General features: G+C 34.7%; 5 protein-coding genes and 3 long non-coding RNA genes across 10 annotated transcripts; 2 read left to right on the top strand and 6 right to left on the bottom strand.

The window, feature by feature from the left end:
* Window positions 1-20579: 20579 nt before the first annotated feature.
* Window positions 20580-33138, top strand: LOC128132392 (uncharacterized). Its single transcript, XM_052768939.1, has 17 exons — window positions 20580-20688; window positions 21359-21497; window positions 21585-21660; window positions 22909-22988; window positions 23490-23637; window positions 27205-27343; window positions 27492-27641; window positions 27802-27969; window positions 28069-28152; window positions 28250-28507; window positions 28597-28978; window positions 29144-30084; window positions 30229-30376; window positions 30530-30804; window positions 30913-31446; window positions 31576-31932; window positions 32432-33138. Exons 1-17 carry the CDS (start codon window positions 20580-20582, stop codon window positions 33136-33138), a joined length of 4695 nt encoding a protein of 1564 aa, XP_052624899.1.
* A 3224-nt stretch (window positions 33139-36362) lies between these two features.
* Window positions 36363-39357, bottom strand: LOC128132201 (uncharacterized). 2 transcript variants are annotated; one of them, XM_052768445.1, is made up of 6 exons: window positions 39239-39357; window positions 38783-38887; window positions 38560-38688; window positions 37198-37282; window positions 36676-36793; window positions 36363-36589 (listed from the first exon to the last, which is right to left on the bottom strand). In XM_052768445.1, exons 1-6 carry the CDS (start codon window positions 39251-39253, stop codon window positions 36532-36534), a joined length of 510 nt encoding a protein of 169 aa, XP_052624405.1. In that variant the 5' UTR covers window positions 39254-39357; the 3' UTR covers window positions 36363-36531. The 2 variants fall into 2 exon arrangements, with proteins under 2 accessions (XP_052624405.1, XP_052624406.1); XM_052768446.1 differs by having other exon boundaries at window positions 37252-37282.
* A 4822-nt stretch (window positions 39358-44179) lies between these two features.
* LOC128125903 (uncharacterized) lies at window positions 44180-45558 on the bottom strand. Its single transcript, XM_052768096.1, has 5 exons — window positions 45408-45558; window positions 45256-45284; window positions 44955-45083; window positions 44609-44868; window positions 44180-44513 (listed from the first exon to the last, which is right to left on the bottom strand). Exons 3-5 carry the CDS (start codon window positions 44985-44987, stop codon window positions 44471-44473), a joined length of 336 nt encoding a protein of 111 aa, XP_052624056.1. The 5' UTR covers window positions 44988-45083; window positions 45256-45284; window positions 45408-45558; the 3' UTR covers window positions 44180-44470.
* Window positions 45559-45642: 84 nt separating this feature from the next.
* On the bottom strand, window positions 45643-46427 carry LOC128132058 (uncharacterized). The gene is made up of 3 exons (XR_008229986.1): window positions 46194-46427; window positions 45966-46127; window positions 45643-45698 (listed from the first exon to the last, which is right to left on the bottom strand). It is a non-coding gene; the product is annotated as an uncharacterized LOC128132058 (long non-coding RNA).
* An 8823-nt stretch (window positions 46428-55250) lies between these two features.
* Window positions 55251-58212, bottom strand: LOC128132200 (uncharacterized). Of its 2 annotated transcripts, none has more exons than XM_052768443.1 (6): window positions 58094-58212; window positions 57670-57774; window positions 57447-57575; window positions 56086-56170; window positions 55564-55681; window positions 55251-55477 (listed from the first exon to the last, which is right to left on the bottom strand). In XM_052768443.1, the coding sequence occupies exons 1-6, from the start codon at window positions 58106-58108 to the stop codon at window positions 55420-55422; spliced, it is 510 nt and encodes a 169-aa protein (XP_052624403.1). In that variant the 5' UTR covers window positions 58109-58212; the 3' UTR covers window positions 55251-55419. The 2 variants fall into 2 exon arrangements, with proteins under 2 accessions (XP_052624403.1, XP_052624404.1); XM_052768444.1 differs by having other exon boundaries at window positions 56140-56170.
* Window positions 58213-63094: 4882 nt separating this feature from the next.
* On the bottom strand, window positions 63095-63572 carry LOC128132057 (uncharacterized). Its single transcript, XR_008229985.1, has 2 exons — window positions 63467-63572; window positions 63095-63371 (listed from the first exon to the last, which is right to left on the bottom strand). It is a non-coding gene; the product is annotated as an uncharacterized LOC128132057 (long non-coding RNA).
* Window positions 63573-64500: 928 nt separating this feature from the next.
* On the bottom strand, window positions 64501-65290 carry LOC128132056 (uncharacterized). The gene is made up of 3 exons (XR_008229984.1): window positions 65052-65290; window positions 64824-64985; window positions 64501-64556 (listed from the first exon to the last, which is right to left on the bottom strand). It is a non-coding gene; the product is annotated as an uncharacterized LOC128132056 (long non-coding RNA).
* A 3485-nt stretch (window positions 65291-68775) lies between these two features.
* Window positions 68776-69471, top strand: LOC128132391 (uncharacterized). The gene has a single exon (XM_052768938.1). It carries the CDS (start codon window positions 68776-68778, stop codon window positions 69469-69471), a length of 696 nt encoding a protein of 231 aa, XP_052624898.1.
* The last annotated feature ends 2618 nt before the right edge of the window (window positions 69472-72089 follow it).

Here is a 72089-nt window from a genome sequence, read left to right as displayed (position 1 = left end):
TCTTGAAGCCATCAGAATCTTTCTTGCTTATGCTGCTCATAAAGGCTTCAAAGTTTACCAAATGGATGTTAAGAGTGCCTTTCTTAATGGTTAACTTGACACTGAAGTATACCTTCAACAGCCAGCCGGTTTTGTTAACCTCTCCTTTTCGAACTACTGTTACAAACTCCGGAAGGCTGTCTACGGACTCAGGCAAGCTCCTCGGGCATGGTACGAGACCCTCACTGATTTTCTCAAACGCTCCGGTTTTCAAAGAGGAATTCTAGATCCCACTTTATTCCGAATATCAAATGGAAAGCATCTCATGCTGGTAGAAATTTATGTGGAGGACATCATTTTTGGATCTACGGATTCATCTATGGTTGCTGACTTTGCTAAACTTATGATAAATCGATTCCAAATGAGCATGAATCGGGAGTTAAGCTTATTTCTTGGCCTCCAAGTCAAACAGACTAACAGAGGAATCTTCATTCACCAATAGAAGTACATTTTGGAACTCCTCAAGAAATACTCAATGGACACTTGTGACTCTGCTAAGGTACCAATGGGCTTCAGACACAAGATCTTTGCCGACCCTTCAGGTGTTCTTGTTGATGAAAAGAAGTACCGCAGAATGATTGGATCTCTGCTCTATTTCACAGCAAGTCGTCTGAAATCATGTTTTCTACATGCCTATGTGCCAGATTTCAAGTCAACCCAAAGATGTCTCATCTTTTGGTTGTGAAACAAATTTTACGATACCTCAAAGGTACAAAGAGTCTCGGAATCTGGTATCCAACAAATGAGAGCTTCCTACTTCAAGCCTATTCAGATTCAAACTATGGTGGTCTTAAACTTGATAGAAAAAGCACGTCAGGTGGCGTGGCTGTCAATTCTTAGGTTGTCGGTTGGTCAGTTGTTCATCCAAGAAACAGAACTACATTGCACTCTCTACAGCCGAAGCAGAATACATTGCTGCTGCCAGCTGTACATCTCAGGTTTTGTGGATGAAATCTCAACTCTTGGATTATGGTTACTGCTTTCAACTTATTCCTATCTATTGTGATTCTCAAAGTGCCATTGCGATTTACCACAATCCAATCTAGTTCCAATCTCAAAATCTTTTCATCTCGGAACTACTTTCTCTTGGAATACATATGATCAGTTTACTTGTCTTTATTTCTAACCATCACTTAATTTTTTAAGCTATACAGTTCATCCTGATTGATTCTTATTCTAAGTCCACATTGTCATTGTATTCGATTGTCATCTCGTAATATACTTCATAATGACATCCCAGAATTCCACTCCGGAAAGGTATTACATTTTACACTTCGGAATTTCAAAATTCACACACTCCGGAAAGTATCTCATTCCGGAATGTCATGGAAATCATGCTCCAGAATTTTATCTAAAAATGCACTCCGGAAGGCTTTCACAATCATGTTCCGGAAGCTTTTTCAAATTCACTTCGAAATTTCTTGAAAATCACCATTCCGGAATTTATGCTCTCGAATTACCAACTTTGTCAAAATCAAACTGAATTTCTGTTTCGGAATCACACATCTTTTCCGAAATAACTCTAAATTTTTGACTCCCGAATCAAAACTCTCTCCGGATTATTTTCGCATTCCAGACCTCTTTTCAAAACAAGCATGTTCCGGAACTCAACTCTTTACCCTCCGGATCATACTCTGTCCGGAACAGCTCATCTGGAACTCCAACGGATAATAAGGTGAAACATTTTTCTCAACGGTTACTCTCTAGGAAGATCCTTATCCTATCTTCCTCGATTATCGTAACACGATTGCACGCCCCCATAAAAGTAGCCATCAAATCACCAGTTGGGTTTTCCATTCTTAGCCACAAACAACCTCACCTTTCACCTCCCAGGTCAACTCAACCCCATAAAACCTCTTTATCATCTAATGCGACCCATTTCTCCTTCGGATCCTCATTATTACATTCACCGACCCGACCCACTACCTTACCTATAAATACCTTTCAAAACCCCATTTTACCACTTTACGCACCCAATACCTCTAAACCCTTGATTTCTCTCTGTGTTCTTCGTGTTCTTCGAGCATTCATCTTCCTGCAACAATGGCGTCTCCACAGAAACCCACTCAAACTGCCTCAACCCTAAAGAAATCTATTGCAAGAAAGAAATCATCCAAAGGATCCAAGGGTTCATCATCATCTGCCGATCCAGAACCTTTTCTGAGAGACACCACTCAACTTTTTTCCCTAAATCCCATGGATTACGATGAATCCATCAGAGTAATGATCAAGTTTATTGCAAATCACCCTATCTCCGTTCCCCTCACTAAAATCCCTAAACCTCCCCTACCACTTCATCATCTTCATCGTGCTTTTACCAGTATCAAACTCAAAGATGGCGCTCTAGAGACTACAATCATCGGTGACATAATAGTTCCCATCTACAAATCAACCTTCCTTAAGGCGATTGGTGTAAAAGCAAACCCAAGGGGTTTCAAAGTCCAAGAACCAACGACTGAAGAGTTTCAGACGTTTCTGAATTACATCGGGTACACTCAAGATTACAAGGCTAAAGATTTCAAGAAATCTGTTGTCTCCGGACTTTGGACCGTGCTCATGCACTTCATCATCAGAGGGATGTCTGGAAAGCGTGGAGGAACTGATATGCTAAGCAAAGACTGGTTCAACGTCGTCTACAGCATCTACTCCGGACGCGACAATGCAGTTGATCTTCCGGAAGTCTTATGGCAAGATTTTTTCAAGTTTGCCATCAAGAGGAAGGACACTTAAATTTTGAGCCCTAGATTCTGGGCACTGACGCTTCAACAAATCTTCAAGGAGCTTTCCGAACCACTTCCGATTAACACAATTCCTCCGGAGGTATGTGTCTCATTCAAAGTTGTTAAGCCTTATAGTATTCTGGACCAATCCTCTTTTGGTCCGGTCAGACGACTTTTGGACCACATGTTGGCCCTTATTCCTTCCGATTCTATTTATCTTAAACAACACTTAGGGACTCTGATTGTTTTTGACCCAACACAACCTGCCCCAGTCTCAGTTGAGCCCATTCGGGAACCTACTACGTCCGGAACTAAGGTTAAGAAACTAGCCAAGCGAAAGGCTTCTCCCACCAAGTCAAAACCTAAAAAGAGAACCAAAGTCAGCTCTTCCTCTCTAAAGGAAGATGTTCAGGACATTCAGGCTGACTCTAGCCGTCCGAACACTCCTCCTTCCCACTCATCTAAGGTACCCCTCGGTGTTTCAAAATCACATGCACACACTCACGGGGAGTCTCCGTATAATCCACCCTCACCTTCCCAAAAAGGTGATGCCGGTGTTGACCATAGTTCCTTGCAGCCCCCAGGAACACACCCACGAGTCACATTTGATATCTCTTTTTATTCTCACACAAGCACACACTTCAAAACCCCTGTTCCGGACCCTAAGCTTTTCGGAGATGGAGCAGTCTCTCCAACTCCGGAGGCCTCAACTGGTCTGAGACCTAGAAGGCGTACAGGACGAACAGGTGCTAATGATCCTCAATGGTAAGATTTTGTTAACAGGGCCGCATCCAAATGTCCAGATCTCACCAGAGCTCAAGTGGAGTCAACTCTTACCTCCATGAGGAATAAGGCCATCCAAAGCAATATGCCTTATGTTCCTCCCATTGACGTCGATGCTGTCAATGAACTTACTTCCGAACTACCGCCCATTACCACTCACCAAAGCATCTTCCAAACCGATCCGGATGAAGAGGTCTCTGAAGAAGTCATGCTGGATGATGAAGCAAAAACTATTCTGCACACAAATCTCATGACTTCAATCCATTTTCAATCAAAGGCATCCGTATCCAAGTCTGCCTATGACTTCGGATCCTCCTCCTCAACCACTCCGATTGGTGGTTCAAACTCCCAATTGCATGAAGATGATGCTGCAACCAAATCGGGTCCATCCACAAATCCTTCCTCACGTCAAGCTCCTCCGCAACACTCAGATTTTGATTCGGAATCATCAGCTGGTGACTATATTGACCCTTTCGCTCTCCTTGAGATTCGAGCCAACATCTCAGACACTATGAAGAAAGTGTCATCTATGGAAACTTCCATTATAGATCTCAACACAAAAGTGGATCAAAAACTCTCAGGACTTGACTCCAAACTTGATGCCATTCTTTAGTCAATATCTCAGCAGTCCGGACCATCTGTTGCTAAAAGAGAAGCCCAGTTGGATCAGTTAATCTCCCTCCGGCTCAAGCACACAATGGAGGAAGTGGAAACCAAGTATGATATTTTGGTTGATCACTATCTCAACACCATCACCACCATGCTCAAGGTTCATGATGATTTGGTGTCTACTACCAACGATTTGATTAAGCAGACCCGCATTCGTGATGAGAAACAAATCCAAAGGCTGGAGAAGGAGATCTGGAAGAAGGATAAAATGAACCTGATCATTCAACAAGTCCTCATCAAACTTCTTTGCTCAACTTGGAATATTGTTGATGTTCCGAACCAAAAGTTTGATGAGATGATTGCTATTCTCAGCATGTTCAAACACCTTCCTGCTCAATCCCCCGCGTCCGAAGCCTACGATACCCTCACTCTTCAACTTACCACAGGCCTTTAGAAAGTCTTCACCAAATTATATGATCTCAAGGAGACTTTACTACTTGCACCGGTTCGAAGATCCACTGATGCAAGAGGGAAAGAAGGTCCAAGCAAACCTTGGAAACCTGCCTCAGAGTTCACACTCTGAGATGAAGACCTGAATTCCGATGATGAAGTCCAGATTGTGTCTGGACTTCTAGGAAATTCCTCTGTTGATGATGAAGAAGACAGTAACGAAGAAAAATATGTCACAAATGGAGTTCTAGGCCTTGAAGCTCCAAAGAAAATAACTCCAAAGGTGATGACTGACGAAGATAAGAGAATATGGTCCGTAATATCTTGGTCAAAGTCAAATCTCTCCTCACAGCTCAAGCCTTTCGAGCCACTCCTTCCATGTAGCCTCCCATTTCGGACCCAAATATTGCTCCAATCGAACAGGGCTCTCCTCTCCGGATCCCATATGAAATTTCGAAAGAACCTCTTCCAAATCCCACTCCGGAATTTACGATCGATGAAAACATGAAGCTCGTTATATCTACACTTCAAAAAGACAAAAGGAAGAAACCTATGACTGCCGAACAACAAGCCTTTCACTCTGGACCTCCTCTCAAGCAAAAACATGGAAGGTCTCAGGAGGAAATCAATCAGGCATTAGAAGACATCATCCGGATCCAAGCTCTAAAGGATAATCCTAATCCGATGCGTGGCATTTCTCCTCTTTGCCGTGAAGGCATTCTTCAGTCTCAAGAAATCATTACGTGCCTCTTCTACGACGTTCCCACCAATGACTCCGAACAGCTGGATCTTCCTTTCTCTCCCTACACCAAATTTGCTCCTCTTCATCCAACTGACAATCCGGAAGTGATCATCCGGACTGAGCGAGAAAGGCTTAAAACTTTCTACTCTAAGCACGCTCAACCTCTCAAGGAAGTATGGACAAGGAAGAGGATTACCAAAGTTCAGGGTTTCAGAAGAAAATTTTTGGTGAAATTTGAAGTCAACTGTCCTCTATTCCGTTTTCACCTCCTCCTGAACAAGCCAACACCCTGGAATGTTACTGATGCTGATTTTCCTTCTATGAATCCTAATGACATCCTCACTTTAGTTGCCTACTTCAGAGAAAATCAAAAGGATGACATCAGTATGGGAGCTTACAATGCAACTCTGAGCTTTCTAAAAGATTATGTTGCTGAATTTTGCCGATGTGATTATGAGCTTGCACACCTATACGGAACTGAACAATTTGTTGCCAAAATCGACTTTGCTCTTTCTGAAGCTGAAATTCTTGCAAATGGTCCTATTAAAGAACCGGTTCTAGGGTTTTTCTACACAACTAGAAAGACAAACAAGAAGGATTTCTTTCGAGTCCTTGACAAACATCTAGTTCCGACCAAAGCTCTGAAGAAATTCATATCCCGGGCGTCCAAGTCTGATGCTCCGGAACAGGTCATGGCAAAGTTTGTAAGTCAATTGGCGTGGTACATTGCGGTCCGAGAGTGGTTATTCAGAGCCTACACCTTCATCAAAGAAGAAATGAACTAAGTTTTCTGGATTGCTAAGATCACTTAGGGGGAGATTGTTGGAACCTGAAAGTGAACCTCTAGAAATCCTAAGTACTCATTCCGAAGTGTGTATGTTCCGAAGTGGATAGTGGTCCGGAATTTGTCCGGACCAGTAGGGAAGAAGAAGTCAAGCTTAAGGCATTTCGGAATGACTCTCATTTCCGAAATGGATGCTGATCCGGAGCAGCTCTATTTTGTCTTAGTGCATTTATTATATTTGTCTTTGTATTGATGTAACATTTCATAGGACTTAGTCTGTAGTTGTATTTGGAATATCATAATGTCAGAATCATTTCTTTTGTCCAGTCCTATGTAAGCACTTTAGTTAATTCGTTGTAACCTTCACTCCTATTTATAGGAGCATTCAATACAAGTCAATAACGGATCTTTCACTCAACTTTTGGCACTTTATTAAGTTATTTCAAACTTCTTTCAAACATTCTTCATGTTCTTCATTTATTAACTTTACCTTGATCATTTACTCTCATTCTTCATTTAATGACTTGATCATTTGTTGAATATATTATCTAAGACTTGACTGGTCATTCCAGGCTTGACTTGAACACTTATTAGCAAGTAGACATTGATCTTAAGCATTTACTCAAGATTTGAGTTTTCAAACCTTGTCCCTACGCATCGATCTTGTTCTCACAGTTATGGGTATTGTTATATGGGCTGATAATTTGTTGCTGACACAGTTCTTATGCATTGCAGTATGGTGCTTACCCGAGGTTCAGGCTCCAGTGACCCTGGGAGGACGAGAGCTGGCGGTGATGAGATTCACAGTATGATTGTCGTCGAGGTGGCCGCAACAATAGGTGAGGCTATTCCAGAGATGTTTGGGTCTATCAAGACCATGATGATTGAGACTTTTGATGAGCGTTATGTCGCTGTTACCGAGGCTGCTGCTGTTGTCGCAGCCACTGCAGCTCTCGCTGCCACGAGACCGCGGGGGGGGGGGGGGGGGTGACTCATTGTGGTATAAGGAGTTCACCAACACGAATCCACCTGAGTTTGATGGGACTTAGGAACTGATTTCTGCTATGAGATGGATCTCGGATGTTGAGGGATGTTTCTATACTTGCTCCTGACCGGAGAAATTGAGGTCCCGGTTCGCCTTGAACCTGCTTTGCTTAGGAGCGAAGGACTAGTGGAAATTTGTGACCGTTGATTTCACGCTTGTGGAGCATGTTGCGATGACTTGGGAGAGGTTCATTGTGATGTTCAGATATGAGTTTGTGCCTGTATTTGAGAGGGAGAGGTTAGCCCCGGAGTTCCTGTCCCTCAAACAGGGGACGGAGACGGTGACCGAGATCACCAGGATGTTTCATGAGAGGGTGTTGTTTTGCCCCGAGCAGGTATTGACTGAGCATGCCGAGTGGCCTAGTATTTGAGCATTTTGAGGAGGGACATTAGGGAGTTCATGGTGAATACCACATATAGTACATTGGTTGAACTTCAGACCAATGCCAGGAGGAGGGAGATCGAGCTGGAGACTTAGGTTAGGGAGGAGAGAGACTCAGGGTAGGGATAGGAGACCAGAGTAGTTGCAGCCAGTATCTAAGTGGGCCAAGACCGCTGATCAGAGGTCTGGGGGCCAGAAGGGCCATACTTGCGGGAAGTGTGGCAAGGCACATGAGGAACCATGTCAGTCCGGGTCAGCTTGTTATCTATGTGGCAAGGAGGGGTGCATGGTTAGGGAGTACCCCAAGGGATTTAGAGACTGTTTCAGCTGCAATCAGACGGGACATTTGAAGGCCGATTGTCCTCAGCTTGCATCTAGGGCGGTTCAGGCGCCCCCCTCAGCAACATTACGCATCACTGATGGTCAGCAGGGAAAAGCCGAGGCACCGAGGGCTCGAGGCAGAGAATTTCAGTTGACAATGGAGGAGGCCCGTGCAGCTCTAGATGTCGTAGCTGGTATGTACTTCCTATATCCTGTTGATTTTTTTATGTTACTTATATTGTTAATTGTATAGGTACTTTTCTTGTGAACTCTGTTCCTACGCTTGTGGTTTTTGACTCGGGTGCGAGTCGATGTTTTGTGTCATTATCTTTTAGCTGCGGTTTAGCATTCCACGGGAGGCCTTGAGCAGGCCTTTGAGGGTCTCGATTCCGGACAAGCACCCTGTTTCAGCTTCAGAGGTTTACCAGAACTGTTCGCTGGAGATTTTCGGTATAGGCTTTCAGATTGACCTCATCCCTATCCCAATGGGGGATGTCAGTGTTATCGTCGGCATGGATAAGTTGAGCCTATTTGTGGCTCTTATCGAGTGTGAGCGTCAATTGGTTACCGTTAGAGATCCTAGTGGGGGAGTGCTGACCATCTACGCTGAGGGTACTAGATCGGGATCAACCTTTTGTTCTGCTGCTTGGGCAAGGCAGAGTTTGCAGCATGGTTGTGTGGGTTTCCTGGATTATGTGGTGTACAGTCGAGCTAAGGATAAGGGGTCGACTTCTGTTTCTGATGTTCCGGTGGTATGTGATTTCCCCGATGTTTTTCATGAGGAGTTACCGGGTGTACCCCTGAGAGGCAGGTGGAGTTTCGGATTGATTTGATTCCGGGTGCGGCACCGATCGCCAAAGCACCATATCGTCTTGCACCTCCCGAGATGCAAGAATTATCCTCTCAGCTACAGGAGCTGTTAGGAAAGGGGTTTATTAGACCGAGCATCTCTCCATGGGGTGCTCCGATTCTTTTCGTCAGGAATAAGGACAGAATGCACCGTATGTGCATTGATTATAGAGAACTAAACAAGTTGACAGTGAAGAACTGTTATCCATTGTCGAGGATCGACGGCTTATTTGACCAACTGCAGGGGGCGTCTTTGTTTTCCGATATTGATTTGAGATCTGGATATCATCAGATGAGGGTCCACGAGGAGGATATTTAGAAGACGGCTTTCAGACTCGTTATAGGCATTAAGAGTTCCTGGTGATGCCTTTCGGGCTCACCAACACACCGGCAACGTTCATGGATCTCATGAATCGGGTGTGTAGGCCCATGTTGGATCAATCGGTAATCGTGTTCATTGACGATATTCTGGTATATTCGAAGTCTAGGGGACAACATGAGGAGCACCTTTGGAAGATTCTTGGGGTATTGAGGATGGAGAGGCGTTATGCAAAATTCTCCAAGTGTGATTTCTGGTTATGAGAGGTTCAGTTCTTAGGGCACCTCGTTAATCGGAACGGTATTTTGGTTGATCCAGCCAAAATCGAGGCAGTTATGCGATGGGAAGTGCCGAGGTCTCCATCCGAGATTTAGAGCTTCCTTGGTCTGGCAGGTTATTATCGGAGGTTTATCAGAGATTTTTCCAAGATTGTTGTTCCTCTCACCAAGTTGACTAAGAAGGATGTTGTTTTTGTTTGGGGGCCTGAGCAACAGGAATCATTCGAGACTCTTCGCCAGAGCTTGTGTGAGGCTCCAGTACTAGCCCTCTCGGAGGGGAGTAGAGGACTTCGTAGTCTATTGTGATGCATCAATATCAGGATTAGGTGTTGATGCAGAGAGGGCACGTGATTGCATATGCGTCGAGGTAGCTAAAGCCTCACGAGACGAGATATCCCACCCATGACTTGGAGCTAGGGGCGGTAGTATTTTCCCTCAAGATATGGCATCATTATCTTTATGGTGTCCAGTGTACCATCTACACGGACCATAAGAGCTTGAGGTACCTCATGGATCAACCAAATCTGAATATGAGACAAAGGAGGTGGTTGGACGTAGTGAAGGACTACGACTGCAGGCTTTTGTATCATACAGGCAAGGCTGATGTGGTAACCGATGCCATGATTCGTAGAGCAGCGAGTGCTCCGATTCGAGATATATGTATGAGGATGAAAATGGCGACTCCAGTCTTGGATGTCATCAACGAGGCACAAGCAGAGGCTACAAAGGAAGACAACCGTAAGAGTGAATGGGTGGTTGGGCAGATCTCGACTTTTAATATTGACCATAGAGCGCTTTTGAATTTTCATGGGCGAGTGTGGGTACCATATGCAGGTGGAGCCCGACAGATTTTAATGGAGGAGGCCCATAAGTCGAGGTTCTCCATCCACCCGGGGGCCACAAAGATGTATCTTGATCTGAAGCATAACTACTGGTGGCCTTGTATGAAGAGAGATGTGGCATGGTTTGTAGAGAGGTGTCTGACATGTCGCAAGGTCAAGGCAGAGCACTAACGCCCTCATGGCAAGTTGTAGCCCCTAGAGGTTCCTCTGTGGAAGTGGGAACAGATTTCTATGGATTTTATTACTAAATTGCTAAGGAACACGAAGGGTGTGGACACGATCTGAGTGATGGTGGACCGATTGACAAAGAGTGCTCACTTTCTGGATATAAGTGAGAACTCTTCTGTGAAGAAACTGGCCGAGGTCTACATTCGAGAGGTGGTGGCTCGGCACGGAGTGCCAACATCTATAGTGTCTGTCCGAGATGTGCATTTTACTTCCAAATTCTGGAAGAAATATCATGAGGAGTTGGGTACCCGGCTGCATTTTAGCACCGCATATCATCTGCAGATAGACGGTCAGAGTGAGCGGACAATACAGACGCTTGAGGATATGTTACACACTTGTGTTATGCATTTTGGCGGGAGTTGGGACTCCTACCTCCTCTTGGCTGAATTTTCTTACAACAACAACCATCACTCCAGAATTGGGATGCCTCCCTTTAAGTTTCTCTATGGAAGGAGATGTCGGACTCCTATCTGCTGGGGAGAGGTCGGACAGATAGTGATGGGGAGCACCGAGATAGTGCTCAAGACAACCGAGCGTATCCAGCAGGTCAGATAGAGGTTACTGATGGCCTAAAGCCGTCAGAAGACTTACACAGACAGAAGGCGTTCTGAGCTAGAATTCCAAGTTGGTGACCTTGTTCTCCTGAAGGTATCCCCATGGAAACGGGTGATCCGATTCAGGAAGCAGGGCAAGTTGGACCCTAGATTCATTGGCCCTTTCAGAGTGATTGCTCGGGTGGGCAAGGTAGCTTATTGGTTAGAGCTACCAGAGGAATTGAGCCAGATTCATGACATTTTCCATGTATCGTAGCTGAGGAAATGTGTAGCCGACGAGACAGTAGTGGTCCCTTTAGAGGACATTCAGGTTGACGATCACTTGAACTACATTGAGAAGCCAGTGGCAATATTGGATAGGAAAGTATATACATTGAGGAACAAGGAGGTGTGTTTGGTTAAGGTTTAGTGGCAGCATCATAAAGGTTTGGAATGGACTTGGGAGTCGGAGTCCAAGATGCGCGAGCAGTATCCAAAGTTGTTTCCAGTGGACGACTTCGAGGACGAAGTCTGATTCTAGTGGGGGAGAATTGTAACACCCCAAATTGAGGTATGAATATTCCATTCCCTATCTTTTCTACCATTGTCAATTTTAGTCCCTTAAAATAGAAAGATGGCAGTCAGTATGTAGGGTGTACGCATGAGTATGCGCAGCGTACTCATGCGCCATGCAAAACGCGGGATCCTTTTAGTACGTTGGGCGTACCAAGAGGTACGCGGAGCGTACTAGTATCAGATTGAAAAACCCTAAACCTCTTGTGTCCCTATGTAAATAATATGATGGGCCTCATTTCTGGCCACCTTTAGCCACATCTAGTCCTTCCAAAACAATAAATCCCGAAGTGTGTGTTTGTGAGTGTGTTCTTACTAGATTAAGTGGGTTTTTGGCCTTGTAGTAGAAGAAGGAAGCTAGAGGAAGAAGAAGAAGAAGGTATCATCCATCTTTGAGATCAGGAAAGCATTCACTTTTGTGCCTCATTTCCAGGTATAAAGTTTACACCTTGGTTATTAGTCTCTTAGATCTCTTTTAGTGCAAGATTCATGAGCTTTAGTCCCCAAGTTTGGACCTTTTCGAGCTCATGGCCTTCCAGAGAGTTTGGGTTGTCCTTTCTTGCATTTTAGGGTGTATAGATGAACAAAAATGGTTGCTTGATCACCATTTATGTCCCATGCATGAGTACTCAAGTTGGAAAGGGTGAAATGAAGTTCTAGTCCTCCTTAACCTAAGGCTCAAAGTTATCGACTTTATGGCTTTAGGGACTTTATTTTAGTCAACTATGGGGTTAGGATGAGTTTCTTAACGGATTAAGACATTTAGAAAGGAAATTGGGAAACAAAGGGAGTACGTCGTGCATACTCTTGGCTACACCCAACGTAGCCTAGCTGAACCCCGTCGAAAATTGACCAGTTGTACGCCCCGTTGTGCATACTCTTTTGATTGTATAGGCGGAGTCTAGATCCGGCAGTTTGGGTGCTATGTTTTCAAGTCATTAGTATCAGGTGAGTCTCCTCACTTTCTCTTGTCTGTGTGGTAGAGTAGCTGTATTATGATGACCAGCTGGGTCTTGCTGCTGTGATATGCTTTGTTGTGATATGTTGTGTTATGTTATGCTATGTTATGATATGTTGTGTTATGTATGTTGGGATGCTGTGAGGCAATCGATAACTACGGATAACCTTCCGAGCATGCTATTAGCTCCAGGGGACTGTTGGTAGTCTCAGGGTTGCGGATAACCCATAGCTATTTATTTTATGCCGAGTTATGTGTGATATCTTGGGGAGCTCACTAAGCTTTATGCTTACAGCTGTTGTTTATATGTGGCAGGTACTTCTCAGGACCGCAGGAAGGCGAAGGTCTGATTGTGTGCACGTACTGGGATTTTATTTACTGGGACATGGTTTATGTACTCTGATAACATTAATACTTGTGGATTGAAATGATTTGTACTTGACTTGGTTAGTGGAATTATGTTTTTGAATATATATATATATATATATATATATATATATATATATATATATATATATATATATATATCCATTCCTAATAATTGCCTCCCCTAAATGCCACTTGGCACTTCCATAAGCACCATCTTTCCACGTGTCCATCTCTCAAATTTCTATAGAAAAAAAAATCCCGCCCATTCCATTAAATACGAAATCCAATTACATAACTTACAATTAAATACAAATTTAAATACAAATAAATTAGATACGATTTTTTTGAATTTTCCTACAAATTAGCAACTCTGTCTTGAATTGATTGATTTATCTTATCTTATACCCAATATATATGCATTATAATAGGAATAATAGGAATCTAATTGCATTTCCGATTTTATCAGTTATAATTTACATATATATTTGAAGTCGAAAATTATTTCTTTACCTCTGCGTCTTTCATACTTTCGTTCTCTGTACTTCTTCTTCTCTGGCACTCTAGTAATTCATTCTCATCTATATTGATTCTTCTGTTTACACTTCTCCTTCTCATCTATATTTATTCTGTTTACACGATTATGCCCTGTTTTGTATGTAAGCTTTTTGACAATAAACTGTTGATACCTTCACAGCCGATGTGGATGTTATTGACGATTACATTAACAAAAACCTGTTTATCAGTAAACTGTTCTTCTGTTTACACAAGGTTACATAATGTTTTGTTTATCTATTCTTTTAAATGTGTACTTCAAATTTTATGCATATACATATTTGAAATCCTAAATTCTAAGAATGACTCATCATATTGTAATATAAAATTAAACTGCGTTTAATGAATTAGGTTTTCGATTTGTAACATCTGCTTCACAAAAAAATTTCTAAACATATGTACATTTATATCTTTAATTTTACTGTAATTTTCATCTTTATAATGTGGGTGTTATTCTTATTGTTGCAGAACTGTTGTTTTTTTTTTTTTTCTCTATTAACAATCTTTATCTTTATAATGCGGGTGTTACCAGATCTTTATATAGTTATTCTTATTGTTGCAGAACTTTTATTTTTTTCTTTATTCACAATATTGTTTATCTTTCTTTAATTTCTTTAATTACACTATTTCTGTAAAAAAAATTATCTACTTTCACATACCAACTGAGTGTAAATCTTACAATATTCATATATACCTTACAAACTAATGGTAGAAAAATACATATTCATGAAATAAAGTGGGGCTCCCGTATGAAATATATTATAATGCTTTTTTCATTCCAATTTGTTTGAAAACCAAATTAATTTTATAGTAAAATTAGTTAATTTATAGATTTTTAGAATTTTATTTTGGCAAACTTTGAAGAGTATTGATTAATTAATATTTATTATTTCTACTTTTTTTTGCAGATAAATGGTAGCACCAAATATTACCTTAATAGCTGATGTGGATGTAACTAAGGATGACTTGACTTTCAAGCTTCGTGTCATAAACCTTTGGCATCAAATGTCTTTCTACAACAAAAATGAAATTTGGTCAATTGAAATGATCTTAATGGATGAACATATATGTTACAAAAATTATTTTTATATATTTCTTACACATATTTCCTTGATTATAATTACTTTATAATTTTTTCTTATTGTATTTAATATTTTTAGGGTGAGAAAATCCAAGCAATGGTCTCCAAACGAAACCTATATCGATTCAAAAATGTAATAAATGATGGGATGACATTTTATATCAAAGGTCCAAACTTTGCAGCACTCAAGACGGGTAGTTTTAAGTTAACTCCTCATGATCAGAAATTCACATTTGTCCAAGAAACCGTTGTTACAGAATGTAACGATTTTTTTGGATATGAATTTGGGTTTTCATTTGTTGATTATCAAAATGTGTTATCATTGACTCATCCTCAAGATACATCTGTTGGTTAGTACATATCATTATATATTTAAAGATAATATTATGTTTTCCAATTCCTAACATAACCTTCATTTTTATTTTTTTGGTTTTGTAGATATTATGGGTTTGGTTGTTGCAATTGGTGAGATACAACAAGGTCATCCAGAGAAATCGCATCCAAGATGCAAAGTTGTTTTTTTTTAATATATTTAAATCTTCGAATTTATAAATTTAAATTGTATTATCTTAATATATCATTTTTTATAAATAAACTGCTTTTCAGCGGTTTGCAACTTCACGTGGATTTGTGGGGTGAATATGCGTACAAGATGCTTGATTGTATACATAACAATCCAGAGAATCGTCGTATTGTTATTATTCTTCAGTTTGGCCAGATTAATGTTTGGAGAGGTATTCAGTTTATGTTATTAATATTTATGTTATCCTCATTAAGATTATATTTATATATTTTTGTTACAGATCGTCCAAGTGTAAACACCTACTTTACCTCTTCCAAGTTGTTCATTAACTCTGACATAGATGAAATTACTAATTTCAACAAAAGGTAACTTATGTTTTATTGTGTTTATTATACTATTATACTTTACGTGACTAATTATTTTTTGTATACATAACAGTTTGGATGGAGACGATCATCCTCATTCATCTACAAATACATTTTCACTTATTCCATCCAATCAAACTTCTGCATATGATGATTTCATGGTACAAAATAACCTGAAGGGTATTGCTGAGGTTTGGGAACCTGTCGAGGTATTTCATGTCTTATTATTATCTGTTTCAATTTAATATGTTTCTTTAAATATTTTGAGCTTTTTTATGCTTTTATTATATAATTAAATATCTTTCATTTACAGTTGTGTTATTTATGTTAATCTAAACTACATAACTTTTTTTTTTGAAGAAATGTCATTTCATTATTGTGGGCACTATAAAGGGAATTTTGCAAAACTAAAAATGGTATTATCAGGCATGTACCAACTATTTTGGAAAAGCAGATGAAAGTGATGCTCATCAAACAAAGTCTTATGAATGTCATAATAAAAATTGCACAAAAACTACCACTTCAGTTGTTCCAAGGTTGTTATTCTACACTTGAATCTTAATGAAGTATCTAGTATTCCATATTTGTCACAATATTAATATTATTATCAATTTTTTCTTTTATAGGTTTATGATTCCTATACGTGTGCAAGATAATACGGGAACTATAACCTTAACCATGTTTGAGAGAGAAGGGAGGTATTTGTTGAAGCAATCATGTAAAGAGTTTGTTAAAAAATGATTGAGGTCTTCTCCTTATTTCATGATAATTATATAACTTTGTTATAAACAATCACTTTAAACAAAATCTTTTTTTAATTGTTTTTAATTGCAGCATGGAGACGATTTTGGTTTATATCCGAGGGAAATTAATGCATTGAAAGGTTTGAAATTGGCCTTTAAATTTTCTGTTACAAAATTCAATGTGTCCAACAAAAACAACCAATATGATATTGCTAGAATCAGTGATGATGAGACTTTAATCGAAGAACTTGAAAATAAGTTCACCGAGTCACAGGTTAATTTATTGCTTATTTTTCGTTGTATTTTATTTTAATATTTTTTTGCTTTTTATAACATTATTTTATTGTTTATTTTTTGTATTATACAGCCTTCTAATTCACAATCATTAGATTTTGATTCGGTCGATTTGCAATCTCAAGAGATCAAAAATTTAAAGGTTAATTACATTTTAAAGTTTTTACATATTCTGTAAAACAAAAATTCATTCTAGCGATAATAATATTATACGATTATATTTTTTTAGGATGCAGTTTCTGGCACGGAAGATAACATAACTCCTTCTACTACCGACAAAAACGACACAACAAGTTCAATGAAGATTTTGAACACAACACCAGTCTTAAAGCAAAATCTGGAAGAAGTTTTCGATTTAGAGTTGAATGATCACTTATCTACATCAAAAGCTCCAAAAATATCTACAGATGGTCTGGCAAAACAATTGTTGAGCGTAAAGTTGGAGACAAATGGCTGATTACTTTGTTGGGATATTTTAATAGGTGTTTCATTTTGCAATTGCATGGACAATTACTTCTTTTATTTTTCATCCTAGATTTTTCATATTTTTTTCTCATGGTTCAAACATTTGTTTCTTATGATTGTTTTTTAAATGGTTGTTTCAAGTTACATTCATAAAATTATTTTAATTCATTTTTTATATTTTTTATATTTTTATTATTTCATAATTCTTTTTCTTTTTGTTAACAAAACGTTATAAACTACCATATTATATCATCAAATACTTTGTATGTAAAATTGTTATAATATATAATATATAATTCATTTTTTGATTTTATGATATTCTTTATATCAACTACAACAATAACAATCAGGTGAATATTATATTTTTATTGTCTTATTACGTTGTTATTTCATCATACTTTTATAATTTTACTTTATGGTTATTCATATTGTTACTTTTTTGTTCATTTATTCTCTATTAAATATTAACTTTGTTACTATAATATTAATACCAAATGATGAGAAATCTAACCTTATGTCCACTACAGTATCCCACACCATCAATCCACCATCAGATCCCAAGATCCACCATTTCATATCTTATATTACCTGCAATCAAAACAATAAAATGCATATTGCTATCATATCACCAATTGTATTCCTAATAAACACCATCAATCCACCATCAGATCCCAAGATCCACCATTTCATATCTTATATTACCTACAATCAAAACAATAAAATGCATATTGCTATCATATCATCAATTGTATTCCTAATAAGTTCGACGACATTAAGTATATTATATCTTAAACAATAAAATGGGTTTTAACCAAATTAATTTCGGTTTTCACAATTTAAGTATCTTATGTTATATCTTAAATCTTAAATTACCTACAATCAACACAATAAAATGGTTTTTAACCAATTATATTCCAATTGCTATCATATAACCAATTGTATTCTAATTTCAAAAAAATATAATCAATTCCCTAAAAATGAGGATGGTTTTTATGATATTTTTGATACCTGCATTGAAAATCAATTTAAATCAATTGACATATAGAACATTATGATTATGATATTGTATAAATTAATATATGAATATATATGGATAAAATCGAAAATTATGTCTAATCCTGCATTGAAAATCCAATCCTTCAATTAGCAGATCTGATTCCCTACAATTTAGGAGCCTATTTTGATCGGTTTCCGTTTACTCATCTCTATCTCTATTCCTGCATTCCTTAATTCGTGCATAAAATTGAAATTCAAATTGAGCTAAAAATTGAAAATCAATTTAAATAAATTGTAATATCGAACATGCTTAAATTGAAATTCAATTAATTATCTTTTTCCATATATATATGCTGCATAATAGGAGATGAAATCGATTCTAAATTATCTTTCAATAATAGTCTCTATTTTTTACTTATAAATACCCTACATCTAATATATTTTTCAACCTTTGCCGTCTGTCTCATCTCTAAAGCATCTAAACCCTAAAATAGTTTGCAGGTAAGTGATCCTGTTTTTTTATGTGCAAATCTGATAAATTGGTGATTGTTATGTTTATGTTAATATATTCTTCTCCTTCTATTCCTTTCTTCCATGTTAACGTATTTATTATACACAATGTTAAAAACTATTGATTTTCTTTGGTAACAACTATTTATTATCTTCACAAATTTGCAGAAAAAATAAACTATGTTGTTTATTATTATTTTTTTTGAACTGTTTTTTTAACAGAATATAAAATTGATCTAATAGGGCAACCTACTTTTGCATATGCATATTTTTGTATTCTTCTACTTTTCTTTTTATGTTTTATACAATAATATGAAGTTAACAGTTTCAAAAAATTATTTAACAACATTTTTTTAACAGAAATGGCGTGCTTTTGCATATGAATATGTTTATTAAAAAACTCATGCCCTTTATGTATTTATTTCTTAATCCTTTAATGTCTAACAAACAGATTTTTTGTTTTTGTAGAAATTTTACACAATATGTTAAAAACTATTGAGTTTCTTCGTTAAAAACTATTGATTATCTTTACTATTTTGCAGAAAACTATTGACTTATTTAATTTATAATGTTTGTATTCTTATATGTTTCTATTTATGTGATATATAATAATAAGTAATTATCTGATAATGATGTTTATTTACAATATCTTACAACAATTTGTTATGAAGTTTTTGTTATTGTAATTTTTTTTCACAGAAATGACACCAACAAATGTTACCTTCATAGCTTATGTGGATGTAACTAGGGATGACTTGACTTTCAAACTTCGTGTCATAAACTTGTGGAAGCAAATGTCTTTCTACAATAAACAAATGGCCTTTTAATGCAATTCAATTAAAAGAACATACTAATAGTTTTAATAATCTATAATCCATCTTGCTGGCCAGCCTTAAGAAATCGGAAACATAATCAACAACAACCATTTTGAAACATGCTTAAATATCATATGGAAAAGGTTTAGAAGATATTTAACAATCAAGTAATTTGATATCCATACTATCCATACAACAAAATTACCACTACAAGAAAAATAGCCTTCAATGACGCGCAAACAATGACACTCGCTGATTCACATTACACATTTTTGGGCGTCCTTAAAAATAATGCCTGACTTCCAAAATTTGAAGGATAGAAGACACGCATTTTTGCATGCCCTTAAATTAGTGTCTCAAGAAAAAAAATTAAAAACACGGAGGGCGCTTTATCTTAAATGTGCGTCTTCTATAGATGTCGCTTTATAATTTTAGTGAAAAGCGCCTTGAGAAGATAACGGGGGAAAACGAAACCCAAATTTTTTGAAAACCCGCCTTTCTTTTCTACCTTCGTTTCTTCATCTTCACAATCGACTCTCCCCTCTTGTTTCTCTATTGTGAGAAGTGATGGAAAGAAGGGAGACTAGGATGGATCTGCCGGTGATGATGAACATAGGTGCTTTCCGGTCAATTTCGGAGATGGTTTCGATGGTTTTTTCCCTCTTTCACTAATCACGTCGTCGCCGCGAATCACACACCGCCAGGCAGTGGAAGAAGATGATGAAGATTGTCGTTGTCGTATGCCTCCATCCCTCACTGTCTCTAACTATCTTTGCCCTTTCTCTAGGGCTTATTTCTACTCTGGGACGAATTTGATTCTTTTTCTGATTTGGGAACCAAAACATGCAAGACTAATGAATTTATTGGTGATAATTAATGGTCTAATGATTCCTTAACCTATGAACATGAAAATAAGGTAGAAATTTCTTCTATTTCGTCTCTATCTCAGCTAAGATAGAGACGAAAGAGAAGAAACATGAAAAATGCTTATTTTAATCGATTTTACTCTTTTAAAGCTGATTGTATTCATGCGATTAAATTCATTCATATTCCTCATTGACCTTCATATGTTCATTACTACCCTAATTCTGGCTTCTGACGAGTCTTTGAATCCATATGCAGGATTCTACAGGAAAAATCACCTAGGTTTTTAGGTATGGGTGGAAACCCCATCGATGGTTGAATAATCGTAGATACAAGGTAGCATTGCGCTCATAGATCCGAAGATGTGAACAATGACGGGTCCTGTGGGTCGTACAGGGACGAATGCGTCACAATCGATTTGTCGATCTAGAATCGTCGTTGCAATTGCTTCGAGAAAGTTATCAGATTGCAAGATTGGGTCACGATTTTGTTGAATTTATGTAAAGAATTTCTAGCGTTGAAGATTGATCTGATCAGAGTCTCAAAAAATGAGCACTGGCAGGCAAATGGTGACTGCTCGAGACCTTATCGATGAGGCCAAGAAACGGATTGTTTTCCTGTCCATGTGCATTATTGGACTCTCGTATCTCATGTCTTGTAAGTTCCCTCTTTTAGATTTTTTCTCACGATTGTGCCTCTTCTCTTTACCCAATTCTTTACAAAATTGACAAATCTTCACTTTTTGATTGATACATTTAGGGCTATTAGTTGTTTGAATGCGAATTTAGATCACTATCCCCTTCTTGTTTGTCTTTCGTTAATTCAATTGAAACCTGATGTCAGTGTAGTTGAATTTTTCCTGATGAAGGATAGCTAACTGGGAAGCACGATCAAACTTCTAATTGGAAGCTCTTAGATAATTTTTGTATCTTTCTGATTAATGACATGATCATTGATCACATACATTGATTTTAAATTTATTTCAGTGACAAGCGCTTCAATGTTAATAAACTTGGCAGTTGTATTATCCTTACTTATTGTTCTTCGTTACTTCACATTGGATTATGACATGAAGAGAAAAGTTGCATCATATAACAAAAACCCACCAGCAACCCATGTTTTTTCTGTCAAAAAACCACCCTTAGACCCTACATCCATCTCAGGAAAGTCAGATTGGAGAAAAAAAAGCCAACTCTCCAGTTGTTGAAGATGCAATAGATCAAGTCACAAAACACATAGTTTCAGAATGGGTCACTGATCTTTGGCATTCCTGTATTACCCCTGACAAATAAGGTCCAGATGAACTAGTGCTCATTACTTCTTGTAGGTTCTACAGCATCTTATGGATGGGTTCATATCTTTAATATTAGACATGAGGATCTGAATTGTTCTTTATTTCGTTACATAGTGAGGGAAATGCTTGCTTGTGCAGTAATACGACTAGTTATAAATTTAGCAAATCCCAGGTTTTTATAAATTCGGTTAATTTTTTACTTTTTTTATTAATCATTTTTCTTGTAGTGTTCTTTATTTCTTTCTTTTATTGGATTTAGGTTTATTAGTGAAAGGATTGAAAATGTGGTTCAAAATTCAGCAAGAAAGCCTGAAAAAGTATCAGCCTACAGCAAGGTAAGGCGTTGTTTCTTTTTTATTCTACTAAAGTACCAAAATACCCCTGTTATATATATAATTAATTTTTGTTATAAGCTGATCTTAAGGATGCTTATTCATAATTTTTAATAGATCAGACCCAATTCCCTTGGTGATATTCATAATTTTTAATAGATCAAAGCACTAGTGGATCATTGTGATACATGTGTAGCCATTTTTTGATCAGGTGTATTCAATTTAAACGGTCATGTTTTCAGAATTAAAACATTTTTAAAGCCACCTAGTTACCCTTCCCATAATTTATAAACCCAATGAGAATCAGTGCAATCAAATGAGAATCCGTGCATCTTTTTTTTTAGTTTAGATCTATTACGCCATCTCTCACCAAAAAAAGCTATAATTTGATTTCTAGTTTTCATATATTTGACTTACTCTTTGCATTTCATCCCATCAGGGAACCAAATAGAGCTTTGGTAATGGCTGCAAGTATCATATTTAAAACATAAGATTGACATTTAAGAATCTTGATCTATTACGACATCTCTCACCAATGTCGGCTGGTACTGGAAAATTAATTATAGAAGTCAATGTTGGCTGGTACTGGAAAATTGCCTGGTCGACTTTAAACAAACACATTAGGTGCTATTTCATTTGATTGGATGACAGGAAGTACAATTTGTGTGGCCATTTAGGTGGATTTTTTTATTACCTTTTTATTAGGTTTAGTAAAGTGAGTTGTATCTTCCAACTGATTTGGTTAGTATGCAGGCCTATCTTGATGTTCTCTATCAAGGGGTGTTTTGGGATCGCTAATTCAAAACAACTTTTTTAAAATAATAATAATAATAATAAGTGTTTATTAGCTTATGAGATACCAAACACAACTTAAGAAAAAGTGTTTGGGTTAGCTTTTGTGATGCCAATACACAATAAGCTAATAAGTTAAAATAAAACCACATATCCAAACACTCAAATTAGCTTATTAGCAGTACCTAACCACAAAGAGATGATAAATTAATGAAACAACTTCTCCAAAAGTGCTTCTTTAAGTCAATAAACAGAAGCTGTTACTAGCTTATTGGATGTAGTAAACCGCAATAAGCTAATAAGCACTAAAGCACCTTATAATTATTAGCAATCCTAAATACCCCCTAATCTTGATGTAATTAAATGTATCCACTGTAGTTCTTGAACATTCATAAATGACTGATGTGTGTGGATTTCTTTTACTTCAGTTGACTATTAGTAATATCTAATTGGGTTTAGTGCTTTAACAGTCCTGTTGCTTGGAGTGGAAAGCTGAATGCCATAGCATGTGCATCTAAGAGCTGTGCACGTATACCAAGGTAATGAAATATTATCTGTATTCCAACCATGTGACATTGGCAGACATACTTTGTGTATTGGACTATTGGTAAAGTTTCAAGTTTTATCATCTAGTTCAGTTTCAGGAGGCATATTAAGATGTGCACACAATTTCATGTTAACCTTCCACAATTTGAAAAAATTTCTTTGTGGTTAATACTTAATACATTTCATTCTAAGATTTATTTTCCTTCTTGTAGTTCTAATGAAAATCCACTATTTTGGATTCCAATACATATTGTGATCCCTGAACGACCTACCGAGTCAACCGTATTCAATGTCATAGCAGGTATTGTGTGTAAAATTCTTTTAGGTGACTTCATTTTCATGTTGGTTTTACTTCAGTTGACTATTAGTAATATCTAATTGGGTTTAGTACTTTAACCATTCTTTATGTTTGAGCTGAAGTTATCTTGCCAAGTTCTTTAGGTTGACACACTAACACACTGATATTGATATTGACATGTTTAATGATACTACAGGGAGCAACTAGTTTTGTTAAAGATGCTAGTTGTTGGCAACGTGAACATGAGTGGAGACAGGATATTGCAATCATATCAAAGTGGCTATCTGGGGTGTCTGATGTATGATGCTTATACCCTCTGGTCTTTTGCCTTCTGTTCATACATGGTAAGATAATCAGGTTTCTCTGTCAAATTACCTTTTTGCTCCTGAGTTATGTCACACTACAAAAGAAGCATGCTACATCTTTCTATGTCACAAGCAACATGAACAAGTGTTTCAGAGGTATTTTGGCTGAATGTTTCAAGAAATTTTCATATTCATTCACCATGTTTAATGTTTTACACACACACACACACACTCTTTGATATAACATGGTTTAATGGTAGATGATTGGTATACTTATAGGGTCGAATACACATGGAAATGAATTATATGCTGGCCTATGGATCGTTTATTGGAATAAGAATACGAATATCTTTAATTGAATGAAATGTGAATTTTACTCTGTTAAGATGCATACAACTATCCTGGAACAATGTTTTTGTATATCTTGTGGTTCTATAGTCCTTTCTTAATTTCAAATTTCATGGTCTGTGTTTTATTTAGGTTGTGTTTTTTTATTTGATTGTTATTAGTAGATTATGAAAATCATCTTTGGCGATATTATTAGATAAATATCTTGGATTGACAGTAATTTTTATCAAATGTTTCTTTAAGTAGGAGAGAATCTTCATTACCGTGTTGTGTTTTTGTCTGTGGGATAATAAAAATATAAAAATAATGGGACAAAAATAGCACACCCCTCTTTTCTGTAGGAGCAGAATATATTTGCTTTAGCAAGTTGGTGGTTTTTTTGTTGTAGTATGGAAACAGACAAAAATAACATAAATCTCATAAGTTGATGGACCCATGTGAAAATGAACATGGTTTTATTCTAGAATCTAGGATATATAATTGTTTCCACTATCATGCGTAATCATTATATAAAACTTTTTGTGAATGGCTATGAATTTGTACATAGCAGTTTACCTTCTTTTATATGATGAAACATGATTATTTGTGCTATTGTTACTTTATTCTAGGCCACAAGTACAAAATAGTACCTTATTCTAAGACCATGATTCATGGTCAGATGAATCATTCTGTTTTCTGTGTGTATTTGACTTTTTTAGCACAAGTCGAGTACTGCATGATGTACAATATTATTTAGGAAATTCCCTAAGATTAAAAAGGGTAAATGGTTATGGTGTTTGGCTATTTATTTTTAAAGCATACAACACAAGTAGGGATTGATTGGCAACTTGGCATGTATCTTTGTTGTGTTTGACAGCTATATAGACAATGATCTTTTGAAAAGCAAATTTGGAATTTTATGTAAGCGTGGGAGCTTATCACATGTGCCCTGTTTTTATCATAATATGACCTTTTTGGAGCTTCTTTTTGGAATGAATATTGATTAGTTCTTTGATTCATTTATATTACTTTTCTTGAAGAAGAAACTCATGGTTTATATATTTTTTACTTGGAACAGTTGTTCATAGGATTTCAACTGTTATAGACAGTGACATGGTCATGGTCCTCTCCTTTGGTATGTATCTTATTCTTCACAAACCCATATATCTAATAAAATGACACAATTACCCTCTACAAAATAGTAAAATTTCATGTATAATAGGTGAAATGATGGAATATGATGCACCCTCCAAGCTAATGGAGTCGGATTCTTATTTCTCAAAGCTTGTTGCTGAGTACTGGTCCATCTGCAGGACATGATCCATGGGTAATTTCTTTTCAAGTTAAAAGTCGGATTCTTATTTCTCAAAGCTAATGGTGCCTTTTGTATGTCAATTCAGCAACTTGTCTGCAAATTCTGAAATTAGTATTTGGAATTACAACCTCTTTATGTTTGACTAAAACCTTCTGATTTTGTTGACTTTTTAACTTTGTTTTTGGTTTCATTTAGTAATAAAGTATCAAATATCAACAGTTATGTGGTACTAATCCTTCTTAGGGGGTGTTTGTTGGGCTGCTTCTTTCAATGTCATTAACAACAGTGGTAAGTAAAATCTTGGCTGCTTCTTTCAATGTCATTAACAACAGTGGTAAGTAAAATCTTACTATTATGAAACTCTTTTGCTTAAACCTATCTTATTTACCTGTAGCTGATTACACATTAATTTAATTATGCAGGTTTTGAAGTTTTTGATGGAAAAGAATAGTGTTAATGCTCTTCATAGAAAAGTATGTTGGTATTTTAGGAAATTTGGCTAATAATTTAGTTAATTATATAAAAAATGTTGAAATGTTACATTTATCTACTATTGGAAAGATTATTTGATGTATTACATTTGTCTACTATTGGAATGCTTATTTATATGAGATTAACTTTTGTGCAATGTATTGTATTTTTGGTATATGGTATTTTATTTTCTATTATGAAACATGAAATGCAAATTTAATATGAAAATCAGTAAATCTATAAATAATTTTTTAAAAAAAAGTTAAAATTACGATACGCAAAAATGTGTGTCGTCTTCATTTATGACATGACCTTTCTTGACAGGGGCTTCCTTGATACACATTGCATGTCATAAACACGCGTGTCGTAGTGTTACGACACGTAAATGCGTGTCGTTTTCCTTTATGACAGAGCCTTCCTTGATACGCATTGCGCGTCGTAAATGTGCGTCGTCTCTCTTTATGACAGGGCCTTCCTTGACGCGCATTTGCGCGTCGTCTGAGCATTTTACGACGCGCAATGAGCGTCGTAAAAGGCTGTTTTTCTAGTAGTGTACATAAATGAAACCCTCAAAACATATAAATACATCTGGAAGGAAATATCTAAACCAAAAGAATAACCAGATGAGAATGTTGTTGAAATCCTCTTGCATAGCTGCGTGGCCTTGCATACTATACATACTATGTAAATACATCATAATCAAATCTCATCTCAACCCGATTCTTGATTTCATACACACAATCTGATATAAATGCATGGTTTGATTTCATATAGATACAAATCATATCATCAACTGACTTCAGAAAAAAAAAAAAAAACCCAAATACGTACCTGTTGTTGTGGAGGTCGACACTGCCAGAGGCTGAGTAGGCGTCAAAGTCGCCTGAGGAAGCTGCTGATTTCAGGTTGTGTGGACGAGGAGTGGTGGAAAGGAAGAAGCGATGCCGACTGTTGAGTAGAGGCGTGTGTTTTTGAGTGTTTTCTTTTAGGAAGCAAGGGCACAAAGGGAACGATGGCTTTTCTTTTTGGGTCAGCAACAATTTTCAATTGGACCGAGTCAGTAGATTGGTCAGCTATTGCTGACCGAGTCAGCCAATTTGGGGCTCTACCAAACAGCCTGACCAGACTGAGTCAGCCGAAACTTGCTGACCGGACCCAGTCAGCTCATTATCAAACAGCCCCTAACTTTTTTTTGGTTGTTTTTTTTAATTATAACTTTTGTTTTTTTTGCAAAATGACAACCTGGTTTGGAAATGCGGATTCTAACCATATTAACTATTCGTTAAACGGGTACAAAATTCTAACCTGTTAATATGGTTATGTTATAAATACTCTTTAACCTGTTCCGTACCCGGTTTATTTATTAATTCATTATTGATCAATTCATGTATTCAAGTTTATACATATTACATGACCTACAAATTATCTTTAATTTCAAATTATTAATTTTCTTTTTAACCATATTCTATTATTGTCATTACATATCAAACAAGGAGATGAATGCAACAGAGGCTAAGGAGAGAAGAAAAAACAGAAAGTTATATTTGGATACCAGGAAATCCAAAAAACAATATACCATATCATCTTCTCTTCATACACCAACTGCACATGTTATTCATCGTACTCAATCCGGTAATTTTCTTAATTTCTTTTGCATTGATTATATGTTTTATTTATTTATTCTAAATATGTTATTAATTATTACTTTAAAAATATATTAAAATATATCTAACTTTATATCATAAAATATGTCTTTAAAATTGTTTTCTGCTATTTACAGGTTCAAATAGCATTACAGAATCTACAATAGCTAAAGAGAGGAGAAAAATCAGAAAACTATATTTGGATAATAGAAAATCCAAAATATTACATACCATATCAACCCATCAAAATTCATCTATTACACATGCTTCTTACATGTCGAATAATGGTATTTATATTTGTTTATTTTTAAATTTATTTTTTAATATAAAAATTATATAAAATTTGCACGACTTTTTAATTTACTGTTTTTTTAATTATTATTATTATTATTATTATTATTATTATTATTATTATTATTATTAACATTTTTTCTCATTATATAACAGGTGTCTACACTCATGGCCGTAGATTAATATCTACAGATAACTATACAAATGTTTCCTTAGACAAGGAAAATATAAACTCGGTCAAATCAAGTGTATATCAACATACAATTATTAATCCACCTTCAACAAATATAAATGTTACAACGCCCTTTTCAACAATTTCAAATGGTATGTATTTCTATATACACAAATATAAAAATATATGTTTCACATTTATATAACTCATAACAACTTTTAGGATTCTAATTTGTATTTTAAAATTTTCAGCCAATTATATTCTCAATAATAACGTTCGAACACCATTATCTACTAATATAAATGTTAGAACTCCATTTTCTAACATTTCAAATGGTACGTGATTCTAAATACACCAATTTGAAAATATATGCTTCACTTTTATATCAATCATACGAATTGCTAATGTTGTAATTTGTATTTTTTTTTTCAGGCGGCTATATATTCAATAATAACCTTCAAACACCACTATCTATTAACAAAGAAAATTTGGTGTTTGGTAATGCCTCGACATCTGACAATCGTTCAACAATAATCCATAATTCTTCGTCAATGAAGTTACCAAGAGGAAAACATCAACTAAAAAGGAAGACTCCATCTATATCCGCTATACCTATGTTTGACTTGACATTAGATGAAGAAAATATTGATGATCATATTATTGAAGATATTTTTCGCGGGATATCCAAAGGTGATCATAATTCTAAAAGTTTTAATATTATTAAATTTTATTTTATAATTTAGTTTTTTACTATTTTTTATATTTTTTGCATTCAACAGATTACTTGGATCATGGAGACCAGATCGTTATATGTCAGATTTGTCATGCAAAATCATGGAAAGCTGAATCAATTAGAGGGCAGAAAAAAGTCAATACATCTTATTCCCTATGTTGCGGTTACGGCAAAGTTGAGCTACCATCCTTAAAAGAGGCACCGACATCATATCGAAATTTGTATAGATCGGTAGATTCAAAAAGCAAACACTTCATGAAGAACATTCAACGTTATAATTCAATGTTTTCATTTACATCGATGGGAGGCAAAGTTGATTCATCCATCAACAGAGGCAATGCACCATACATATTCAGACTTAGTGGTCAAAATTATCATAGTATGGGAAGTCTTTTACCTACTCCTGGTTCAAGTCCGAAATTCTGTCAGTTATATATATATATATATATATATATATATATATATGATACGAAAAACGAGATTTCAAATAGATCAACAAGTATTTGGTATATTTTTACAATTAAATCTAATAGATCAATTCAATTCATTGATTTTTTTTACTAACATTAAATAATTGTTTATAATGCTTTCAGTGGACCAACGACCACTTCTACATCAACTTCAAGATCATATGATCTCCAGATTATAGAATTTCTGAAGGATATGTTAGATTCAAACAATGCCTTGGTAAAGTCTTATAGGATGGTAAGAGACACTCTTCATGAAAATCCTTGTGCTAATTTGAAGTTAAGATTAATTGGAAAAAGAAAACAAGATGGAAGGACGTATAACTTGCCAAGTTCTTCTGAGGTTGCCGCTTTAGTTGTCGGCGACATTTGTGATTCAATTGAAAAAAGAGATATTGTTGTTCAAACTTCATCAGGATTATTACAACGTATCAGTGAATTGCATCCTTCTTACCTTCCTCTTCAGTATCCATTACTATTTCCATATGGCAATGATGGTTACAGAGTTGACATTCTTCATAGAGATATTTCATCTTCAAGTAATAGCAAGCGCCCGACCTGTACAATGAGAGAATTTTTCGCTTATAGAATTCAAGACAGGGATCAATCTTTCTCACTAATTCTTAATGCAAAAAGGTTGTTCCAGCAATTTTTGGTTGATGGTTATACCATGATTGAAAGTGAGAGACTATTTTTCATACGTAACCAACAAAAAGTTCTTAGATGTGAATCGTATGAGAATTTGCATAATCAACAAGCACTTGGGAGTACAGATATTTCTAACATCGGCCAACGTGTGATCTTATCTTCTTCATTTACCGGTGGTGCATGCTATATGATGCAAAACTATTTGGATGCCATGTCGCTCTGTAAATGGTTTGGATATCCTGATTTTTTCATAACATTTACGTGTAATCCAGAATGCCCAGAAGTTCAAAGGTTTCTTAAGGACACTTCAATTCATCCAAAAGATAGACCGGATATATTATGTAGGTTGTTTAAGATCAAGTTGGATGCATTTATTAAAGATTTAAAGGAAAATGAAGTTTTCGGCAAGGTTCAAGCAGGTAATTACATTTATAGTTTAATGTATAAGTTTAAATATAATAATTTATATTTTTCCTAAACATATTTCAATTTATAGTTTAACTTATAAATTTAAACAAATTTTATTTGCTAACTTGTATTTTATTTGTATATTTTCCATGTAGTGGTTTATACAATTGAATTTCAAAAAAGTGGTTTGCCTCATAGTCATATATGTCTATTTATGCATACTAGCTGCAAGCTTCCTACAGTTGAATATATTGATCCCATTATTTCTGCTGAGATTCCAAATATCGATGATGATCCAGAACTGTATTTACTTGTCAAGGAGTTCATGATTCATGGTCCATGCGGAGCTGAAAATTTGAATTGCCCATGCATGGTTGACAGAAAGTGTTCTAAAAACTTTCCAAAGCAATTTTGTAATCATACTTCAGTTGATTCAAATGGTTTTCCCTTATATAGGAGAAGAAATGATGGACATTTTGTTGAAAAATCTGGTGTTCAGTTAGATAACAGAAATGTTGTTTCATACAACAAATATTTGCTGAAAAGATATCAGGCACACATTAATGTTGAATGGTGCAATCAAGGATCTTCCATAAAGTATTTGTTTAAATATATAAACAAGGGTCCTGATAGAGCTATCGTTTCTATGGAGCGGACCAATAATGATTCCGATAACAACGATGCAGTGGATGAAATTAAAGAATACTATGATTGTAGATATATTTCTGCATGTGAAGCATCATGGCGGATTTTTAAATACGATGTTCATTATAGGTATCCTGCTGTGATTAGACTACCTTTTCATCTTCCTGATCAACAATAAGTTGTATATGAGGCAGACGATGACATTGAAGATGTTCTTGATCGCCCTTCAGTTGCTTCTTCGATGTTCACATCTTGGATGGAGTGTAATGCAATCAATAAAGAAGCACGAAAACTTACATATGTTGAATTTCCTACAAAATTTGTTTGGAAACGTAATGATCTGATTTGGAAGCCAAGGGAACTTGGATATGCGATTGGTAGAATTCACTCGGTTTCTCCTAAACTTGGAGAAGCATATTTCTTAAGAATTCTTTTAAATAAAGTGAAAGGTCCTAAATCCTTCGAAGAAATTCGCACAGTCAATGGTGAACTATGTTCTTCTTTTAAAGATGCGTGCTATAATCTTGGCCTTTTAGATGATGACAAAGAATTTATCGATGCAATTAAGAAAGCAAGTCTTTCTGGATCTGGTTTTTATCTACGGTTCTTATTTGCTACGATGCTATTGTCTAACAGTTTGTGTGATCCAGAGATTGTTTGGCAAAACACCTTGGAATACATGTCAGATGGAATTCCTTACAATCAACAACAGAGATTAAAGTCTCCAGGTAATCTAAAATTTTCTCATTATTATTAAATGATTATCATATAAATTTTTTGTATAAATTTAATTATATTTTATGTTTTAATCAATTTGTTTTTTATATTTTCTTACTAATATATTATTTTACGTATAGGTTTATCACTAAACGAAGATCAACTTAAAAACTTGACTTTGTTTGAGATAGAACAAATTTTACTCCGTAACAATTCCAGCCTTAAACATTATGGAAAGATGCCTTACACAAATGTTGATTCTGTTTCGTCTTCAAACAATCGTCTTATTACCGAGGAGCTAGATTATGACATACCAAATTTAAAGAACGAGTTTGATCAGTTGTTTGTTGCATTAACAAATAAGCAACGCGACATTTTTCTTGATATCATGGATGCAGTTAAACATAATAAGGGAGGTGTATTCTTTGTTTATGGTTATGGTGGAACAGACAAGACATTTCTTTGGAAGACAATTTCTGCAGCAATTAGAGCTCAAGGTTAGATTGTTTTAAATGTTGCTTCAAGTGGGATAGCTTCGTTATTATTGACTGGAGGCAGGACAGCACACTCTCAGTTTATAATTCCCATAAATCTTACTGAGGATTCTTTTTGTAGAATAAATCCAAAAAGTGATCTTGCCAGTTTAGTAAGAAAAACCTCATTGATCATTTGGGATGAAGCACCCATGGTACACAAACATGCATTCGAAGCTTTAGATCGAACTCTAAAGGATATATTAAAGTGTGTCAATCCTACGAATTCAATTATTCCATTGGAGGGAAAGTGATTGTTTTTGGAGGTGATTTCAGAAAAATTCTACATGTTGTTCCAGGTGGCAGTAGACAAAACATTGTTAATGCTTCTTTAAGTTCTTCTTATTTATGGCAACAATGCAAAGTTCATAAATTAACAAAAAAACATGAGGTTAACTGTTGGAAGCGATCCATCTGCTATTAAAAAAAGTAAGGGATTTTGCAACTTGGCTTTTGGACATAGGAGAAGGTAATCTTGGTGGTCAAAATGACGGTGAGGCGATTATTGATATCCCACGAGATATTCTTATTACTAATCCACATGATCCTATAGGTTCATTAATAAGTTTTGTTTATCCTTCTATATTGGAAAACTTCAACATTGCTGATTATTTTCAAGAAAGAGCAATGCTAGCTCCCAAGAATGAAGTTATCCTAAACGATCGTTTGTTGTCATTGTTTCCAGGAGAAGAAAAAGAATATTTAAGTTCAAATAGCCTATGCCAATCCGAGTTTGTTCATGATGAGTTTGATGCAAATTTATACTCACCTGATGTTTTGAATGGTCTTAAAGTTTCAGGTCTTCCAAACCATAAGCTCATTTTAAAAGTCGGTGTCCCAGTTATGTTATTAAGAAACATTGATCAGAAAAATAGCTTATGTAATGGGACTAGACTACAAGTTAAATCTTTGGGCAAACGTGTTATTGAGGCAGTTATTTTATCCGGAAGTAATCAGACTTTTATTCCAAGAATGTCTTTAACTCCTTTTGAAGACAAGATCTCGTTCAAATTCCAAAGAAGACAATTTCCATTGGCTGTGTGTTTTACAATGACAATTAATAAGAGCCAAGGACAGTCTTTATCGAAGGTTGGTTTGTTCCTTAAAGAGCCTGTTTTCACACATAGCCAATTGTATGTTGCTTTATCAAGAGTTCAAAGTAGAAAATGATTAAAATTGTTGATTTTTAGTCATGATGGTAAACTAACAAATAAAACTTCTAATGTTGTGTATAAAGAAGTTTTTAGAAATTTGTAAAACAATTTGTACAATTCTATTATTCATATAAATTTCGTTATTTTTTTTGTTAAATTTATATTTCATTTCATAAAATTATAATTTCTTTGCATATCTAGAAATACAAAATACCAATTGCATATTCAAACCACTACCGGTTCGTATATTTAACCAATACTTATGCCGTTATCTTATTACTGCAAAACACATAACGTTTAATTACTAAAGATGTTATTATCAATTATTAATTCTAAATAAATAAGTACAATTTAATTAAAAAAATTAATTTATAATCCGTGGTGCCCACGGGTTATAACCTAGTATATATATATATATATATATATATATATATATATATATATATATATATATATATATATATATATATATATATATATATATATATATATATATATATATATATATATATATATATATATATAATTTGAGCTGTTACACATTGCGTATTCAAAACGTGAGAGTTGATTTTGTTTCCTTTTTATGTTATTTTCTTTTCTTGGATGAATATACAAACGAACAATCCTTACACGCTTCATGTATCTGGTTCTTACCCAAGTTGGCGGCGACATATCATCATTTTGGTTAGTTTTTCAATTCAAACTTTCTCTACATTAATTAGTTTTCTATATGTTTTTATTTCCTTATATTTTGTAGAAGTTGTGATGTTACTATTACTTGAATCAAAATTGATACTTATTTGTTCGTTTCACACATTCTAATTTGGGGATTCTAGGGAGTTTTGACTCATTTACTGATAAATAAGTCATTATTTTATAAATTTTAATAAGTAAAATAAATAAATTAATATTTATCTAAAGAGGTGCCCCATGCATCGAACATGTAAATTGGTCACAACATCACCTTAAAACATGGTTAAGTATTTATACACTATTCTGAACGTATATATTCAAATCGCTAAATCATTATTTAAATTATTTACTAAGTTGAATTTGGATGGTTTTACATGGAAACATTGATGCTAAAAAAGTTTGATATTCCATCTCCAGCAGGCACTAATCTACCTGATATTATTCTGTCGTGACCTCTATGTGTTCGATAAAATGTATCAATGAAAAAATAGTTAATAATCTTTTACATTAACCTCTCTTTGTTCCTTATTCTTTTTAGAACTATATAACTTAATTTAGATGGGTTGGACGTCCTTTTCATAAATTGGCAAAGTGGATTTTTCTTGCAAATTGCAATGGATTCTGCATATTTGTATTGTTTACTATTTTACTAGAACTAGAAAATAGTGGTACGCATTCTGTCAGAATTACTAAAGTGGTGGTTTTTTGTCATCGGAAATGAATCGTATGTATTGAAATAAAGTTAAAGAAAGGGTTTTAATTGCTCAATATTGTTGACTATTTAAAGCAAGTGGATCCCAATGGCATTCTGTCAGAATTTTCATGAAAAGGGTTAAGTTAGGATTTTTCTTCATATCAGAATGCAAACACCTGTTCACAGGAGCGGAGCTTCAACATTTGATTTGGGGGGCCGGAAGTATAATATGTATAAAAATCAGTGAATATGGGGGGGGGGGGGGGGGGGGGGGCATGGCCAAAATTTTCTATTTTTGGGCCTAATATGTACAAAATTAAAGTAGAGGGACTATATGTAACAAAAAAATCAGGGGGGGGGGGCCACAACCCCCCCCCCCCCCCCCCCCCCGCCCTTGCCCCTATAAAGCTCCGCCCCTGCCTGTTCATTCTATGAGAATATAAATATTACATAAAACATGTATTGCTAGTAATGCTGACAGAATACATTTATACATGTTTTAGAATGTTTATACATATGGAAGAAAAGACTATGATTTAAATGCATTTTGAAATGTATTCTGTTAGAATTTATTTGTATAAATGCATTCTGTTAGAATGTCTTTGAAAATGTTTGTTAACAATAAGTATATTTGCTTAACTGATAATACTAACGAGTAATACATCTTATTCTTTCAGAATGACATGGAGAAGAAATTCAATATTGATGATACAAAAGAAAGATTTGGAATCGAGTTCAACAACAAGTATATTTGCAAAGAATTATATTTTTATGATAATTCATCACATTTTCGTAAAAATAGTTGGAATCAAGTGGATTAGCTGGACCATTGAAGAAGATCAAGTTTATTTGTTCAAAAATTGTATATTCAAGAATGTTATTTTTTAGAATTTTATTCATTTTTTATGATATTCTGTTAGAATATGTATAACTATATTAAAATGTATATAAAACTATTAGTTTGTAAGAATATGTATGAATTTCTAGTTAATTTCGGATGTATATTATGAATAAAATCATAGACCCTCATTCTAACTTAGATGTATATGAATAATATGTAGAATTCTTAAATCAGGTTAATTATCAAAAATATATGCATTAGAAATATATTCTGCAAGAATAAATTTGAAAATATCTTTAGATGTTTATGGTTGGCATTTTGTGACAGAATAAAATCGGATTTTTAAATTTGAAATAATTTAAAATATTCAAATTTAAAAAAAAAAAGGGAATTAATTATCCCTTAAAATCCGAAAATTTCCTTTATTAATATAGGTTAATTGACCAAAATGCTCTTATGTTGAAATTTTTATGATTATATGGTATATGTTATCCTATTGTGATATCATAGACTCTCATATCATGACCATGTATTTTATTCCTTCTGTTGGTCCAGATTTATGCTTATGAGTACACAATAAATGTTAGGAACATTTGAACCTAACCCTATATATATATATATATATATATATATATATATATATATATATATATATATATATATATATATATATATATATATATATATATATATATATATATATATATAACTTTATCCAACATATTTTCTAATTTATATTTAACCTTCGTATACTTTTCAAAATATGTGCCTAAATCCTTCCTTTTTAGTATTTTATTATCATTTTAAATTCTCATTTTTAACAATTAACTATTATACCCCCATTGATAAATATAAGTTTATATCATGAACTTTCGTAATATCATATTGACCAAAATTATTATTTTGATGAATCTTTAATAAGTTAAAAACTATAAATAACTAAATAGTTAATTTCTATTAAAACAATTTCGCACTCTCATCGCTTCTATTTTCATCCGTAAAGCTTGAAAGAGGTAAAAATCAAAATCTTTCTTTAAGAAATAGTCAAACCAAAGTTCTCGTATTCAATGATAAAGAAAAACCACACAAAACACAATCAATGGACATTGTCTTTCAAAGAAAAATAGCATAACGAACAAAAAAAACATATAAAAGGGACCAATTATTTGCACAAACTTCTTTCACATAGAGCCTAATACTGCCCTGGTACCACGAGATTTTCTATTCTTTCGACATCCCCTGAAATACATAATATTATTAGCATTGTATAAGCATTGATATCATTTTCATGAAATAAAACAAAGGAAATGGAAAATATGAGTAACCTTTTAGAGGTGGATGTTTTACTTAGATCTGAACCTTGAGGTGCAAGATTCTTGAATGTCTTTTCAAGGTGAACGTACTTACCACATCGCCCATACTTGTGCCTTCTTCTAGACTTATCTGTTGGTTTAATTATATTAAAAGAAATATTTTGATCTTTACCTCTTTCAAGATTCAATGTTGAAAATAGAAGAGACGAGAGTGCATAATTACTTGAATAGGATTTAATTATTTAGATATCTATAGTAATCAATTGTTAAAAACAATTAATTGTAAAATATGTTAAAAATGCTTCAACTACAAAAGGTATAGATTATATTTTATATTTAGATTTATAAACATGATATTTTTGATTTTTAATAAAAGCATACACAAAATTCTCTTTTATTTTAATGTGGCCTCTTAACTTTCTTTTGTAGGATATTGATTGCTTTCGTTTTTTTTAAGATTAAAATATTTGTGAAATGTTTAACCAAAACGTATCATTGACATGATAAGAAAAAAAAAGTGAAAACCCAACATACATATCGCACGAGGTGTCGACATAGCAGGAGAAGCTTCAATAGTGGTGTTGTTACCAGCCAAAAAGTGTGATTCCACATTTACTATCTGCAAGAATCACAGGTAGGATGTAAATCAAGATTGTATTACATCATTGTACTTTCATAAAACTATCAATTACAAAAATAGTAGCAATGTACTTTCATTCATTTGGTTACTATAGCATCATACATTCAAGTTTGTGAAATAAGGAATTTGAATTTATGCAATTGGTGTAAATGCTTAGATATGGGCATTTTTGGCATAACTGAGTGATATGTTATAACTACTTTTTTGTTGCTTATTTATTTTGTACACTTAATAAGCTAACATGGAAAAGTCAAGCATTTCTAACAAGAAAGAAAGAAGTAATGTATGCAAGATTAAACTTATTTAACAAATTCTCATTTCTCTAATCAATGTATTTCACTCTTTTTTATTTCTCTTCTTATTTTTCAAAAAACTTATTCACACTCGTTGACCTTAGGGGCAAGCACTTGGACCCCGGACCGGGAACCGGACCTTGTAAGCCTCAACATGTCCCGTCCAAGCTCCACAATTTTTTGCAAAATAGGTCTGGTCCAAGATTAGACCCGATCCGGTTCAATCCGACCCTAATGCTCACCTTTACGTCCAAGACCGGAAACCGGACTTAGACCACCTGGTAGGCCTTAATTCTCAACAGGTTCAGTCGAAGGTCCACCAATTTCTGCAAAATCAGTTCGATCCGGTCCAAATGCTCACCCTAATTAGGTAATCCAGGAACTAAGTGGGATGATTCTCACAAGTGCCCCCAAGCTTTGCAATTTGGACAAGTGTAGAGGATTTAAAGTCGTGCGTAAATGGTATCACTTAAAATTAGTACCATGTTTATATTTTAAAGAATCTTTATTGGTCGTTTTTAGCGACCTTTATTTACTTACTAGATATGCCAAAAAAAAAAAAAGAAATAGCCAAATACTTTAATTGGTTTTTTTATTATAGTATCACAATCTTAATATTTTACTATTACAACATCATCTTTCATAAAACTATCAATTTCAGCAAGAAATAGAAATGTATTTTCATCGGTTGTTATCTATAGCATCATACTTTCAAATTTATGTAATCAGAGATTTCGATTTTTGCAATTGGTGTAAATGTAAAGATATGAGCATTTTCAGGTTTTAATTCGCTTTTCGTTTGTAGTTCTTCTTGCCTAATTTGAAGAGCTTCAGGCAAATACTACCGTGTAAGTATTTTACTTCTAATATAATTTTATTCATGAATGTTATTTTAGAGTTTTATTTACACATTTTGATGCCTTAAAAAGGAAAAATGTACTTGGTTTAATGATTTACACTTACATTTTCCCCAGTTGTGCTCATGGAAGACGCAAGAGGTGGAGACCGAGTAAGAGTGGTGGTCTCGCTTATAGGAGGTGTCATGGGTGTGTTGTCGTAACCATCCACAAAGTGCGGTTCCACAATGATTATCTGCAATGATTCACAGGTTTTTAAAATGTTGTTTTCTTCTCCTAATTGTAGAAAATGAAGGAGATCAAGATTGTATTCTGATAGGGACACTTACTTTTCTCTCCTCTGTCCAAATTTCAAACATAGGTTTTAGAAAAATTCCTTCTGCCCCCTCATATTCTCCTCCTATCACTCTAACTTCTTCCCCATAATGGAAACTCTGCAGAATCATCAGAAAGAAGTTAGCCCTATGGACAGAATCATCAGAAAGAAGTTAGCCCTATGGAAAATAGCATACTGCTATTGTGAAACTATCAACCATTGATGTGAATGATGTGCTTAAAGCCAGTGTCATATGTTAATAAATTGAAGAATATAGAAAATAAAGGTTTGAGCAAGCTGCCATGGATACTCTTAAAAACAGAAAGAAACACAATCCGCCATGGCTGTTAATCGGGAATTTACTCTGGGTATTTTAAAAAAAAAAAAAGACTTAATGGAATCAAGCAGGATTAGGTTTTAACTAAGAACTGAAACAATGAAAAGCAGCACAGAATAGAGAGATAAATACATTAAAATAAGACATCGAGAGTCTTTGATGATCTTGTGCTGTGAAATCGAGAAAGCAAGCAATGAGATATCGCTACCCTTAGAGCCGAAACCCTAAAAACTAATATTTTATACCACTTTTATTTTCACGATGATTATATGTTGTATTTATTGCCCTTCTCTAGGTAAAAGAATATTAATAATAAAAAGTCAGAAAAAATACCAATAAATATTAGGAAAATGACACAAAGTTATTAGCTTTTTATTTTTTATTTTTTTTTTCAATTTTGACACCATATTTTTTTCTATTACATTTAAGTCATAATAATTTTAATTTCTTGCATTCTGACCGGTTAACCGGCTTTCTTCGGATCACACGTTTACCATTGCTGGAATGACATGATGATGTGTCAGACGCGAAAAAGGCGTTTAAAAGGCGCTTTGCGGTTTTTCGATTTTCTGACTTTCTCTCGAATAGCAGCTTACTTTATGAACGGCCATAACTTTCTCACACAAATTATAATTTGACGAACTTTATATCCACAGAATCTTCCCAGAAGAACTACAACTTTCTTTTTATAATAATTCACCAGTAACCTTTACTTTTTATGTTAATCGTTGGCTTAAGAAGCAACAATTTCTAGTCGTTACACTTCTGTCACACCCCGAAACCGTGATGGTGGAATCGTCCCGGGGTGGAGGACGTCATGCGTAGTATCAAAACAATTGTATCATAGCAAACATAGTAAACACAACCAGACATTGAATACATATATGAAAAGGATTTACATTGTTTAATACATAGTTTTGTTCATATCAAAAGTAAAATAGTAAGGACGTGACTCTAACGCTCCGACTTCTGCACACTCTTGATTGTACCTGTCTACTAATTTCCTGAGAATACAAGCAGTATTAAAATATCAGCATAAAGCTGGTGAGTTCATAAACATTTAGTTTTAGAGAAAAATGTTATTTGATTCTTTTGAAAAGTGTTCCTCAAGAAAATCCTATATTTTCTTATGAAGGGTAGTATTGAAAGAGAGTCTATTAGTAGAAAATAAACCATCAGTTTTTGGAAACATGTTATCCGCCCTAGAGGTAAATATGCCAGTTTAGAAATCCCTGAATACTATCTGTATATATCTATATCTATCTATATATATATATATATATATATATATATATATATATATATATATATATATATATATATATATATATATATATATATAAGTAGTTTTATTACTCAAAATAAAACAAATGAAGAGTAGAGTTTGTAAACAAAATTAGTTTATACTTATTTGCGAGTCGTATAACCATACTTGATATGACCGAGAGACCTTTATAACGTTCTTCAGGCGTTAAGCTAAATGACATTTGTTCACCACAGGCGTGCCCGCCTAACTGTAACTAGTAGTTCTGGTGTGGGATTGTCAGTCCCGAATAGATCTATTCACAAATCTCACGCTCTCCCTCCAGGAGACTCTGGTTATACTAAAAGGATTTATCACTATACGCCTAAGGGTACAGTATTGAAGTAGCGCCTCACAATTATGTATAATCTAGTTTACTAGCGAGAAATCAGTATAAAACAGTAATTATCCTTGAATAAATGTACTTTATACTTCTGAGAAAACATATAACATAAACTAAATCTGCCATAGTTTATATATATATATTCATTTATGAAATCTGATTAAGTAGAGACTGCCTAGAGGGTTATCCCAAACTATACCCATTATAGTTTATTAGAGTTGATATGGAAAATGTTTTGTAAAAACCTTTCTGAAAGCTATGAAGTTGTATTTTCCAAATAGAAGTTTCCCTTATGTTCAACATATTACAAAAAGAGATAAAATATCCGAATATGTTATTAAACGTGGAAATCGTTGGACTGCATTAATAAGTTTAAAACTTTAAAAAATACTTAGCGTTTGGCTTGTATTCCCCCCCTAAAAACATTAAAAATACGGAAAATGTAGGGGTATGAAATCACCTTTGGAAGATGTTTCGAAGGTAGATTCGCGTAAGGACAAGAAGTTCCACAACTTAATTACCGAGACACAACGAGTCCTAAATGACAATTAGAGACATATATAGCCATGAATATAGTGTTTAGAAGCAACTAAATGCAAAGGAACCCCCTTAGGGACTAGGAAACACTTGAACCAAGTGTTGGGATCACATGTGATTCACCTAAGGGAAGTGTACGGTCCATATGAAGTGTGTGCGGTCGTGGGTGTGCAGCCAGGTGGCGTGTGCGATTGCACATAGGAGTGTGCGGCCGTACAGAGGGTGTGTGCGGCCGTACATAGGGTGTGTGCGACCATACACCCTTCATATGTTCCCCAAGAGTCGATTTTTCAGTGTTTTAAGGTTCAAACCAAGTCCAACTAGAAGATAGGGAATCAAACTCTCACTTTGGAGGTTCTTTGAGGTGTGTACAGCCACCTTATGAAGGTGTGCGGCCGTACACCTTCATGTGATGAAGAACATGATGAAATTTGATGGTTAAGGGCTTAGATCAATGGGTCCTTCATGTATGATAAGCTAGGTGATGGAAAACTCACGTTTTTGAGGCCTTGAGAGCGTTCTTGGATGAAGTTTCTAGAGAGAGAAAGTAGAATGCATCCAAATGAAAGGAATGAGTGAAGGGGTCACCCTATATAAATAGGGATGAGTGTGCGGCTGGAGGATGGGTGTGCGGCCACACACTCGTGTGTGCGCCCACACATTCATATGTGCGGCCATACACTCTGGTGTGTGGCCATACAATCGGGTGTGCGGCCATACACTCGGGTGTGCAGCCACACACTCATGTGTGTGGCCACACACTCCTTTTGATGGAGTGTTTGGCCTATTTGCAACCCTAAATCTTAAACCAACCCATCTCTAATTCAAAATTTGGTTGTACAAGGCTTTAGATCATCCAAACAGGCTCAAAACAATGCTAAAAGATAGCTGAAACGAGTTTAGCATTGATAGAATTGGCTAAGTGTACAAGATAAAAGTTTCGGGTTGTCACATCATTCCCTCATTAAAGGGAATTCCGTCTCGAAATTCAAGAATAAAGTTGTAACTCGTGGACTTGGAAAAGATGGGGTACTTTTGTTTCCTTGGATTCTCGTGCTCCCAAGTGAATTCAAGTTCTCGTTTGGTATCCCATTGAATCTTCACTATCTGGATACAACGTTCGTCTCGTGCGCTGGACTTCCTGGTCCAAGAGTTCAAATGATTCCTACATGAAGTGTAGACTCTCGTTTAACTCAATATTGTCGAGGGGAATCGCAAGTGTCTCATCGGACAAACACTTATTTAGGTTTGACACATGAAAGACGGGATGTATGTTGCTAAGTTCTCGAGGTAACCTTGCTAACTCGGTCGGAGGCAATGATTACAGGTATCCCATGAAAACAGATTACTTCTCGATGGTATACCTAGGTGAGTCTCTCCTTTTTGTACTCGGGCTCTCGCTGGATGTTTCAGCGGATCTTCACTGTCGTATCCGTTGGTTCTGATTCATACTCTTCGCATAAATACCTTCGGGTTTCGAAGAGAGATGAATTTTCGAAGTGCGCATCTAATTGTCGTTACGAGTGATGGGAGTTTTGTGATCGAACGATTTAAGACAAAAGGGTTTGGTATAACATAGACTCAGTCGAACTAAACAAGATGACGTCGTAGAATTGTGCGTTAAGTTTGTCCAGAAAGTTCGTTTCGTTAGCACATTGGTGCCTATGGGTAAATATCTCTGGTGTTTGCTGTGTTTGATTCGAAGTTAACAGGTACTACTAACACGAGGGTTCTGATGTCTTGAAACTATGACTTTCATGAAATGGTTCTTACTATATCTCTCTATGATCGTTTGGTGTACATAAGTCGTGTATAATTACAACTGAACTTAACGTATTCACTGAGTTGTCTTAACTTACTCATCAGGGCTTTAAATCTTATAAGAATGTCGTGATTTAATTTGGACGAGGAAATAATCACTATTATGAGCAATTATATGGGTTTTCGAAAACGTACCAAAACATAGCAGGGTTCTTTGATGCTTCCTCATTCTCTGAGGTCAAACTCCTCCTGTTTCCCCATTGTTCTTCTATGTTGGGCAGTCTCTTTTGAAATGTCCTAAACTTCCACAGAGGTAATAGGTTAGACTTGTCCCAACATTGGTAGTCGGAGTGGTGAACTTGACTAGGGTTCTACAACCGCGGGAGGTGTGTCCCTTCCTGTTGCATCTGGTGCAATGCAGCACTCGGCAGTCTCCATGATGATGGTAGTTGCATTTGCTGCAGTGCGGGAGATTTCCACAGTAGGGTATGGTTGGTGTGTCCAAATCATTGCCTCTCGGTAGGTCTTTGGGTTGAACAACTTCCTTTGAGCTTTTGTTTTAGAAGGTTAGGTGTGTCCTTTCTAGTAGGCACTTGTTGTTGAGATTGGTTAACACCATGATTCGGATTACCGTTAACATTTCCACCCACATTCGTGTTGTTAGCTTTAAGAATAGTTAGGGCGGCTGTCACCACTGCTGTGACAGTAGCTTGGAACGTAGTTGAATCCATTTGGAGGATTGGTGTCGTACCGGTGGGTTGGTTACGTTCTTTAGAGGCATGATTTGCTACATGTCAAGAAAAGAAGCTTGCGAGCACTACTAGAAAAAAGGCCTTTTACGACGCTCATTGCGCGTCGTAAAACGCTCAGACGACGCGCAAATGCGCGTCAAGGAAGGCCCTGTCATAACGAGAGACGACGCGCATTTACAACGTGCATTTACGACACGCAATGCATATGATTAAAACCGCTGTCAAGAAAGGCCATGTCATAAATGAAGATGACACACATTTATGCGTATCGTAAATTTTATTTTCATTTTTTAAAAAGATTATTTATTTTACTAATTTTCAAATTAAATTTGCCTGTCATGTCTCATAATATAAAATAAAATACCATATACAAAAAAGACAATCCATTGCACAAAAGTTAATGTCATACAAAATACAAAATAAAATACAATAAATAAGAAAGATAATTCATTGCACTAAAATGTCAAATACAAATAATCATCGCTAACTATATAACCTAATACTACATTGCTATTAAGGGACATCATCATAACTTAGTGAAGGTCTTGGAACAATGTTCTCATCATCAACTCTTACACCAACCTTGCTTTAGTAGATGACTTTCACACAATCAATATTGAAATAGATGTTGCCCGGGCCACCATAGATGCTGCCTGAACTTACCGAGCTCAATCTTCCACTGTTTCCTTCATCTCTGCTAACCTCTTTCTCCTTCAAGAACACAAAAGAAAATGAAACCATGAAAATATCACATGAAGTTTAATATCCTCATAAAATGAGATTAGGATTGAGGGAGTTGAAAGTACCTGTATTCTTCGAGGAAACAACTATCATTAAGATCATCTTCTAAATCTTTGAGTTCTTCTGTCTTGTTATCAATCCGAGATTTGGTTTTAGGTTTGGAATCTTCATCTTCTACAGGAGTGAAGGGATCGGGTTTGAAGGCAGAGGGTTTGGGAGGTAAGTTCCTGAGTTTTCTTTGAATATCATCCCATTGAGTTGATGCTCCTTCAACATCTTTGTAGACAAAGTGAAGATCAGCTTTATCACTTGGCTCCCAAGATCTCTGCATGCATAACGAATAATGGGTATTAAGACTTAAGAGATTACATAATAAAAGTGATAGAATCTGAATTACAATATAGATCATACCTTCATATCTCTTTCCTGCCCATCAAAAGCCATTTGTAGTTTCAGCTGACTTCTTTTCGTTCGTTCATCAGAGATCAAATTCTTATGAAGATTTTGATCTTTCACAAGCTTTTTGTCTTCCGTTTTGAACTTTATTGAGAAAACAAAAGAAAATGTCAAAATTTAATTGATATTCACACCACATAGAACACGGATAAAAGATATAATATGATCAACTTTATATCATCAGAAGTAGTTTTTAAAAGAGTCATGTTTCCATATTACAGGTATCTTTAGCAGCTGCAAGAAGATGGTAAACTACCTCTGCACCATCTATCTTGCATGAAAAACCTGCATACAGTGAGAAATTAAGTAGTAAGTTGACAAATTAAACAACATTCAAGCATATATTTTCCAGTGAGAATGTAAATTTATGATTTAATATTCAAATAAACATAATTCAAGTAAACTAACATTTCTAGTTTGTAGCCATCTTCTCTAGAGCAAAATAGCAACCTGGTTGGTCGTTATTGGAATCTGCATCAACATCTGCTATCTGAGGTTCAACATCGCCTTCTTCTTGATTCTCTTCTTGGAACTCGGTCAAATCAATCTCAGTTGACTCCACACTACAGGTTCCATACATAATTAGTGATACATATGTTTGCAAGCTATTACTATTCTACAAAAATTAATAAACAAAACATGCCTGATTACTGAAGTTTTTAGAAGTCTTGTTGCTAATTTAACATGGCGAGGGTGAACCTGAAATAGAATACACACAATTTGGAGCTAACTTAGCACATAAGTCACAAAAGAGGAAACTAGGACATGAGAAAACATTTTGTATATGTTTGACAAGAGGATAAAAATTACAATTTTTTGTAACACTTAAAAAGATGAAACAAGAAACTCCTTCTCTGCAAATCATTAAAAATTGCAAAACACTTAAAAAGGTGTTTGTTTGCTACAAAAGGATGCAAAGACCAAGACAGGACATCACATAACTGGTTTCTGTTAATTTTTCTTTACCTCATCATCGAGGTGACACCTGGAAATTGCCTCTAAAAGTCTGATTAGAGCCTCTAACTGTCTAACTGTCATGCTATATGCAACTCTACTTCTTGGAGTTGTATCTCCTCTAGGAAGAGCAACATAAGAATCAACCAAAAAATTTCTTGCTTCTGCACTTAGCTGCATTAAAATTGACAACATGTTAGAAAAGATAAGATGATAAGATGATAAGAAAATCATACAGACCTTTGGCTTTTTAGAGTTGGCAACTTAAATGTAACACTTGAGTTGTACAGTGGTGAAGGCAGGAGCAACATCATTTTCATGCTTTTGATGAACCCTCACAATGTGAGAGGCGATACGATGATAAGAAAATCATCACTTTTGATACTGACAGTAAAAAGAAATTAAGAAAAATAGAAACTTGCCTGATGTAGAGTTTTGTAGGGTAGAAAGTGTTTGTATTATACTCCATTAACCCACGAGCTAAAAACCTTCATACATCAACCAATTAAAACAAATCCAGAAAGAACAGAAGACAATAAATTATGGCATCCATAACAAAATATATTGTTTTAGGAAATTACATGCACATTTGAAAACCAATGATGAACAAAAATGATTTTAACAGCTTGTAACTTACCCATACTTAGCATCAGTGAAAAGAAATGGATTTGCAACAGCTGCAGGGGGTGGATTATGTGGAAAAGGGGATGGATCGAAAAATGGAAAGAATCTAAGGGTTAATCTTGGAATTTCTTTTAGTACTAAAGCAATCAACTGGTTCGTAGACCTTTCAACAGTTGTAGCAAGAATCTATCTTCTTTGATACTCTTAAATAGTTGTCAATATATGAAACAATGGTTAGCATAACAACTTGAAGTTACAACTTACAAGCCAAATAGAAACATAAAGTAAGTAACTTTTGACATACCAATTGAAGAATCATCTATATAGCTTCTAACTAAACTGAGTGGGGCCACATCTATGACAGATAACAAGTTCTCACTAACCAAAGACACCCAGAAGAAGGAACCCTGCATAGAAGATGATATAATTGGTTAAGTTCAAACTTCAAATTGTATAAACAATAATATAAATGAAGGGAAACGATATAATAACAAAAGTTAAATTAAGTTTAACCTCTGTGTAGTTTGAAACTCCATTAGAAGAAAAAACAAAAGCAAAAAGAAAAAAAAAAATATATTAGTTATTAAAAAAACGCAAAAAGAAAAAAAAAACAAAAGCCTAAAAAAAGTAAACAAAAAAACAAAATAGTAAAAAATAAATACAAAAAATAAAAATATTTATTTTCAAAAAGTTGGTGTTGCATATTGTTGCTCATTTCCCCACTTTGTGTTATAACACCATTTGCTTATGTGGCATGTGAAGTGACACAACTTGGTGTTGCACCTTGTTGCCCACATCCAATGCTCTTAGGAAAATGACACAAAAGTTATTAGCGTTTCTTTTTTTTTTTTTTTTTTTGCAATTTTGACACTGTATATATATTTTTCTATTACATTTAAGTCATAATAATTTTAATTTCTTGCATTCTGACCGGTTAACCGGCTTTCTTCGGATCACACGGTTACCACTGTTGGAATGGCATGATGATGTGTAAGACGCGAAAAAGACGTTAAAAGGCGCTTTGCGATTTTTCGATTTTCTGACTTTCTCTCGAATAGCAGCTTAATTTATGAACGGCCACAACTTTCTCACACAAATTATGATTTGATGAACTTTATATCCACAGAATCTTCCCAGAAGAACTACAACTTTCTTTTTATAATAATTCATTAGTAACCTTTACTGTTTATACCACCTAAAATAATTTCTTAGATCCACAATCAAAGATGATCCTAGGTCGGTTATCTTGTTATAATTATATAGTTTACTATCTTCCTTGCATCTATACTTAGATAATTAAATTCATTTCTTAAACTTCTCCATAATGAGTGTCAAGGTATCTCTACTCCGGTTCTTACTTTATCAGGCTTATCTTTTACTTAAAACCTTTACACTTATTCATTGCCTTCTTAGACTTTATGTCCAGCTTCCTTTCTATTAATCATACTTTTATCTTATGAGTACTTTGGGCTTTAACCCCCTTGTATGTCCACTATGTACTGTCGTCTTTAACTATAATCCTTACATTCTCATCACCAATCCTTTCATAGGAATGATGATCAACTTATCTTATCTTAAGATCATACCTTCCACCAGGAAGTCGTTCTTTCAATTTGCATAACATGTATTCCTACATGTTATGCTTGTCGCTCGTTCGATTCATACCTTAAATCTCTTGGCTTGTTATTTTACCTCACAATAAGAATTCGGAGTATTAGGGACGACGCTTTTTGGGACGACATAAGCAATAGCGGCGACACCAGAGTAGACGCGCTTGATGTCGCCACCAAAACCTCATTATCGTCGCTATTACCGACATCGCTAAAGATAACCACCGGTGATCCGTCGGAGATACGTTACTTTCAATCGTGACCCTTGGTTTGGCAAATAATCCAATAAAAACATAGGTATTATTATGAGTCGAGTTATGTAGTCAAGTAGTACAAGGTGGTTTTGCAACAATTTATTAGCTAAATTAAGAATTTTTGTCAAGTCAAAGTGGAACTTCATTAATTCTTTTTACTAAATTTATCTATAGACACATGAAAGAAACTGAATAAACATTGCAAATCATAAATACAATGTTGTTCTACCAGCAAAAAAAAAAAAAAAAAAAAAAAAAAAAAAAAAAAAAAAAAAAAACTAAAGGCAAGAAAGTTTGATTCTTGGCAGATCTGCATGTTCACCATTGAAGCTTTCCATTAAAACATTGCATGACAACTTTGTGTGACAATCATACTTATATTCTCTATTCTTGATAAATTGTGGTCTTTTCTGATATCTTCTCGCAAAAAATTAGCAACGTACTTAAACTTATCTTTGTATGTAGCATGAACCAATCCGTCTTGTTCTCGCATTGTCTTTTCATTGATGTTTGTGAGCCAGAAGATTATTTTTATGTTTAATACAATTCTTGACAACCAGGAAACTACCTTGTGATCCCTCAAGTTTACCAAAGTACCCTCCAAGTAACGAATATGAAGCTATAGAATAATGAAAAAAAGGTAAAATCTCTTGAGCGGTAAGTTTTTGGTAGTGTTTTGTATGATAAAATAACGGAAGGAGTGGAATGATCTATTCCATTTGAATGTTTGTTTTGATGGATGGAATGGAATAGCTCTTTCACAAAATAATAGTTATTTTTTTTTTGTTGAATTGGTTATAGAAGTGATCATTCCTTATTCTTTTTAAAGTTCTGGTCCTTGTTGGGGGTTTTATAACACTTTTGGTCCTTGCTTGAAGTAAAATGACTATTTTACCCTCCTCTCCCAACGTCATTTCCCTTTGCTTTCCTGTTTAATTTATAATTTATAAAAAATGTGAATTTAAATTAATAAATATTATTTATAAAAAACTACTTGCGAGTTTCTAATAATCTAGAATCTTGAAGTAATAACAACTCTTGCTTGGTCAATGGCAGATGGAACAAGTTACTCGTTGAATTCAATTATAAAGAAATAAGAAATGCAGAACGGTTGTATTGTTCACTAAAATTTCATTTATTATTATCAAGGCATTGTACTTTGGATTTTTGGTCACGTTATTTATGTTGGATCCACATTTGGTTTTAAATAGTTAGCATTGTACATGAGGATTTAACCATATCATTTTAATGAAGTTGGTCCCACCTAATACTTTGCAGTTTCATGAATGTCCAACAAGAGCTACAAAAAACTTGGCAAATGAAGCATTTTTGGCTGCTTAGCCGTAGAGGAACTTTTATGGTGACTTATAACTTGATAATTTCATATCCTATTTATCTTTCTATTGCCACCAATAGAATTGATACCATAATTTTCTAGAAACAGTAAAAGTATTCCAAAAGTGTGAATTTAGACAAAGCACAGTGCCTTTTACAAGATTTTTTTATTAGTATTATGTTATTTATGATGTTAAATTCCATTCAAGATAATGCCATTTCTCGAAACATTCAAAACTTCAGAAAAAGTGATTTTTTACCGAGTACAATGCTATTATAGATAATCTTGATAAATATAATTCCATTTATGTTTTAAAATTGTAAAAATAGCATGTGTTCTACCAGAAATAGTCAACAAAAAAAAATGAATCTTAACAAAGTGCAATGCTATTTAACACATTTTCAATAAAATACAAATGATGTTAAATTCTAGAAAGTACCATGAACTTTTCAGAAACACATTTCCGTTGATATAGGTGCACTCTTGTATCTAGATTTGTCAATGTTCCAAGGTTATCATCATTTTATCTTTTTTTGTAGAATCTTTAATATCAATATCTAAACAAGTATGCACATTGTCAGGTAGACAAGTATCATCAAATGTTTTAGGAGTATGTAAACTTTATCTATCACATACAAATATCATCAAATAGTTTAGAAAAAAATTTCAATTTTATAAAATAACAGACTAATGTGCAATATACAAGTGCTTAAAATTTATGTTTAAAATAACAACCTACTTAAAATTTATGTTTAAAATAACAACCTACTTAGATTTTCGAAAGACTACAAGCAAAAGAAATGACCGTATACCCTTTATAAGTTGGTTATAACCTATGTAACGATATAAATATCAGGAAAAAATAGATATATTACAAGACAACAATTACACAAAATCGTTCCATACTTCAATATACATCATCAAGACAAACAAAAACCACAACACCACTACAAAAATAGAATAAAACCACTCACACATGTAAATAAACGAAACTTAACTCATCTGAAACCTTGTAAGACTATACGTTACACGTCATTTTGAAAATTCCAAAATTACCCTTTGTGGGCCGTGCTCAGCATGGTCCGTTTAAATTCACTAGTATCTATATAAAATTTGAGCTGTTACACATCGCGTATTCAAAACGTGAGAGTTGATTTTGTTTCCTTTTTATGTTATTTTCTTTTCTTGGATGAATATACAAACGAACAATCCTTACACGTTTCATGTATCTGGTTCTTACCCAAGTTGGCGGCGACATATCATCATTTTGGTTAGTTTTTCAATTCAAACTTTCTCTACATTAATTAGTTTTCTATATGTTTTTATTTCCTTGTATTTTGTAGAAGTTGTGATGTTACTGTTACTTGAATCAAAATTGATACTTATTTGTTCGTTTCACACATTCTAATTTGGGGATTCTAGGACTTTTGACTCATTTACTGATAAATAAGTCATTATTTTATAAATTTTAATAAGTAAAATAAATAAATTAATATTTATCTAAAGAGGTGCCCCTTGCATCGAACATGTAAATTGGTCAACATCACCTCAAAACATGGTTAAGTATTTATACACTATTCTAAACGTATATATTCAAATCGCTAAATCATTGTTTAAATTATTTACTAAGTTGAATTTGGATTGTTTTTACATGGAAACATTGATGCTAAAAAAGTTAGATATTCCATTTACAGCAGGCACTAATCTACCTAATCTACCTGATATTATTCTGTCGTGACCTATATGTGTTCGATAAAATGCATCAATGAAAAAATAGTTAATAATCTTTTACATTAACTTCTCTTTGTTTCTTATTCTTTTCAGAACTACATAAATTAATTTAGATGGGTTGGACATACTTTTCATAAATTGGAATTGTGGATTTTTCTTGCAAATTGCAATGGATTCCCCATATTTGTGTTAACACAAATATGCAGAATCGCCGCTATTGCTCGCGAAAGTCGCCGCTAATACCTTTACCGGCGACACGTCCCTGCTATTGAGTCGCCGCTACTAATTTATCGCTATTGCTCAAAAAGTTGCCGCTAATGTTCACTGTCGCCGCTAATGATACGCGTTGCCGCTAATGATACGCGTCGCCGCTAATGATAATGTCGCCGCTATTGGCTTTTTTAATTTTTTTTTAAAAGCAGTCATTTTCAGTTGTCAAAAAACCGATACATAATAACGTTAAATGCAGAAAAACCGATACGTTAAATGCAGAAAAACGATTACATAACATTCAAGTTTTATAATACCATACATACACCAAAATAAATAACAAAATTCCTATAAATTTTTGTCGTACTACAATCTCTAATAAAAGATAAAAACTAGTACGACGTGTCGTCATCACCGCTACCCTCGTTCCCTTCTATAAGTTTCATAGTATTCTCTGAATTGTTGGACATTGGTAGAAGATTCTCCAACTACATAGTAAATAACAACATATAAACTTGTAATTTAACCTATTAACTTAAACCAAACTAAAAACTACCAAATGATAAGAAAACTACCGATTACCAATTTATTTATATATCAACAAACTATCAAATCAACAAACCAACTAACTACATTAACCTTCTAAATTAAACCAACAATCAAACTAACAGACCAACAAACTAATATTTACCAATTTATCGACAAATACACATTACATAGGAACTATCATAGTAATTTACTTTAAATAACAGTTTCAATAATAACATCCTACTTGTTTTTTGCTACTTTTTTCCATTATGACATTGTAGTTTACACATTGCATACAAATACACTCCAAATTGCATACAAACACACACATATATACATTATACACATATGCATACTTTTTATACACATAAAACAACCATCAACACACTCCAAATTGCATACAATACACACATACATACATTATACACATATATGCATACCTTTTATAAACATAAAACAACCATCAACACACTCCAAATTGTTTATAAATACATACATACATACATTATACACATATATACATACTTTTTATACACATTAAACAACATCAACACAATCCAAATTGCATACAAATACATATATACATACATTATACACATATATACGTACATTTTATACATGCACATATATGAAATACACACACACACACACACACATATATATATATATATATATATATATATATACACAAAACACACACAAAAATGCACACATAGTCTTCAATGTTGCAACAGTGGAGAAGAATCTATGATGAAACAATTTTGTGCAATTAATCAAAAATACAAGTAGAAATCGACATTAAAAGAGAAGGAAAAGAAGAAATGAGGGACGAAAACACAAACCACATAGGAAATCGAAATGTCTTCTAGCATCGTCGATATGTCTTCTAGCCTCTGGGAAACTCGATTGAGCAAAAATCTTCGAAGAGAATGGATAAAAACACAGACAAATGAAAGCTGTGAAAGCAGAAAGGGGTTGTTATTTGCGTCGACCTTTAGCGGCGACATCAATAGCGGTGACAATTAGCCTTTAGCGGCGACAACTAACGAGGGAACTTATGCCGCGTCTTTTTTTCGAGCTTTAGCGGCGACTATTTTCGACCTTTAGCAACGACAAATTGTCGTCGGTATTGCTTTTGTGCGAAAACGAGGCCCCAACCGTTGGATTATATACTTGATCGGACGGCTAAGGTTTACCAGAAGGGGATAACGCGGATTCAGGCAACAAGGCATTAGCAGCGACACAATTAGCGGCGACAAAGGCTTTTAGCGGCGAAATAATATTACATTGCCGCTAAAAGCTTTTGTCGCCGCTAATTGTGTCGCCGCTAATGCCTTGATTTCTTATAGTGGTTGTTTACTATTTTACTAGAACTAGAAAATAGTGGTAACCAATCTGTCAGAATTACTAAAGTGGTGGTTTTTTGTGATCGGAAATGAATCATATGTATTGAAATAAAGTTAAAGAAAGAGTTTTAATTGGTCAATATTGTTGACTATTTAAAGCAAGTGGATCCCAATGGCATTCTGTTAGAATTTTCATGAAAACGGTTAAGTTAGGATTTTTCTTCATATCAGAATGCAAACATCTGTTCATTCTATGAGAATATAAATATTACATAAAACATGTGTTACTAGTAATGCTGACAGAATACATGTATACATGTTTTAGAATGTTTATACCTATGGAAGAAAAGACTATGATTTAAATGCATTTTGTAATGTATTCTGTTAGAATTTATTTGTATAAATGCATTCTGTTAGAATGTCTTTGAAAATGTTTGTTAACAATAAGTATATTTGCTTAACTGATAATACTAACGAGTAATACATCTTATTCTTTCAGAATGACATGGAGAAGAAATTCAATATTGATCATACAAAAGAAAGATTTGGAATCGAGTTCAACAACAAGTATATTTGCAAAGAATTATATTTTTATGATAATTCATCACATTTTCGTAAAAATAGTTGGAATCAAGTGGATTAGCTGGACCATTGAAGAAGATCAAGTTTATTTGTTCAAAAATTGTATATTCAAGAATGTTATTTTTTAGAATTTTATTCATTTTTTATGATATTCTGTTAGAATATGTATAACTATATTAAAATGTATATAAAACTATTAGTTTGTAAGAATATGTATGAATTTCTAGTTAATTTCGGATGTATATTATGAATAAAATCATAGACCCTCATTCTAACTTAGATGTATATGAATAATATGTAGAATTCTTAAATCAGGTTAATTATCAAAAATATATGCATTAGAAATATATTCTGCAAGAATAAATTTGAAAATATCTTTAGATGTTTATGGTTGGCATTTTGTGACAGAATAAAATCGGATTTTTAAATTTGAAATAATTTAAAATATTCAAATTTAAAAAAAAAAGGGAATTAATTATCCCTTAAAATCCGAAAATTTCCTTTATTAATATAGGTTAATTGACCAAAATGCTCTTATGTTGAAATTTTTATGATTATATGGTATATGTTATCCTATTGTGATATCATAGACTCTCATATCATGACCATGTATTTTATTCCTTCTGTTGGTCCAGATTTATGCTTATGAGTACACAATAAATGTTAGGAACATTTGAACCTAACCCTATATATATATATATATATATATATATATATATATATATATATATATATATATATATATATATATATATATATATATATATATATAACTTTATCCAACATATTTTCTAATTTATATTTAACCTTCGTATACTTTTCAAAATATGTGCCTAAATCCTTCCTTTTTAGTATTTTATTATCATTTTAAATTCTCATTTTTAACAATTAACTATTATACCCCCATTGATAAATATAAGTTTATATCATGAACTTTCGTAATATCATATTGACCAAAATTATTATTTTGATGAATCTTTAATAAGTTAAAAACTATAAATAACTAAATAGTTAATTTCTATTAAAACAATTTCGCACTCTCATCGCTTCTATTTTCATCCGTAAAGCTTGAAAGAGGTAAAAATCAAAATCTTTCTTTAAGAAATAGTCAAACCAAAGTTCTCGTATTCAATGATAAAGAAAAACCACACAAAACACAATCAATGGACATTGTCTTTCAAAGAAAAATAGCATAACGAACAAAAAAAACATATAAAAGGGACCAATTATTTGCACAAACTTCTTTCACATAGAGCCTAATACTGCCCTGGTACCACGAGATTTTCTATTCTTTCGACATCCCCTGAAATACATAATATTATTAGCATTGTATAAGCATTGATATCATTTTCATGAAATAAAACAAAGGAAATGGAAAATATGAGTAACCTTTTAGAGGTGGATGTTTTACTTAGATCTGAACCTTGAGGTGCAAGATTCTTGAATGTCTTTTCAAGGTGAACGTACTTACCACATCGCCCATACTTGTGCCTTCTTCTAGACTTATCTGTTGGTTTAATTATATTAAAAGAAATATTTTGATCTTTACCTCTTTCAAGATTCAATGTTGAAAATAGAAGAGACGAGAGTGCATAATTACTTGAATAGGATTTAATTATTTAGATATCTATAGTAATCAATTGTTAAAAACAATTAATTGTAAAATATGTTAAAAATGCTTCAACTACAAAAGGTATAGATTATATTTTATATTTAGATTTATAAACATGATATTTTTGATTTTTAATAAAAGCATACACAAAATTCTCTTTTATTTTAATGTGGCCTCTTAACTTTCTTTTGTAGGATATTGATTGCTTTCGTTTTTTTTAAGATTAAAATATTTGTGAAATGTTTAACCAAAACGTATCATTGACATGATAAGAAAAAAAAAGTGAAAACCCAACATACATATCGCACGAGGTGTCGACATAGCAGGAGAAGCTTCAATAGTGGTGTTGTTACCAGCCAAAAAGTGTGATTCCACATTTACTATCTGCAAGAATCACAGGTAGGATGTAAATCAAGATTGTATTACATCATTGTACTTTCATAAAACTATCAATTACAAAAATAGTAGCAATGTACTTTCATTCATTTGGTTACTATAGCATCATACATTCAAGTTTGTGAAATAAGGAATTTGAATTTATGCAATTGGTGTAAATGCTTAGATATGGGCATTTTTGGCATAACTGAGTGATATGTTATAACTACTTTTTTGTTGCTTATTTATTTTGTACACTTAATAAGCTAACATGGAAAAGTCAAGCATTTCTAACAAGAAAGAAAGAAGTAATGTATGCAAGATTAAACTTATTTAACAAATTCTCATTTCTCTAATCAATGTATTTCACTCTTTTTTATTTCTCTTCTTATTTTTCAAAAAACTTATTCACACTCGTTGACCTTAGGGGCAAGCACTTGGACCCCGGACCGGGAACCGGACCTTGTAAGCCTCAACATGTCCCGTCCAAGCTCCACAATTTTTTGCAAAATAGGTCTGGTCCAAGATTAGACCCGATCCGGTTCAATCCGACCCTAATGCTCACCTTTACGTCCAAGACCGGAAACCGGACTTAGACCACCTGGTAGGCCTTAATTCTCAACAGGTTCAGTCGAAGGTCCACCAATTTCTGCAAAATCAGTTCGATCCGGTCCAAATGCTCACCCTAATTAGGTAATCCAGGAACTAAGTGGGATGATTCTCACAAGTGCCCCCAAGCTTTGCAATTTGGACAAGTGTAGAGGATTTAAAGTCGTGCGTAAATGGTATCACTTAAAATTAGTACCATGTTTATATTTTAAAGAATCTTTATTGGTCGTTTTTAGCGACCTTTATTTACTTACTAGATATGCCAAAAAAAAAAAAGAAATAGCCAAATACTTTAATTGGTTTTTTTATTATAGTATCACAATCTTAATATTTTACTATTACAACATCATCTTTCATAAAACTATCAATTTCAGCAAGAAATAGAAATGTATTTTCATCGGTTGTTATCTATAGCATCATACTTTCAAATTTATGTAATCAGAGATTTCGATTTTTGCAATTGGTGTAAATGTAAAGATATGAGCATTTTCAGGTTTTAATTCGCTTTTCGTTTGTAGTTCTTCTTGCCTAATTTGAAGAGCTTCAGGCAAATACTACCGTGTAAGTATTTTACTTCTAATATAATTTTATTCATGAATGTTATTTTAGAGTTTTATTTACACATTTTGATGCCTTAAAAAGGAAAAATGTACTTGGTTTAATGATTTACACTTACATTTTCCCCAGTTGTGCTCATGGAAGACGCAAGAGGTGGAGACCGAGTAAGAGTGGTGGTCTCGCTTATAGGAGGTGTCATGGGTGTGTTGTCGTAACCATCCACAAAGTGCGGTTCCACAATGATTATCTGCAATGATTCACAGGTTTTTAAAATGTTGTTTTCTTCTCCTAATTGTAGAAAATGAAGGAGATCAAGATTGTATTCTGATAGGGATACTTACTTTTCTCTCCTCTGTCCAAATTTCAAACATAGGTTTTAGAAAAATTCCTTCTGCCCCCTCATATTCTCCTCCTATCACTCTAACTTCTTCCCCATAATGGAAACTCTGCAGAATCATCAGAAAGAAGTTAGCCCTATGGAAAATAGCATACTGCTATTGTGAAACTATCAACCATTGATGTGAATGATGTGCTTAAAGCCAGTGTCATATGTTAATAAATTGAAGAATATAGAAAATAAAGGTTTGAGCAAGCTGCCATGGATACTCTTAAAAACAGAAAGAAACACAATCCGCCATGGCTGTTAATCGGGAATTTACTCTGGGTATTTTAAAAAAAAAAAAAGACTTAATGGAATCAAGCAGGATTAGGTTTTAACTAAGAACTGAAACAATGAAAAGCAGCACAGAATAGAGAGATAAATACATTAAAATAAGACATCGAGAGTCTTTGATGATCTTGTGCTGTGAAATCGAGAAAGCAAGCAATGAGATATCGCTACCCTTAGAGCCGAAACCCTAAAAACTAATATTTTATACCACTTTTATTTTCACGATGATTATATGTTGTATTTATTGCCCTTCTCTAGGTAAAAGAATATTAATAATAAAAAGTCAGAAAAAATACCAATAAATATTAGGAAAATGACACAAAGTTATTAGCTTTTTATTTTTTATTTTTTTTTTCAATTTTGACACCATATTTTTTTCTATTACATTTAAGTCATAATAATTTTAATTTCTTGCATTCTGACCGGTTAACCGGCTTTCTTCGGATCACACGTTTACCATTGCTGGAATGACATGATGATGTGTCAGACGCGAAAAAGGCGTTTAAAAGGCGCTTTGCGGTTTTTCGATTTTCTGACTTTCTCTCGAATAGCAGCTTACTTTATGAACGGCCATAACTTTCTCACACAAATTATAATTTGACGAACTTTATATCCACAGAATCTTCCCAGAAGAACTACAACTTTCTTTTTATAATAATTCACCAGTAACCTTTACTTTTTATGTTAATCGTTGGCTTAAGAAGCAACAATTTCTAGTCGTTACACTTCTGTCACACCCCGAAACCGTGATGGTGGAATCGTCCCGGGGTGGAGGACGTCATGCGTAGTATCAAAACAATTGTATCATAGCAAACATAGTAAACACAACCAGACATTGAATACATATATGAAAAGGATTTACATTGTTTAATACATAGTTTTGTTCATATCAAAAGTAAAATAGTAAGGACGTGACTCTAACGCTCCGACTTCTGCACACTCTTGATTGTACCTGTCTACTAATTTCCTGAGAATACAAGCAGTATTAAAATATCAGCATAAAGCTGGTGAGTTCATAAACATTTAGTTTTAGAGAAAAATGTTATTTGATTCTTTTGAAAAGTGTTCCTCAAGAAAATCCTATATTTTCTTATGAAGGGTAGTATTGAAAGAGAGTCTATTAGTAGAAAATAAACCATCAGTTTTTGGAAACATGTTATCCGCCCTAGAGGTAAATATGCCAGTTTAGAAATCCCTGAATACTATCTGTATATATCTATATATATATATATATATATATATATATATATATATATATATATATATATATATATATATATATATATATATATATATATATATATATATATAAGTAGTTTTATTACTCAAAATAAAACAAATGAAGAGTAGAGTTTGTAAACAAAATTAGTTTATACTTATTTGCGAGTCGTATAACCATACTTGATATGACCGAGAGACCTTTATAACGTTCTTCAGGCGTTAAGCTAAATGACATTTGTTCACCACAGGCGTGCCCGCCTAACTGTAACTAGTAGTTCTGGTGTGGGATTGTCAGTCCCGAATAGATCTATTCACAAATCTCACGCTCTCCCTCCAGGAGACTCTGGTTATACTAAAAGGATTTATCACTATACGCCTAAGGGTACAGTATTGAAGTAGCGCCTCACAATTATGTATAATCTAGTTTACTAGCGAGAAATCAGTATAAAACAGTAATTATCCTTGAATAAATGTACTTTATACTTCTGAGAAAACATATAACATAAACTAAATCTGCCATAGTTTATATATATTCATTTATGAAATCTGATTAAGTAGAGACTGCCTAGAGGGTTATCCCAAACTATACCCATTATAGTTTATTAGAGTTGATATGGAAAATGTTTTGTAAAAACCTTTCTGAAAGCTATGAAGTTGTATTTTCCAAATAGAAGTTTCCCTTATGTTCAACATATTACAAAAAGAGATAAAATATCCGAATATGTTATTAAACGTGGAAATCGTTGGACTGCATTAATAAGTTTAAAACTTTAACAAAATACTTAGCGTTTGGCTTGTATTCCCCCCCTAAAAACATTAAAAATACGGAAAATGTAGGGGTATGAAATCACCTTTGGAAGATGTTTCGAAGGTAGATTCGCGTAAGGACAAGAAGTTCCACAACTTAATTACCGAGACACAACGAGTCCTAAATGACAATTAGAGACATATATAGCCATGAATATAGTGTTTAGAAGCAACTAAATGCAAGGGAACCCCCTTAGGGACTAGGAAACACTTGAACCAAGTGTTGGGATCACATGTGATTCACCTAAGGGAAGTGTACGGTCCATATGAAGTGTGTGCGGTCGTGGGTGTGCAGCCAGGTGGCGTGTGCGATTGCACATAGGAGTGTGCGGCCGTACAGAGGGTGTGTGCGGCCTTACACAGGGTGTGTGCGACCATACACCCTTCATATGTTCCCCAAGAGTCGATTTTTCAGTGTTTTAAGGTTCAAACCAAGTCCAACTAGAAGATAGGGAATCAAACTCTCACTTTGGAGGTTCTTTGAGGTGTGTACAGCCACCTTATGAAGGTGTGCGGCCGTACACCTTCATGTGATGAAGAACATGATGAAATTTGATGGTTAAGGGCTTAGATCAATGGGTCCTTCATGTATGATAAGCTAGGTGATGGAAAACTCACGTTTTTGAGGCCTTGAGAGCGTTCTTGGATGAAGTTTCTAGAGAGAGAAAGTAGAATGCATCCAAATGAAAGGAATGAGTGAAGGGGTCACCCTATATAAATAGGGATGAGTGTGCGGCTGGAGGATGGGTGTGCGGCCACACACTCGTGTGTGCGCCCACACATTCATATGTGCGGCCATACACTCTGGTGTGTGGCCATACAATCGGGTGTGTGGCCATACACTCGGGTGTGCAGCCACACACTCATGTGTGTGGCCACACACTCCTTTTGATGGAGTGTTTGGCCTATTTGCAACCCTAAATCTTAAACCAACCCATCTCTAATTCAAAATTTGGTTGTACAAGGCTTTAGATCATCCAAACAGGCTCAAAACAATGCTAAAAGATAGCTGAAATGAGTTTAGCATTGATAGAATTGGCTAAGTGTACAAGATAAAAGTTTCGGGTTGTCACATCATTCCCTCATTAAAGGGAATTCCGTCTCGAAATTCAAGAATAAAGTTGTAACTCGTGGACTTGGAAAAGATGGGGTACTTTTGTTTCCTTGGATTCTCGTGCTCCCAAGTGAATTCAAGTTCTCGTTTGGTATCCCATTGAATCTTCACTATCTGGATACAACGTTCGTCTCGTGCGCTGGACTTCCTGGTCCAAGAGTTCAAATGATTCCTACATGAAGTGTAGACTCTTGTTTAACTCAATATTGTCGAGGGGAATCGCAAGTGTCTCATCGGACAAACACTTATTTAGGTTTGACACATGAAAGACGGGATGTATGTTGCTAAGTTCTCGAGGTAACCTTGCTAACTCGGTCGGAGGCAATGATTACAGGTATCCCATGAAAACAGATTACTTCTCGATGGTATACCTAGGTGAGTCTCTCCTTTTTGTACTCGGGCTCTCGCTGGATGTTTCAGCGGATCTTCACTGTCGTATCCGTTGGTTCTGATTCATACTCTTCGCATAAATACCTTCGGGTTTCGAAGAGAGATGAATTTTCGAAGTGCGCATCTAATTGTCGTTACGAGTGATGGGAGTTTTGTGATCGAACGATTTAAGACAAAAGGGTTTGGTATAACATAGACTCAGTCGAACTAAACAAGATGACGTCGTAGAATTGTGCGTTAAGTTTGTCCAGAAAGTTCGTTTCGTTAGCACATTGGTGCCTATGGGTAAATATCTCTGGTGTTTGTTGTGTTTGATTCGAAGTTAACAGGTACTACTAACACGAGGGTTCTGATGTCTTGAAACTATGACTTTCATGAAATGGTTCTTACTATATCTCTCTATGATCGTTTGGTGTACATAAGTCGTGTATAATTACAACTGAACTTAACGTATTCACTGAGTTGTCTTAACTTACTCATCAGGGCTTTAAATCTTATAAGAATGTCGTGATTTAACTTGGACGAGGAAATAATCACTATTATGAGCAATTATATGGGTTTTCGAAAACGTACCAAAACATAGCAGGGTTCTTTGATGCTTCCTCATTCTCTGAGGTCAAACTCCTCCTGTTTCCCCATTGTTCTTCTATGTTGGGCAGTCTCTTTTGAAATGTCCTAAACTTCCACAGAGGTAATAGGTTAGACTTGTCCCAACATTGGTAGTCGGAGTGGTGAACTTGACTAGGGTTCTACAACCGCGGGAGGTGTGTCCCTTCCTGTTGCATCTGGTGCAATGCAGCACTCGGCAGTCTCCATGATGATGGTAGTTGCATTTGCTGCAGTGCGGGAGATTTCCACAGTAGGGTATGGTTGGTGTGTCCAAATCATTGCCTCTCGGTAGGTCTTTGGGTTGAACAACTTCCTTTGAGCTTTTGTTTTAGAAGGTTAGGTGTGTCCTTTCTAGTAGGCACTTGTTGTTGAGATTGGTTAACACCATGATTCGGATTACCGTTAACATTTCCACCCACATTCGTGTTGTTAGCTTTAAGAATAGTTAGGGCGGCTGTCACCACTGCTGTGACAGTAGCTTGGAACGTAGTTGAATCCATTTGGAGGATTGGTGTCGTACCGGTGGGTTGGTTACGTTCTTTAGAGGCATGATTTGCTACATGTCAAGAAAAGAAGCTTGCGAGCACTACTAGAAAAAAGGCCTTTTACGACGCTCATTGCGCGTCGTAAAACGCTCAGACGACGCGCAAATGCGCGTCAAGGAAGGCCCTGTCATAACGAGAGACGACGCGCATTTACAACGTGCATTTACGAAACGCAATGCATATCATTAAAACCGCTGTCAAGAAAGGCCATGTCATAAATGAAGATGACACACATTTATGCGTATCGTAAATTTTATTTTCATTTTTTAAAAAGATTATTTATTTTACTAATTTTCAAATTAAATTTGTCTGTCATGTCTCATAATATAAAATAAAATACCATATACAAAAAAGACAATCCATTGCACAAAAGTTAATGTCATACAAAATACAAAATAAAATACAATAAATAAGAAAGATAATTCATTGCACTAAAATGTCAAATACAAATAATCATCGCTAACTATATAACCTAATACTACATTGCTATTAAGGGACATCATCATAACTTAGTGAAGGTCTTGGAACAATGTTCTCATCATCAACTCTTACACCAACCTTGCTTTAGTAGATGACTTTCACACAATCAATATTGAAATAGATGTTGCCCGGGCCACCATAGATGCTGCCTGAACTTACCGAGCTCAATCTTCCACTGTTTCCTTCATCTCTGCTAACCTCTTTCTCCTTCAAGAACACAAAAGAAAATGAAACCATGAAAATATCACATGAAGTTTAATATCCTCATAAAATGAGATTAGGATTGAGGGAGTTGAAAGTACCTGTATTCTTCGAGGAAACAACTATCATTAAGATCATCTTCTAAATCTTTGAGTTCTTCTGTCTTGTTATCAATCCGAGATTTGGTTTTAGGTTTGGAATCTTCATCTTCTACAAGAGTGAAGGGATCGGGTTTGAAGGCAGAGGGTTTGGGAGGTAAGTTCCTGAGTTTTCTTTGAATATCATCCCATTGAGTTGATGCTCCTTCAACATCTTTGTAGACAAAGTGAAGATCAGCTTTATCACTTGGCTCCCAAGATCTCTGCATGCATAACGAATAATGGGTATTAAGACTTAAGTGATTACATAATAAAAGTGATAGAATCTGAATTACAATATAGATCATACCTTCATATCTCTTTCCTGCCCATCAAAAGCCATTTGTAGTTTCAGCTGACTTCTTTTCGTTCGTTCATCAGAGATCAAATTCTTATGAAGATTTTGATCTTTCACAAGCTTTTTGTCTTCCGTTTTGAACTTTATTGAGAAAACAAAAGAAAATGTCAAAATTTAATTGATATTCACACCACATAGAACACAGATAAAAGATATAATATGATCAACTTTATATCATCAGAAGTAGTTTTTAAAAGAGTCATGTTTCCATATTACAGGTATCTTTAGCAGCTGCAAGAAGATGGTAAACTACCTCTGCACCATCTATCTTGCATGAAAAACTTGCATACAGTGAGAAATTAAGTAGTAAGTTGACAAATTAAACAACATTCAAGCATATATTTTCCAGTGAGAATGTAAATTTATGATTTAATATTCAAATAAACATAATTCAAGTAAACTAACATTTCTAGTTTGTAGCCATCTTCTCTAGAGCAAAATAGCAACCTGGTTGGTCGTTATTGGAATCTGCATCAACATCTGCTATCTGAGGTTCAACATCGCCTTCTTCTTGATTCTCTTCTTGGAACTCGGTCAAATCAATCTCAGTTGACTCCACACTACAGGTTCCATACATAATTAGTGATACATATGTTTGCAAGCTATTACTATTCTACAAAAATTAATAAACAAAACATGCCTGATTACTGAAGTTTTTAGAAGTCTTGTTGCTAATTTAACATGGCGAGGGTGAACCTGAAATAGAATACACACAATTTGGAGCTAACTTAGCACATAAGTCACAAAAGAGGAAACTAGGACATGAGAAAACATTTTGTATATGTTTGACAAGAGGATAAAAATTACAATTTTTTGTAACACTTAAAAAGATGAAACAAGAAACTCCTTCTCTGCAAATCATTAAAAATTGCAAAACACTTAAAAAGGTGTTTGTTTGCTACAAAAGGATGCAAAGACCAAGACAGGACATCACATAACTGGTTTCTGTTAATTTTTCTTTACCTCATCATCGAGGTGACACCTGGAAATTGCCTCTAAAAGTCTGATTAGAGCCTCTAACTGTCTAACTGTCATGCTATATGCAACTCTACTTCCTGGAGTTGTATCTCCTCTAGGAAGAGCAACATAAGAATCAACCAAAAAATTTCTTGCTTCTGCACTTAGCTGCATTAAAATTGACAACATGTTAGAAAAGATAAGATGATAAGATGATAAGAAAATCATACAGACCTTTGGCTTTTTAGAGTTGGCAACTTAAATGTAACACTTGAGTTGTACAGTGGTAAAGGCAGGAGCAACATCATTTTCATGCTTTTGATGAACCCTCACAATGTGAGAGGCGATACGATGATAAGAAAATCATCACTTTTGATACTGACAGTAAAAAGAAATTAAGAAAAATAGAAACTTGCCTGATGTAGAGTTTTGTAGGGTAGAAAGTGTTTGTATTATACTCCATTAACCCACGAGCTAAAAACCTTCATACATCAACCAATTAAAACAAATCCAGAAAGAACAGAAGACAATAAATTATGGCATCCATAACAAAATATATTGTTTTAGGAAATGACATGCACATTCGAAAACCAATGATGAACAAAAATGATTTTAACAGCTTGTAACTTACCCATACTCAGCATCAGTGAAAAGAAATGGATTTGCAACAGCTGCAGGGGGTGGATTATGTGGAAAAGGGGATGGATCGAAAAATGGAAAGAATCTAAGGGTTAATCTTGGAATTTCTTTTAGTACTAAAGCAATCAACTGGTTCGTAGACCTTTCAACAGTTGTAGCAAGAATCTATCTTCTTTGATACTCTTAAATAGTTGTCAATATATGAAACAATGGTTAGCATAACAACTTGAAGTTACAACTTACAAGCCAAATAGAAACATAAAGTAAGTAACTTTTGACATACCAATTGAAGAATCATCTATATAGCTTCTAACTAAACTGAGTGGGGCCACATCTATGACAGATAACAAGTTCTCACTAACCAAAGGCACCCAGAAGAAGGAACCCTGCATAGAAGATGATATAATTGGTTAAGTTCAAACTTCAAATTGTATAAACAATAATATAAATGAAGGGAAACGATATAATAACAAAAGTTAAATTAAGTTTAACCTCTGTGTAGTTTGAAACTCCATTAGAAGAAGAAAAAAGAGACCTTTCATATGCACAACATATACCTAGAATCTAAATTAGGCATGCATGAAGCACAAACAATGATTTTAAACATAATAAAGTCACAACATAAACCATAATCTAATTCCATTCTACATGAAAGTAACCTGACCAAAAGCATAAATTATAGCATTAAAATGTAGAGCACAAAAGTTCAATCAAATCATGTCTCAGAAGCAAAAGAAGAAAGAAGAACAAAAAACCAAGCTGAGGTTGTGTGGCTCTGAACTTATGTGCTCCTTCAACCACCATTTTACAAACCACCTCTTGTAATAAAAAGAATACGACATGTTTAATTTGAGTAGCAGTAGACATGGTCTACTAAGAAAACCTGCAAATAAAAAAAATCAAACCTAGTATCGATGGCAGATCCGTGCAAAAGAAGAGTTGAGGTGTCAAATTGAGACACGAGAAGAAGACGTCGACTTAATCAAACCTAGCTTTCCTCCTGTCAAAATGATCAAACTCATGTCTCCTTGACGGGCAGCGCGTAGGTCAGCGACGGTGGCGGAGAGGAGAGATGGGTTGGAGGAGAAGGCGGAAGTGCGTGCTTAGGTTGATGGCGAGCATATGAACCCTTCAAAGGAAAATATAAAGTATCCATTATTTATTCATTACTCTTACAACCCCTTTAAAGGAAAGTATAAAAAGTAGTCAGAATTTCTTTTACCTGAAGAGCTAATAGGTCGATGGCAGAGGAAGGTGTGAAAAAGATGCGACGTTGGCGGAGGGTCGACGACCAGGAAATAGCACAAAGTGGTGGTCGGAGTGTGAGGGGAGTAGTTAGCGGTCGATGTGGGAAGGGGAAAGAAGTATCGCCGATTAGGGTAAAGAGGGAAGTGAAAGCGGGCTAAGGGTAAAGAGGGAAGTGAAAGCGGGCTTTTCTAATTTTTGGGTTTTTCTTTTTCCCGCTTATTACCAAAGAGCGCGTTTCATTAAAAAATATAAAGCGACATGTTTAGATGACGCATATTTTATAATAAGTGCCCTCCGTGTTTTTTTTTCTAACACTTATTCTAGGGCACGCAAGAATGCGTGTTCTAAATCCTTCAAATTTCTAGAGAGCTGACATTATTTTCAGGTCACGTGCTTTTGCGTATCATAAATCACTGCGTGACATAAATTGCGCGTCATTAAAGGTCTGTTTTCTAGTAGTGGAGCGATGATGGTTGCCTCTGGATGTATCCTAAATTTTTATCTATGCATTAAGGTTTCCCGTTTTGCTATCTGACTCTCGTTGATTCGACCCACATCCCCATGATGTGGTCCTAGAAAGAATAGAAAAAGATTTGAACGCAATAAAGTTCACATACAATAAGTTTACGAACTCCTGGTTGCTCAGCTCATCGGGCTGGCTGAGTAATTCTCATATTTTCCTCGACTCTTGACGATATGGAGATTTGACTATAAGGGTAGTTTCGAGGATCAATTCGATACGAGATTCAACTTGGCACTCAGAAGAAATCCCTAGAATGTCTTTGGGGAAGACATTGGGAAAGTTGCAGACTTCGAAGATGCTCTCAAGGTCTTTAACTTCTTGCGTCTCATTGACAACATGAGCCAGAAATGCATAGCATTCTTTTCGTAGATGCTCCTAGCCTTCGACACATGAAATGATACTAAGGTTCGAATAGACTTATCACTGAAACTAGTGAGGACTCTGTCAGAAGGAAGATTAAGACGAATCGCTTTCTCGAAGCAATGGTCATCGGCACGATGGGAGACTCATTCGTCCTATGTCGATTAGGACATTGAAGCTTTTCATGGAGACTGATATGAAATTGATGGGGGAAAAGGAATAATCGTCTAAGCACATCTTATGATTCATGTTTTGAGGACAAAACAGTGATGGGACCTTGATAAAGTTGCTCAATTTGAATGCTACCGCTCCAAGGTATACTTTTGACAATGATAATCTTTGACTGAAATATAATAGTTGCCACCACTGTCGATATTAAGATTACACAAAGTTTGGAAAAATTTGACCTAGGAGTACGTCTACAACATACCAACAGAGGAACAATTTGACAACATAAAGAACTAGCGAACACTGTAAGAGAAGAATGTCTACAGAGAGAGGATCTACTTAGAACATAAATAGTATATATATATATATATATATATATATATATATATATATATATATATATATATATATATATATACTCATTTCCTTTCAAACCTTATCTACATTCTTATTTCTTTCTAAATAAATGGAGCAAAACCAAAACACCTCCCCATCATCAAACCCAAACACAACCTCGCCTGTCGGGTTTGCCGGTTATGAAGGTTATTTCAACCTTTTATCGACTCAAGGCTCATCACAGATCTCATACCAAAACGCAGCTTTCAACCCCGCTTCACCGCCACTACAGTTTCCCAACTCACCTTACTTTCAACAAAATCAAGGCCGTCAAAACTCAAATTTACAATAAAATCTTTTCCCTTCTTTTGCTTCGATGCAACAACAAACCAACCAACCATCGCCTACAACACAACAATCGGGTGAAGCGGAAGCGGGAGGTAGTAGGAACAAGAAAGGGAAAGGGAAAGGATAATCAATAGCGGTAGAAACAGAAAATGCAGACGTTCCACAATGGTGAACACCGGATGAGGAATACGCTTTGACGGCGGCTTGGTGTGCTACTTCAAAAAACGAACTTTGCGGAAATGGAATGAAAAAATGAGCTTATTGGGGGGGGGGGGGGGGGCGGTGCTCGACAAGTTTAACGCTATTTTAAAGAAAAATTTGTATCGCAACAATGACATGTTGAGCAGCAAATGGGGTATGATAACTAAGCGGTGCAACAAATTCAACGGTATTTACAACTGGCTTGAGGCGCAACAACAAAACGGAACCAACGACTTCGATTTGTTCAAATCTGCTAAGGAACAATATCGGGTCGAAATGGGTCATGTTTTCGACTTTGAAAAATCATGGGAATTGTTGCAAATGGATCCAAAGTGGAATAAAACGCCTATGTCGTCGGAGGTTCAATCCAAAAGGTCTCGCAATTTTAGCTCGGTCGACGCGTCGGACGCACGGACTAACATCGACCTAAACACCGATGACGATGAGATCCCGGATGATATCCAAGAGATATCCCCACCACGAAGATCGCCTGGACGCGACAAAGCGAGGCACGCTGCAAGACATGCGGAGGAAGTGGAGACGAGAGCAAAAGATGCAGCGGAAATGAGAGCAAAATTCGACGAGCACAATTTATTAATAAAACAAAAAAATGAGTCGAAGCGTGGTCATTTGGAGTTCCTGGAAAGGCAGGCACGGGAGAAGCAGGAACAAAAAGATAGGGAACTAATGACACATCAGTTGTCAATTCTTCGGACAAGCGATGAGGGTTTAGCGCCTGCTGATCTAGCGGTGCTACAAGCGATGAAGGAACAAATTAGGAAAAAAATATTTGGGTTAATTAGGATTGGTGTGGTTTTAGTGGTAATTTGAATGGTATTTTAGTTATTAATTTAGGTTTAAAATTATGTTTTTTTAATTGTAATCAGAATTTTAGATTTAAAATATTATGTATTTTTTTTTTTTTAAAATTATATGTTTTATAAAAAAATATATTAGTTATTAAAAAAACGCAAAAAGAAAAAAAAAACAAAAGCCAAAAAAAAGTAAACAAAAAAACAAAATAGTAAAAAATAAATACAAAAAATAAAAATATTTATTTTCAAAAAGTTGGTGTTGCATATTGTTGCTCATTTCCCCACTTTGTGTTATAACACCATTTGCTTATGTGGCATGTGAAGTGACACAACTTGGTGTTGCACCTTGTTGCCCACATCCAATGCTCTTAGGAAAATGACACAAAAGTTATTAGCGTTTCTTTTTTTTTTTTTTTTTTTTTTTTTGCAATTTTGACACTGTATATATATTTTTCTATTACATTTAAGTCATAATAATTTTAATTTCTTGCATTCTGACCGGTTAACCGGCTTTCTTCGGATCACACGTTTACCACTGTTGGAATGGCATGATGATGTGTAAGACGCGAAAAAGACGTTAAAAGGCGCTTTGCGATTTTTCGATTTTCTGACTTTCTCTCGAATAGCAGCTTAATTTATGAACGGCCACAACTTTCTCACACAAATTATGATTTGATGAACTTTATATCCACAGAATCTTCCCAGAAGAACTACAACTTTCTTTTTATAATAATTCATTAGTAACCTTTACTGTTTATACCACCTAAAATAATTTCTTAGATCCACAATCAAAGATGATCCTAGGTCGGTTATCTTGTTATAATTATATAGTTTACTATCTTCCTTGCATCTATACTTAGATAATTAAATTCATTTCTTAAACTTCTCCATAATGAGTGTCAAGGTATCTCTACTCCGGTTCTTACTTTATCAGGCTTATCTTTTACTTAAAACCTTTACACTTATTCATTGCCTTCTTAGACTTTATGTCCAGCTTCCTTTCTATTAATCATACTTTTATCTTATGAGTACTTTGGGCTTTAACCCCCTTGTATGTCCACTATGTACTGTCGTCTTTAACTATAATCCTTACATTCTCATCACCAATCCTTTCATAGGAATGATGATCAACTTATCTTATCTTAAGATCATACCTTCCACCAGGAAGTCGTTCTTTCAATTTGCATAACATGTATTCCTACATGTTATGCTTGTCGCTCGTTCGATTCATACCTTAAATCTCTTGGCTTGTTATTTTACCTCACAATAAGAATTCGGAGTATTAGGGACGACGCTTTTTGGGACGACATAAGCAATAGCGGCGACACCATAGTAGACGCGCTTGATGTCGCCGCCAAAACCTCATTATCGTCGCTATTACCGACATCGCTAAAGATAACCACCGGTGATCCGTCGGAGATATGTTACTTTCAATCGTGACCCTTGGTTTGGCAAATAATCCAATAAAAACATAGGTATTATTATGAGTCGAGTTATGTAGTCAAGTAGTACAAGGTGGTTTTGCAACAATTTATTAGCTAAATTAAGAATTTTTGTCAAGTCAAAGTGGAACTTCATTAATTCTTTTTACTAAATTTATCTATAGACACATGAAAGAAACTGAATAAACATTGCAAATCATAAATACAATGTTGTTCTACCAGCAAAAAAAAAAAAAAAAAAAAAAAAAAAAAAAAAAAACTAAAGGCAAGAAAGTTTGATTCTTGGCAGATCTGCATGTTCACCATTGAAGCTTTCCATTAAAACATTGCATGACAACTTTGTGTGACAATCATACTTATATTCTCTATTCTTGATAAATTGTGGTCTTTTCTGATATCTTCTCGCAAAAAATTAGCAACGTACTTAAACTTATCTTTGTATGTAGCATGAACCAATCCGTCTTGTTCTCGCATTGTCTTTTCATTGATGTTTGTGAGCCAGAAGATTATTTTTATGTTTAATACAATTCTTGACAATCAGGAAACTACCTTGTGATCCCTCAAGTTTACCAAAGTACCCTCCAAGTAACGAATATGAAGCTATAGAATAATGAAAAAAAGGTAAAATCTCTTGAGCGGTAAGTTTTTGGTAGTGTTTTGTATGATAAAATAACGGAAGGAGTGGAATGATCTATTCCATTTGAATGTTTGTTTTGATGGATGGAATGGAATAGCTCTTTCACAAAATAATAGTTATTTTTTTTTGTTGAATTGGTTATAGAAGTGATCATTCCTTATTCTTTTTAAAGTTCTGGTCCTTGTTGGGGGTTTTATAACACTTTTGGTCCTTGCTTGAAGTAAAATGACTATTTTACCCTCCTCTCCCAACGTCATTTCCCTTTGCTTTCCTGTTTAATTTATAATTTATAAAAAATGTGAATTTAAATTAATAAATATTATTTATAAAAAACTACTTGCGAGTTTCTAATAATCTAGAATCTTGAAGTAATAACAACTCTTGCTTGGTCAATGGCAGATGGAACAAGTTACTCGTTGAATTCAATTATAAAGAAATAAGAAATGCAGAACGGTTGTATTGTTCACTAAAATTTCATTTATTATTATCAAGGCATTGTACTTTGGATTTTTGGTCACGTTATTTATGTTGGATCCACATTTGGTTTTAAATAGT

Source organism: Lactuca sativa, chromosome 2 (genome assembly GCF_002870075.4).
Source record: "Lactuca sativa cultivar Salinas chromosome 2, Lsat_Salinas_v11, whole genome shotgun sequence".
Lineage (NCBI taxonomy): Eukaryota > Viridiplantae > Streptophyta > Magnoliopsida > Asterales > Asteraceae > Lactuca > Lactuca sativa.
Note: the sequence above shows the minus strand (reverse complement) of the source record. Positions and strands in the feature narration are given on the sequence as shown.

Bases quoted from the DNA above. Each gene is read 5' to 3' on its own strand.
- LOC128132392 (XM_052768939.1), top strand. From the start codon at position 20,580: ATGAGCACTGGCAGGCAAATGGTGACTGCTCGAGACCTTATCGATGAG. The intron at 21,661-22,908 runs GTAAGGCGTTGT...AATTGGGTTTAG, and splicing joins AAGTATCAGCCTACAGCAAG to TGCTTTAACAGTCCTGTTGC. The intron at 28,979-29,143 runs GTTATATATATA...TAATGCTTTCAG, and splicing joins TCAAGTCCGAAATTCTGTCA to TGGACCAACGACCACTTCTA.
- LOC128132201 (XM_052768445.1), bottom strand. The intron at 36,794-37,197 runs GTATGTTGGGTT...TTAAACCAACAG, and splicing joins GTCGACACCTCGTGCGATAT to ATAAGTCTAGAAGAAGGCAC. The intron at 36,590-36,675 runs GTTACTCATATT...TATGTATTTCAG, and splicing joins AAAACATCCACCTCTAAAAG to GGGATGTCGAAAGAATAGAA.
- LOC128125903 (XM_052768096.1), bottom strand. From the start codon at position 44,987: ATGGCTTTTGATGGGCAGGAAAGAGATATGAAG. The intron at 44,869-44,954 runs GTATGATCTATA...TTATGCATGCAG, and splicing joins GGCAGGAAAGAGATATGAAG to AGATCTTGGGAGCCAAGTGA. The intron at 44,514-44,608 runs GTACTTTCAACT...GTGTTCTTGAAG, and splicing joins TGTTTCCTCGAAGAATACAG to GAGAAAGAGGTTAGCAGAGA.
- LOC128132200 (XM_052768443.1), bottom strand. The intron at 55,682-56,085 runs GTATGTTGGGTT...TTAAACCAACAG, and splicing joins GTCGACACCTCGTGCGATAT to ATAAGTCTAGAAGAAGGCAC. The intron at 55,478-55,563 runs GTTACTCATATT...TATGTATTTCAG, and splicing joins AAAACATCCACCTCTAAAAG to GGGATGTCGAAAGAATAGAA.
- LOC128132391 (XM_052768938.1), top strand. From the start codon at position 68,776: ATGTTGAGCAGCAAATGGGGTATGATAACTAAGCGGTGCAACAAATTC.